This window comes from Hetaerina americana, unplaced genomic scaffold (assembly GCF_022747635.1).
Source record: "Hetaerina americana unplaced genomic scaffold, ioHetAmer1.1.p SCAF_4, whole genome shotgun sequence".
In the NCBI taxonomy this organism is placed as follows: Eukaryota; Metazoa; Arthropoda; class Insecta; order Odonata; family Calopterygidae; genus Hetaerina; species Hetaerina americana.
The window spans coordinates 37,213,799-37,285,887 of NW_027286985.1; the positions used below are offsets into that span (position 1 = coordinate 37,213,799).

A 72,089-nucleotide genomic window follows, 5' to 3' on the forward strand; every position below is an offset into this window, starting at 1 on the left:
TCTCAGATACTTGTAAGACTTTCAAGAAGTTCTCTCGGGTTTCCCACCGGGTCAGGTTGCAGTACACCGACGTTTCGAAGGCTGACTCTGCCATTGTCTTCAGGGTGAAGTATTGAGCATGAAAAAGGCCTGGTATTTATACACTCCGCCGGGGCTCAGGTGTGCCCCGATTGGCCGGAAGCGTTAGTGTGCTCCGCTACGGCCAATCGGGTGCGTTCCCTTGCATTCTTAATTTTCTTTAGCACTGGCTTCCATGTTTTACTGATTTGGAAGCCGTTGTCTCTGTTGAAAAGTCAGGGCACACCTGAGCCCCGGCGGAGTGTATAAATACCAGGCCTTTTTCATGCTCAATACTTCACCCTGAAGACGATGGCAGAGTCAGCCTTCGAAACGTCGGTGTACTGCAATCTGACCCGGTGGGAAACCCGAGAGAACTTCTTGAATACCATACGCCGGGAAAACCTGAGATCCTTGTAAGACTTCATAATCCTGAAGAGCAAAAGTCAAATATTTTGGTTGGTTGCCATATTAATAGATTTTATTCCATAAATATTCCTTCCTTGCAACAGTTAAGAACTCAGCTGAAAATACACAGCTTGCCATAATTCAATATTGGAAAAATTCAATGTCAATAATTTAATGGAAGTTGCAGGAATTTATTGAATCACTTTCCAAATCAACCAAATAAGTACCTACCTAAAAATGCTGCATAAATGGATAAAAAAGGAATAATTATTACTAGAATAATAATATTAGCTTTTATGCAAGAGGTGCAAAATTATTAATTTTTATAAACTCACTATCTATCATCATTTTACATACTCATCAATTTCTTAACTGTGCATGGGAACCTGAATCAACATTGAATTATAATGTTGTTGTTTACTAAACGGAGGTAATAATAATGCTATAAACAATAAAAAATTCAACACATACAAAGCATCACACTTGCTTTTGAAAGTGGATTTACTGAAAATAATGGATAAAATAAACTTTACATTCATTTACTTAGCAGTATTAAAAAGCGCACTGTAACAATAAATGCAACTTCATCCACATAGAAATATCATATCCCTTGGATAACCACATATATCCTCTCCCTGAGAAACATCACGTTTTTTTAACCAGAACCATAAAATTCACAGTGCAAGTAGCACAAAATATCACTAATAGTTTAACAAATTAAATTGTTGGTAACTAGAAATACAATTTGAGGATATTTAAGAATTAAAATATTCTTGTGAATTTTTTATATCATCAAGGATGAAATTATGGTAACATTAATACATACAAATTAAAAACTCAGCAGCCAAAGTAAATAACTGAATGCATGAGGTTCTCTAACTACAAATAAATAACATCCAATCAAAATGCCAAACAAAAAACATACACATATTACATCACAGCATTTGCTGGTGGCGACTCAATATTGGTTTAAAATATAGACCAGATAAAATGTCATAGCAAAATAAACTTTTACACTCAGCATATATTTACTTTCTCTATGTCAAACTAATTTATCAAATTTCCCAGGTACATTAGGCAAACTTTTAACATGACTATTTCACAGACCTGCATTTGTGCTTAATCGATGCATCCTACTTTCAAAGGTTAGCACACAAAAAGTTACCCCTATTACTCTAACTTCACAATGCTGGACAAGACGCTAGAAAATAGAGATTCCTTTCGAAATCCTCTGGTAATATGATTGAACCCGAGACATTTTTGCTCATGTGAACCATATGTTACTCATTAGATATGAGGAAAAGTATGTTACTTTCATTTTCCAGCTTTTAGCTTCTGAAAAATGTACATACAAGAGTAATGAACAAAATTATTCACTCTCACATTTGGTAAATAAAGTCTTTTACCCCAAAGTGATTGTGGATTCGGAGAAATCTAAATTACATCCCCAAGTTCTTCCTTAAAAAATCTCTCAGCTAATCTATTCCACTGTATATAGTATATGACTATAACATATCTCATTAGAGCAGAAAGCAGTGCAATAAAATTACTCCTGTAACTGCATAAACTGACTTTTCCCTATAGCCTGAACTTTAACTATGCTATCACCTATATCTACTTCACATCAATTATTTCACCCAAGTAAGACTTGAAATGACCACAGAATTAGCAATCCTGGAAATACTTGACAATTTAAATGATTTTCCATCATAATACTGGTCACATCTAATGGAGGACCATATTAAAGGCCAACTAGAAAATAATATAGTACAGCTGCCAAATTTTATTTTTCAGAAAATATATGCCCCTTCTTGAGTATAATTTGAGATTTCAGCATGAATCCTCATTTTTTCAGGAATTTGGTGATGTTGCACAGAAAGAATATTGGCAAAAGCTTTTCCAAGGTTAACCAATTAACTAAAATGATTTTCTGAATGAATAAGTTATAGTCATGAATGCACTAAGAGTTTAACAATGAAATGAGTAGTAAAATGGGTAACCTTATTCATTAAAACTATTGTTTTAGATTCAATCAAATTAAAATAAAAAAACTTCAACTATTCATCAAAATTGCCCTTGCAGAAAAATTTAAGCCAGAATATCCATAAAAAGAGATCCTCCAACAGCCTGAACGAATTGTCGGTGGTTTCTCAATATTCCAGCACTCAAAATATATCATACAGCATCACTATCAACCTTGACATGTGGTGCAAAGGATCACCTCTTCATTGCTTTCCATGTAAGCTTTCCATCTAAGTTTTGTTTTAAGAATGCATATTCCCCATTACTTAATAATCAGCTGACCTATTAGGATTTCATAATTTTGCAATGGTGAGAATATTTGGCATAATTTGTTTTTGTGGTTGGATACAGTAGTCCAGGGGGTTGAGTGTTCGACTACTAATCAGAGGCCTGGGTTCAATTCCTGGGCACCCTCAACTTCACCCAAGTTGTATGTTTTCTTGGGTAGCAGATTATTCTGTGAAAACATATGTGACTCAGGGAAAGGAACTGGCCCTCCCACCCTAATCTGTGAATATCACATACTGTTCAGCTTTGTCCAAGGTAAGCTCTACCCTCGCCCATCAAATCGAACTTCGTGTTAATTACTGAGGTTGCTTTTTTCCTTTGTTTTTGGTGTCCTATGTTTTGTGTGCACTAAAAATGTAGTAAAATTAGTGATCATCAAAATTCACTAATTTCACAAATTCAATCATATGAATTAACCACAATCTACATGATAAAGTCAAAATACAATAATGGCAAAGCAGATGGCATTCTTTCTTATCTGCCAAGAATCATGAACTAATTAACTAACCAACCACAGTACCTAACCTGAAGTTTGGTTTGATGGATGAGAGTAAAGTTCACCGCATATTAATCCTTGCAGTATGCGAAATTCATGAACCAGAGTAGGGTGGCCATTTCATTTCCCTGTGCCAGAGGTTTTTCCAATAAGACTTCATTATTGACAGATTACCCAGCTTGAATGATGCTGATTTTGTAGAAGAGTAACTTTTTCGTTGCTCATTAACAGAACAAATTACTTAAGGTAATGAATAATACTTCATTACAAATGATAGACTAATGAGAAGGAAAACGTGTTTCATTTTGAGTTGATCAAACATCTATTAAGAATTGACTCTCACATTGACTTTTGACACTGATCAATGTTGAAAAAAACAGAAGTAAAAAGTCAAAAAATAATCCAAGTAAGATGTAGCAGATATAACACAAACTGGTTTTAACCTGTATGAGCCTCAAGTATTTGTGACCTTTTCATAATTAGTTCTGCTGTACGAAAATACACTGATAATACAAAATTGCAGAAAGGCACATCACCAATAACTTCATGATATTAAATAGCTGTACAAATTCATTGGTGCTTCAAGCACAACAGTGAATGGAAAATAACAATTAGTGAACTTTCAAATGGAACTTGAAAAATTTTCTTCTGAAAACAGATAACTTTAATGAGAATGACTGAAATATGTGGGAAATTTAGGATGTCAAAAAGAAGGATACTTTACTTTTAAAACCATTTGCTTTAGTTTCTGTAGACTACCAATTCTCTCAGTTCACTTTTTCTTCCTGTGACCACCAGAATATGAGTTTGTAAAGTCTTCATTTGACTGATATCATTTATGTGAAATGTGAAATTCCTGAAAAGATTATGTCTTCTGCATTTTCTCAAGAGGCATCTTTGGCATGGTCAAAGAAGGATGAGAGAGATTGTCTTTTGCCCTTTGGCCAAGGCTCAGGAGTCATGCCACTGATGAACCACAGCCACAATATGATGAAAGAGGCTCATTAAATAGCAAGCAATGTTCTGAATCTTTCAGTTGAAATGGTATGCATACACATTCAGGATTTCAACATTTAATACTTCAGTACCTAAAATTTTGAAATTAGATCATAGACTGAAATTCTAAAAAATATGGGTCTTTTTGTATTTGAACTTGGAGAAATGCAATAAAGGAGTAGGGAGTGAGCCAATTGCATTTTGTGATAAGATCCAAAAAATCAACTAAACATTTGACTAAATGTGCATATACACTACAGCAGCCAACATAGGGATTCCATTAGCATAAAAGCATCCAGACGAGTATTGTCCTAGGTTCTTCTTAGATAAAAATAACAAAATAACAAGCCTCCCTAGCATCTTCAATGGCCTTGTAATTGGAATACAAATCTTTCAGAAGGGTATCACGGGCACAATAAACCATGCACAAGTTAAAGGTTTTGGAAAAAATCTCAATTTTAAGTTCATTCAGATAAATTGAAACCGCTCATGGTATTGGGGCATGTAGTTTTGAAATAGTATCTTTAAAGCCACTTACACTTCGATATTAGTAAGACTGAATATTTGTTAACATTCCACTGCCAAGAGTGGAATACTTTTCCATTTAAATATTTATTAAATCAAATTTAAAAGAAAACTGCTAGCTCTGAAAGGCAAAAAAATATATTTTAATGACTGTGCGTAGAACTTTTAGTTTCAGAAATGCTTAATTTCTTCTGAAAGTCTTTCAGAATATCCCAAAAGAGAAGAGTCAAAATGAAATGAGGACCAAGTCGCGCATAACTTGCTGTGAAGCCTTTGTAGAAACCATACATGCCTTCAGCTTGCAGAGTTTTGGTAAAGCAATCATATACACCTGTATACATGAGACCTCTCCCACTCTTATCAACTCCTGTGAAAGAAGTAAAAACAAGAACATACATGAATAATTATTCTGGCCTAGGTTATATAAACCTGAAGTAACTAGAATATTGCCAAATTAGAATTATCCATTTAAATTAAAAGAGCATAAGTATTGAAGTTTGGCACACAGCAAATACTGTTTATAGCATGTTTGTAATTTTGGGACCATAGTTTATTCTTGAGTATAAATGATGCAGTGTCATTTAGAATTACATTTTCACATCTGGCTATTATGTTTTGAAAGAATTAGTGGGGTGCAATCATTTCATCTTCTTGAGAAGATGAAAAAAGGAAATGCCTGCTTGGAGGATGGTATACTTTCTGTCAAATACTGTTATTTGCTGTTTTCCTCACACCCAAAGTGTCAATCAGTCATGCTTTTCTTTTCTCCCTCATTTATTTTCCCTTTCATGTAAAGACTAATACCCCTACAAATATATAAGTAAAGAGTGATTTGTATTGAAATGTATTTTACATTTCATACTCAAATGTAGAATATATAATATAGCAGGTAGTGGGGCTGGACAATGGTGAGAAAAAATATAATGAATTTCCATTTCAATGAAAATATTAATATTTGCAGAAACTGATAAGGTGCTATTACGAACTGGGGGCTGAAGTTACTTCAACAAGTGGAGTTTTATTCCCCCAAATGGTGAAACCCCATCTGCTGCAATTATGAGTCAGGTGGTCTGCAGTAGCCAGAAGTTTCGTATACATGCAAATGTTTACATTCATATAGACCTAAAATGATATAAGCCGATGGTGAGCTGTTTAATAGCAGACGAAATGGAACTTGGAACTTTTCCAGGAATAGGTAACATAATTGCTGACTCCGTCACATAAGACGCACCCTTTTTATAAGAGAGGCACCCTTATTTCATACAAATTTTTAAAAAATGTCTTCATTTTTCATGCATTTCCAAAATGATTTATTGGATTAATTGCGTTGAAAAATGTAACTAGAGAACAATGTAATTAGTTGCCTTTTCATCACCAATCTCAAAACCCAGAAATCTCCTCAGGTAAATGAAGAATCACTTGAAACCTCTACTTCAAAAACAGTCTCTGGACAACAAAGTGTCCGCAAAAGTCATCAAATATGTATATTATTCCAGATCTCTCACTTGTTTTTTACAACTGTCTCATGTTTTACAGCATTCTATGAAGTTTTGACCCATTCGCAAATCTGCAAAATACTACCTACGCCTCTTCTTCCTTCCTGAAGTAGTCATTTCAAAATCTGTAAGCTGCATCCACCTCTTCCAATTCTCCCTCATTAATACTTTGAATATTTTAATAATGCAAACATCTAAAGACTGAAGCTGATTCATTTGGTCACCTGGAATTACAGCTATTGGAGTTTTTTTTTGTTGATTTTATTTTTCACAACTTCTGCTCAGTGACTTCAAAACTGATCCCATTCTAGGAAGGCAGGTTATGGAAATCCTAGACCACATTATCTATTCACAATGTCATCATATATCATCCACTTTCCACAGTATCATCCACTTTCCATCCATCCAGCTCTTAGGATGAACATCGGCAAACACACCAGTAGACGGTTTTTCCTGGGCAAGGCTTTCCTTTTGAGAATCAAAATAGGTGGCAATTTTGTTCCATCAGCACAGCAAGACAACTGTGTAATGTGTTTGCCCATGTCCACAAGTTTTAACAATTACACTTTTTGCACAGTTAGAATCTATGCTTTGTTTGGCGGAGATATTGAGCATCAGGTCGATCGTTTCCCATGTTTCCTATTCATGAAATTTCAAAATTTTCTCAGTCTCTTTTCAAACCAAAATTTTTAATTATTCTTCTAGCACTAGCCATTTGGCATTTGTATTTTACATGTTGTGTTAACTTTGAAAAGCTTTTTGTTGTTCCTCTTCCTGTTTTTGCCAAGTTCTTATCATCTTTACAGTAGGCGGTGATCCAAAAATCCTCTCTGTTGCTGTTTCCCTGTTCTTTGGTATACATATACATAATCACTCCTAGCTTGAATGTAATCTGAACTGTTTTTGAGTCTTACTCTGCCATAAAAACACAGCATATTAATTACTAGAATGCTTAATTAATGTTTGATTTTAAATTGCATTCAAATATTTGAATTGAAGAAACACTTTTGTGCTTTACATTTTTCATTTATGCACAAAAGTAATTGCAATAATTGAGATTATCCATGATTCCACACTCACAATAGGCTCATTCCCATCCGGCAATGGTTACGTTCCGACTACTTCCTCATGCCCCCAAATTTTGAATGATAAACTCACCTAGAAGAATACTATATGGCCGATACTGATTTGTTAAAACTCATACAGTAAATAAGAATCCCAATTTACTGCCAGCATTACACACTAAGAGAGCTTATCTTAAAGTTGGGAGTTGCACCACTCACATTTGAATGGAACGCATGATTTATCAGCTCCCACCTAATAAAACAGCACATTCATTCACACATTGGGGAAATCATAACACAAGATGTCAGGGCACCACAACTCATTTTAGCTGAATTTGACTCCACCTCTTTCAAGGTGAAACAAAAAATATATCACCCACCTCATTAACATTACAGGAAAGAAAAATTATGAAAAGATTTATTCAAAACCCCTCTTTAGCAAAAAAACAAAATGCAATATAATAGTTGAAATTACATAGTAATATACACCAGAAATTTTAGATTCAAATATCAATTCATAATTTTGATTACTGGTGTATAAGACACTCCATTTTTAGTCGTAATTTGAGGGGAAAAAAAGTGCATCCAAAACCTCGGCAAATATAGTGTATGTGAATGGGGAAAATAAGATGTGTGATTGTAGTATCTCAACTGCCACAGTCCACCAAAGATCATGGATGAATGAAGAAAACAATGAAAAGATGTATTCAAAAGATTCAGGCGAGATGTAGTGGAACTCCGTCATTATGAGAAACTAATTTGCACTTTTTCACAGATTTAAATCTGTAGAAAAGAGCAAATTTGTTTCTCATAATAACAAAAAGATGGCTCAAGACAGATTATTACACAATTCTGTAACTATATAATTAGTTTATATATCCATCGCAAAAATTCATATCAATATGAGGATGATAAGAAAAATCACACTGTTTTCACCCATGCTAAAAGCATATATTACAGTTTTAATTATTTCTTCTAAGGAAAGGCATTATTTTGTCCTCATCAACACATCTTTTAATAGATGCTGAACGGACAATTTGGGTGAGCATAGTAAAGGAAATTTCTACTGTAGCATTCCCATTTGAGAAATGGATTATGTCTTACACAATGGTGTTAGGCATGGGTCATTACTACAGTTCATTAATTTTTATAAGTTTATTTTATTTACAAAAAATGTACAAAATATATATCAATAAATGCTGGAGAAACAAAGATTTATAGAGGAAAATGAACACAAATAGGGACTTTAAAATATCCAGGAATAAGAGGCAGACTGCAGACCAAGGATACACAGAATAAGTGCACAGAGTCCACACAAAGGAAATCTCATGACCTTGTGAGAACTCATGATAGATCTTATTGTATAATGCAAAAAAATAGTGAAATATAAGAGGACACGGTCAATAAAATATAATACTGGTTACATTAAACAGAGGAAATAAGAAATGAAGAAAAATATGGACTAAGGACAAAGGTGCCAATATTTAGGAAAATGTGACTAAGAGAAACACTGAGAATGCTTACTTGTAAACCTGAAAGAAATTCATCGTGAGAAAAATAAAATATTTTGAGTAAGAAAACTGGAGAAGTAATAAATGGTGAAGAGAAATTTGCATTAAGATGGAAGGAATCGTACAAGAAAGAATAGTACACAAGAAAAATAGAAAATTATATCCTGGAAATAGAGTAAACAGTTAAAGATTAAGAAATAAGGCATATCATAATCATAATAGAATTTGATTAAGTCCTGAAGGAGTAAAAACAAAGTAAAGCAGCAAGACCAAACGTAAAACAGGAGAGTGTAGCTAAGGTCAAAGAAGCACTATGCCAAAACCAGACTGTCAACATGTGAACGAATCAGCAGAGACTTGAACATTTTATATAAACCTATTCAGGGATTGTGATATTTTACAAGTTAAAAAGCTGGGCCATTTTAGAAAAAGAAAGAGGAAAATCGAATGCTTGCAGGTGCCCTAAGCTAAAAACGTGATATCCCATTGTCTTGTATTCAGAAGTTAGTAAATGGTCATAATACAGTTTCTTAAATTTAAGTGTCAATCGGCTGATATGACAACTAGTTAACTGAAATATTTCACAAAGAGTCATAATACCAGCTCTGCTGAGCAAAACTTTCAGCTAGGATGCAAACTCCAGTCTAATAAAATTTTATAAACATTGTTACCTTAATCCAAAGAAAGCATTGCAACACTAGTGCATTCAGCGGTGTCTGCTACCACACACCTTCTGTCATGCATATTGAACAATATGTTCTGAGACTACTCACGGTTCAAGCCTAAATACACAGTTAAAAACTCAGTCGAGCTTGCCAAAAAGGTTTCAGAAATTAATGTTCCCGGTAAAGCTACACTGGTTTCTTTTGACATTAATAACCTGTTCACTTGTGCCCCCAAATCAGAAGCCTTACTTAGTGCTCAGAAGGTACTCAAGACTCCAATATTGCCCCAAATATTTCAAACGTATTAATAGCCCTCATAAAAATGACAATTTATCAAAATTATTTCAGTTTCAACCACAAATTTATATCCAAGCAGACGGTCTAGCTATGGGTTCCCCAATTTCCCCCTTCCTAGCCGAAATATTCCTTTATTTGTTATAAACATCTCTATTCAATTTGGCCAATAAACAGGTAGAGAAAGTGGTGTAGTGGTTCCGCTATGCAGATGATTTTCTCTGCCTGTAGACAAGGTCAAACTGCCAGTTAGACTCCTTCCACAATCACCTCAACACAATCCATCCTAACATTTCCTTTTCTATAGAAAAAGAAGTTAATGGCACAAATAACACATGGCACAAGATAGACATGAGTTCTCTATTTTCAGGAAACCCACATACACGGATCATATAGTTCCCAATGATTCCACCCACCATTTTTCTGACAAATATGCAGCCCTCCAGTTGATGATACACCGGCTCCTGCACACCACCCTTTCCCCAATGAATTTCAATTAGGAACTCAGAAAAATTACACATATAGCCATCAGCAATGGATACAACCTCAACCACAAACATAAAAATATAATTGAAATATAATTTTAAAAAAGTGGAAAAAGATGGCCATAAGTCGAATATCCTCTCTCAGCTGTACACTTCTAAAGACTTCAAGTGGTGTTCAATCCCATTTCTAGGATATATCCCCAATAAAATCTCAAATCGCCGTCCAACTACATTCAAAGCGGCCTTTTACACCCCCTTACTCTCTCCACACTCTTTGCTAATGGCAAAGACAAACAAAATACATTTTATAAATCAGGCACCTACAAACTTAAATGCGATAATTGCAACACATATTATGAGGTCAAACCAGGAGGAATTTGAAAACACAAGCCCAAGAACACACCAGGTGTCACAAAAAGCAAAACCCCAATTCACTCTTTGCAAAATACCTCATAAATTGTAAACATAATCGCATTTTTGACCCAAAAATACTACATATCCTCCGTAAAAGCTTGAAAATGGATGCTCTAGGGCTAATCGAGGTTTGAAGACACTTGGCAGATCCCGATTCAATACTTTGTAATGAGCAATTATACACCACCCATCCCTCCCCCTCCTTTCCGAAAAATTGACCTCAAGGGTAAACAAACCCAACGGTTCAATGTACTCAGTTGCATCTATTCCATGACCAGACCCCATGAAACGTCATAACCAAAACAACACCATTCTTCCATTCTGCTTTCTCTTTCCTCGACCACCAACTTGCACTTCCTAAAGATCCTACACAGCCATCCCTCTCCTCAAGGATAGATGAATCCAACTGTTCTATGTAACTGTCCACTCCTAGTCCCTGCCCATAAACTCGGACCAGACCCAATGCTTAGTCAAATCCAAGGAACCACCACCTCCAATTCCTTTAATCTAAAAAGCCACGACCACCAATTTTGAAGCCCCAGAAAATCCTCCCCCAACCTTCAACTTCCCCCTCTCCTCTGTTCAACAGGTATATATTCAACCACTGTGTGTGTAACTTATATTTGATCATGCCACAAGTCGGTGAAATGCATTGTACTGAGAAATAAAACCTGTAGAACATTACAAACTCATTTAATATGTACATCAAACAATTCCACAAAGTGAAGCCTGAAAGTATAAAATATAAAGCATTGCACATTTAGCAACAATACACAGTACATAGTGCCCATTATCAAATTTTTAGTAAAATTGAAAGTGTATACACCACCAACCACCAAGATTATATGTATATCACTAGGGTTTCTCGATCATTCTTGATACAATTTGATTTAAGTTATGCAATCTCATGTCTTCATCCACTGAGCCATTAAAGGAATAGGAAAAATAACAGCCACCATAATGGCTGTTAATACCACCTGCGACATGAACTTGTGTATTGTAGTGTACAATATTAAGTACCCAGAAACTCTGCGAGGTGGTCAGACACAAATTACTGAAGTTACTAAAATAAATCCTATTAACTTGAGGTTTTTTGTGTTTTGAAATATGACACGCAATGAGGGCTGTCATAGCTAGATATAGAGATAGATCCTATCTCTTAACTGTAGCAGAGTGTAGTTGGCATTATTCCAAACTATCATATGTATTAATGTTAATAACTATAATATTTAATATTATAATAACTAAATAATTAATTTAATTAACTATACCTTGGTTATAGAGTCTGGTCGAAATCACATCGAAAGGTGTCATTAGGATACCTGCCACAATACTGCATAACATGCTCCCTAAAATTGTGTTCATGAGGCTGTTTGGCTGAAAAATCTGCAAAAAAATCAAAAGGTAATGAGTATAAACCATACGAAAGTATATCATATTATTACTAAAAAATAAAAGAATTCTGGACTTATTGAATGAGAGGGCAGAGCAATTGATGATTAAATAATGCACATTCTTCCAGCAAACAAAAGTTTCACTCACTCTTTAAGTCAGATCATGTTTCTCTTAAAGCACCACAAGGTGCATCATAGTTCAGCGGCCTCTTTTAAAGGGTTGGACCAAACATGAAGAGCAGCAGCAGTTAATCCATACAGATGCTTGGCATGATATAAGTAATCATCTAACTCACGAACTAGCCAAGACTGCTTTGGCAATGAATTTCATTTAAAGGATGATTTAGCTGTTAGTTAACTAGTTTAGAATAAGTAAATTTCAGGTGGCAGAAAAAGCAGGATCAACCACACACTTAATTCTAGAAACATTAACTGAGAATTGGCCACACTGTTTTTAATTCGCATGACCATAAGGATAAATTTAAGCATATTTTGGATGCCACCAGAAAATATTTCAGACATAAGAGACCCTAATTGTTTACACATTGTAAAGTTTACCATGATGTTTTCTCTGGCAGGCATGATTATTCATCATTAGTAATATGACATTTTTCTTGAAAAGATATTAATGAAGTGTAATTGTTGTTTTATTTATGCATTATTTAACACCCGGGAAATCATTTTACAGGTGGTATGAAGGAATGGAACAATAAATGATTGCATAGGCAGAAATAAATCTCCAGGAGTTTTGCGACTGCATGATTTGGATGAACGATGAAGTATTCTCCTGCATTACTATAATTTTAGTAGAAGTTACTGTGTCAAATAACTTTTAACTTATATTTGTTAATTCTGATGCAAAGCCAAAGTAGTTTCTCTCATGATTTAAATAAGTAAATCGTGGTTTACCAGGATTTTTACATTATAAACATTTAGAACATAAAAGCCTTTGATTTGGACATGATTAGTTACAGGTGTATTTTTAAGACATTAATTCATATTGAATTGAGGCATACATCATATCTGATGATGTTTTATGATGAAATACAAGTCACCACTTAATAAATGTGTGAAATTGGTACAACTTATTTCCAACTAACTTAGACCATTTAAAAGAAAAAAAAACTATTCTACTTTCCTCGACTCTTTTTGGTCAAATCATTTGGGCAAAAGCTTACTCCTGGCACAGAAAAAATACGGAACACTTTTATTTACCACAGTATAGAGGATGATAATTAAATCTGGACAGAATATTTGAACCTCAAGCAAATATATCTAAATAGACATATTATAAAATTAATTATCATAAAATAACTACACTTAAACACCCAAATCACTGCCATACAAAGGCTACATCATCTTCCTTTTCATTTTAAAAACATTTGATAAAATATTTCACAGCTCTAAAATTACATTTTTAAAGCCAGCTATCTAAACACCAACCCAACACAGGGTATGGTATAAATGAATACCCCAAAGTTCCACATGTATTAGTCACTTCATGCAAATTTTAGGAACAGAGAAATTCTAGTTGTGTATTAAAGTAGATAAACACTAATTTGAGAAATAAAATTTACTGCATGTTTCTCTATTTTTTGTACTTATGTTCTTACAATGTAACATGAACTAAACCCTACGTGAAAGATGTTGTTGGTGGAACTGCTGGTGGGTGGAAGCTAGCCAGAATGGCTAATATTTCAGCTAAGATGGGACATGCACAAATTCTGGAATATCTTTTTACATGAAATCATTCAAGGAAACAACTGCAATGATGGAGCTGGATCCAGGAACAAGCTTCAATACAATGGGCCTTGCCTTGTTGAGGCTGAGCACAAATACACATTTATCATAGCATGTGGTCAAATTATCAGGCTACAAGGCACCAAATAATATTCAAGTAGCATTTCTATCAAATCCCTCTTTCATTGTTTTTTGGATATTGAGTAATGAATAACTAAGGTCAGTTGATATTGCACCAGTTATTTAAGAATACATTTTTGAATTTACATTCATCTTTAATGGGACTTAGTACTTCAAATGTCAGTCACCAGTTCTAAATCTAGTTTTGACTAAGATTAAAAACTATAATGTATTAGCAAAAACAACTACAGGTAACCCATCTTTTATCTTCCCCTAAGCAAAACAAGATTCTCAATGAAAGCAATACTACTTTGACTTTACTTACATGTTTTTCTTCTAACCATTCCTTTGTAATAGTGAAAGTGGACAGTTGTGCTGCAGACCCCACAAGAACACGATTCATTGATCCCATTACACCACGCCACAATCCTTGTATTCCATACTGCTTATATATTCCCATCAAGGCTTGCCCCATTCCACTGTGCTGGTGCTGATGTCCCACAGCTATAGAACCAGTTGCCTGACTCTGTAAATGAGTCTTTACCTTCAGAATGAACATTAGAGAATTAATGCATGGAATTATTTAAACCAAGTATCCATTATGTTAATTGGTAAGGTCTATGGGATATTAAACTTAATTTTAAGTATCACTATGCCTGGTCAGATCATAAACATATGGGAGAAGCTAACAAGGAATGATGTTGTGGAACTGTCCTATAATGATGTAAAATAGTTATAGTTATTAGTGTTTCATTACAAAAAAGCTTCACCACATCAGAGCAATAGCCGTAAAAATAATGTTAAACAACATGAAAATAGATGCAATAGGGAATTATTAGAGGAAAAGAGGGTCTATCTTTCCTTTTGAGCCATAGGCACACCCAGTATATATCAAATTCTCCCTCTGAAACTAGACAAAGGAGGGAGTTTTAAATGACAAAGGCATGGTGCTAAGGCATTATTTCATTTATGTGGCAAAATGATACAAAGAAACAAAAATGAAAAGCTTCTTGCGGTAAATTTAGTGATTATTTGCTACGTACTGTGCAGTTTAATTTAAATTTTAGCTTTGCTCAGAAACAATTTTAATAATAAAACTTATAATTTGTGGGATATTATGAAAAATTGCCTGAAACAAAATTCTATTTGCATACAATTATTCCTTAGTTTTACAAATAAATTTTATATTGCTCTTATCCACCTAAGACAGAAGGTCCATTTATCCTGGATTATAATATGTCATACCCTGGAATCACATCTACGGCAGGTCAAATTGTATCTTACTAGAGAAGCTTTTTATAGTCATTATTTGGAGGAGTGAAATGAAATAAAAGGTTCAATAACACCAACATAGAATAAATTTTAATTTTTTAAGGAATGCTAAAAAATTCTTTGCACCCTATACACCTGTCATGTATTCTCAATACTGTACATTTGTGTCTGCAGGACAAATTAATATATATATAATTGTTATAGTTTTCCACAATATTGGATCTTGAACCTATAAAAATTTTAATGGGAAAGGTTGGCTTATGAGGGAAACAAAACTTTAATATTTGCACAACTCCAGAATGCACCTACATACATACTCTTCACAGAGCACTTTTAGAGTGGGCACTGGCATGAAAAACCTACTTATGATACTTAACTCTTTTACTGACTACGTCCATACTGCTTCTTTGCATACTTTTCCCTCTTATACAGTCGCATATTATTCTGCTCCCAAGACTTCATAAGTCTTGAGAATTTTTTCAGCCATATTTTCCCATGACTTTTTCAGTCCATCCCTTCCTTATTAACCATTACTCTTCTCGCTTGGTGATTTAATTCCCATCCCCCCCTCCACACAAAAAATCTACACGTAAATTTATCCACACTTGTTAATTACGTGCTGGTGTATCAAGGCCACATGCTTTTATGACTCACTTATTCCTAACCCTCTTGTCCGCTGATTCCAGTACTAACACTCCAAAGCACCAAATACGTATAGTCAAGCAGGAGAGCCCTCACTATATCTGGAATCTTAATTCTGATACATATTATTTCAGGAATTTCAATTGCCAATGCTCTCATTCCATGATGACAAACCATGTATGCCGACTTACATGAATAACCTTACATGTACAGCAATTCGTCCGGTAAGTATCAGTAACTAAATTCTGTAGGTATGGGTAAGTTATTTTCTAAAACCTGCATTTAGCATAACGCATGAGGCACTGTAAGTTTTACCACCGTTGTGTTGAAGTATGATTATAAGGTTCATTATTCACATTAATGTTAAAGATTCACTATTGATCAATAAAAACAGTGCATGGGATAAAATGAAGGCATCTCAAAATAGAAGAGATTGATTTAACGATGAGGCAAACTAAAGTATTACGTCGAACGAATTAAGCTGATCATCTCTACATTAAAATGTTATGTTGTTTAAATAAATTATGCAAGTTTTCCTAGCTTATATTTTTTAGAGAACGAACAAAAATATGACAGTACTGTACCAAATAAAGCGGACTTCCAGTGAAAGAACCAGCACAACCCGCCAGTGCGCCAATTATAATACTTTTGGGGGCAGATGTTTGTCCATTTTTATTTAAAGTCCATCCCTGATTTTCTGCAAACTGGTACGCTCCAAGGCGGACTCCATTCAAAGCCAATTGATACCACAAGGCTGGAACTAACCCTATACGCATAGAGGAATGCATGTCATTATAGAAATGCCCAGGAAAAACTCAAGAACAAATGCAAAGCTGAACAATTATTCCCACCTTTTTGAAGAGCAGTAACACCGTCCACCTTCGCTACAGTGTACATAGCATGAAAGAAATTGCGATAATGTACTGTATAGAGACCTCTAGATCGCAATTCTCCTTGCAGTTGCATTCTTGTTTTAATAACTTCCATCGGGTTCGTGAAAAATCCAGCACCCATTGCCGCTAGGCCGCCGACAGCAAATTCCATGGTGTATTAAAGCTTAAAATCCTCACAATTGAACTTTCCACCACAGTCTAATTCTATTGGGAATAGAAACATTTACCCAATTCTCTTAGACTGTGTTTCCACCATCACCGAACTTCCGAAAGCATGTTCGACCTACTGCGTTCACACTCAATTTTAAAATGCCACCATCACACCACACTCCACCAATCTCAGGCCTTCATGACGTTCGTAACTCTCATTTTCAAGAGCATATTTTTAACTTCTTCCTGCATGCGTAGTTGCCATGTTGCAAATGAAATTCGCACCTTTGTAACAATGACAGTACAAACACATGCAACTTTTCATGTATGTAAAAGCAAGAGATATTAATCAATACCTCTAATTGTCATAAGCTCTTACATAGCCAACTAATGAACAACGGTTGCAATAGATTTCCAATTTGAATCACGCGAACAACAGCCATTATTTACCATTCAAGGACAGACGGAAGCGAAGTTTAAGCGCGGAAGTGGCGGCAACCTTCACATGTTGACTTGATCGTAGAGCAACCACTTTGGGAACAAGGGGATAGAGTTCACATTTCTGGAGATATGCTTTTCTTACGGTAAAATGCTGCTATCTTATCAAGAAACAGAGAGACATGGCACGAAGACCTGACATGCCTATCCCAGATTGTATCACAAGTTCATCGCGCTCTCTATTTTCATTTGTCCTGGAAACCCCATTTGCGCGTCGTTTCCAAAACAACTAATAGTATATTTTATTATGTTTAGGTAAACACGATTACATGGGGAAAATAAGCATAAATTTGAAATAGCTGCAAAATCTCCCGCGCATTTAGAAATTTGAAATAAATCACCGATTTTCGATAGTAGGGCATATTCATTCGACAACATGACAAACTTTCAGAAAAGTTTTTCGGCTAATAGCACTGAAATACTGGGTAGATATGGCTACAGACTCGGCCAGCTTATTGGACAAGGATCCTACAGCAAAGTTCGTTTTGCAACAAAGTTGACGGATGGAAAATGCCCTAAAAAGCTGGCATGCAAATCAATTGACAAAACTCGGGCATCGTTCGATTACGTTCAGAAATTTTTGCCCAGAGAAATTGGTATTTTGAAAAAGATTAGCCATCCTAACATTGTCACTATCCATGAAATATTTCTCATAGGAAAGAAAGTCTTCATATTTATGGATGTATACGAAAAGGGTGACTTACTGGAGCATATTCGTTCAAAAGGCCCGTTTCCAGAGAGCAGAGCGAAAAACTACTTCAGGTAAAAATAAATAAGTAAAATACTGAGCTAATTGGGTTTATGTCATGCCGCAGACGTCAGTATTTCAATGATTAAGATGAGATGTGGATTTTTCAACTTGCATTGCTTTTAGACAGCTGGTATCAGCGCTGCAATACTTACATGGCATGGACGTAAGTCATCGTGATCTTAAGTGCGAAAACGTTCTTCTTGCATCAAAGGACTCTATCAAAATAACTGACTTTGGCTTTGCAAGAATGTGCAGAGATGGACATGGTAATCGAATTCTCAGCGATACGTTTTGTGGAAGTACTGCATATGCAGCTCCGGAAATTATCCAGGTAAGCCTCACCTTTTTTATCTGCACTACTTGTCCAATTGCTATACACTTTTATTTGGCAAGAGGTTTGATTTGGGTGGCAAGGAGAAATGGAGAGCATATAATTAATCCTAATGCCGTCCTTCACACAATCTCAATGATGAGTGAGAGGGCCCGAGGCATGGTATATACTGAAAGAGGGATGTAGTGTAGGAACTTGTTTTATCCTAACGAAACCAAAGCAGTTTAGACACTACAGCAAGCCACTGTGCAATGAGAATGGAGCCCCAGCCGCGGGCCAGTCGGCCATCTCACCAACTCGATCCTTTACGTGCATTCCAGGATGTAAAGTCAATAAAAAATCTTACGATATAATTTAGAAATCGTTGCCTTAATTCCAATTAGACTCGTTATTTATAGTTCCAAAGCTCTATTGAAAAATTCATATTAAAATCCTTCATTCTTACAGGGCATGTCTTACAACCCTAAGATGTATGATGTGTGGTCTCTTGGATGCATACTTTACATAATGTTAGCCGCAAGTATGCCCTTTGATGATACTAACGTCAAAAAAATGTTAATAGCGCAAATGAGCCACGATATCTCGTATCCTACAAGATGTGGATCGACTATTAGTCAAGCGGCTAAGGATCTTGTTGGGTAAGATAAAATGTTTACCGATGGGTGAGTAATATAGAGAGTGAGGTGAGTAACATTCTAATAATAACAATAATAATATTACACTTTTTATAATAGACCATTTTTATGGCATGATACACACATCAGCCTTTGGATCTAAGAAAATGTATCATACGGGTATCTAAGCAATTTGGACTGAAGAATTTGGCAGACGTAGCCATTAGCCACCCTTGAAAGTAATGAGAGTTTATTATTCATCTCTACCATAATAGATAATTTAAGCATATATGAAGTCTTGGGTAGTCCCAAACAACTATTATCTATTACAATAGTGCGGCAATCTTGCTTACCTTACGCCATTTGCTTTATCATATTTTCTAATAGACTTAAAGCCATTTAAAATGCCTATACCTCCCTCTGTTTGTCAAACGTTCTCCCTCCTATCACAGCCTTCATCCCATAATCCCTCAAAATCTCTTCCACTAACTTTGTCTGCCTTCCTTGAACTTCACCTTTTATGGTTTTTCAAAAGTGGTAAGCTGCCCTGCTATAGGTTAATCGATTTTGAGTTTATGAAGGAGAGAATCACACCGGCTGCCTCGACCACGTCGGCAAGCACTCATATTACAATCTCGGGTTATAGCTATGTGCACGGAGAGGAAGAGGCTTTCCTTACCCATAAGTTAAGACTATGCAGAAAGGTTTGGGACGAGCTGATTATCCTGCACTTAGTTGTATGTTGATGTTAACTGATGAGGGAAAAGCCGAGGAAATTCTTCTTTCTCCATCATGAAATGAAACAAAGGGGAGGGTATTTTCTAATGGTAGTAATACGAGGGCAATCGCTGCCATGATAGATAATATAAGCAGATAAGAAGTACTGGGTAGTCCCAAACAACTATTACAACTGCTACAACGTCCCGGCCCGAATAATTGGACTTGTTGAGAGGGCTGTCATTTTAAATAAATACAATTTTCAGCTACTTTATTTATTTGTCTAAGGGCTAAATAGCACAAAAGAAAAATTGCAAATTATTACAGAACATTTAAAATGTGAATAAACAACATTAGCGTCCAGAAAGGTATTCATTAGTGCTCTAGAACATTCTTTTCAGCAAGAAGCATTGCAGCTTACCCGTGAAGGATATGGAGGTTTTACATTCAGCTTCTATTATTATTTGTTTTACAAAATGAGATCCATGTTACGTCCATATGTGTCCTAGTTAAGGGCAGTTAGTACGTGCATAAGAAATATGCGAGTTATTTACCGAGTGAGAGGTATAATCATGTGCATCAACAGTATTAGAAAACATTATTATATTCTTATATTCAGTTGCAGTTAAAATAAAAATGCATTGAAGAGGAAGCATATTCAGCTTCCTAAAAAGGGGAAGGCTTTATACGTACCTGACGTTGGTTATCAAGCGTAAAATTTTCTTTTGCAATTTAAATTGCAATTTGCATTCCAAAATAAACTATCAAAGCACAACATGTGGCATTTATTTCGAAAAAAAATAATTTTCTCCATGTTGCCATTAGCCTACATCAATGTAGGCTAATGGCGTTTGAATACCTTCCTCCAATCTTTTGAGCAGATTCTAGCTCCGCCGATTACTGCATGTAATTTGTAGCTCGTATTGCGTCTAGATAATTCCAGTAAAAAAAATATTCTGACGAAACCGACGATAGAAAGGTTTTCCAATATTGTTGGTTGAGGAGAGCCGCCAATCGCCCTATTTGGAATGCCAGTCAGAGGATGATATCAAGAATGCTTAATTGATTGACAATATAGTTGCAACACTCATGATGCAGGTCCACAGCTTGAGCTAGTAGGAATTACTTCCTTCATAAATTCATATGGATACACCGACGAGTACCGATGATTATCCAGAAATTCGCGAAAAACTTTCCTATTCATTTGATTGAGATTTAGCTATTGGAGGGGCAGTGAAAAAGTTAGGAACAATTATTGGTTGAGGGGCACTGCATGCATAAAATTCCCTCACGATACATACCTATCATCCCATGTCTTGAAATCCCAGTAGTCAACCATTTCTACAAATAATGCCTATTCTATGCTGTAAAGAGTGTGAACGAAATGTAATAAATCCATGGTAATTCTCTTATTATACTATATACATTAAAAAAAGAAGTACAAGGGAAGACACACAGTTTGACGAATCCTGAGTTCTGGTTCATGAGTAATACAGAGGCAATTGAAGGACTTGGCGTTTACTCTCGATGTAGAGAATTTATTGTCATTTTATTTCCCAATACTTGGGAAAATAAAGTCATCAACCACGATTTACTCATATGGTGTATCATTGTGACCTACAGACATCTTCTCGAGCCGGACGTCACCAAACGTGCAACTATAAGGCAAGTGGCACGGGACCCATGGCTGGTTTCGGGGGGCCTACTTGTCCCGACGAGGAGACCAATTTATGACCGAAAATGGCTTGGAGCAGGTGATTCGGACGACTAAGAATGTTCTCCGGACATGCCCACACAGATTAAGAGAAACGCCAAGTGTCCTCTGGGTATAAAGTAGCCCAGATTGCATTCGCTCAACGTATAAGTAATGTATCCATCGGCTGATTTGTAACCTGGATATCCATAGGTGTGAACGAAAACCAAGAGGTGTTGTCGCTAAAGAAACAGTCGTGATTGTTTTTCTTATCGCCCTGTCCCCGCAACGTTTCTGTACTGCTGTTTAGGCATGTTTTTTAAAGCTCCCTTGAGCACTAAGATTGGCGAGCAAAATAAAAGAGTAGGATTTCATTTCTATCGAATGCTATTCGTTTTATAAAAATATTTAACGCAACAATTTCCTGCGTTGAAAAGGTGAGTGAAGCACATATAAAATAGAGTCCCTTATCCGCGGTGCGGCAATAAAGAAGTGCTTAATTCCTTGTGTTTACGTCAAAAAATTACTAAACTAGTATACACTAGCGTTACGAACAAATCGCGTAGTTTCAGGCGTGATGTGGTGGAATTCGAACGCAATGATGAACAAATAGTAGTTCTTTTTAATCAGATATTTATTTTAATCCACGACCGGTTTTGATGCACTACATCGTCTTCAGGTGAAAAACTCCGTCACACGCTAACTTTTATGCCTATTTTAACCAGGGAAGAAGGGGAGGGAAATATGTGGTTGAAAGATCCCAACATTCTCTTTTATGTAAAATGTCTTTACCGCTTTATTTCGTTGTATTTTATATTGTATTTTACTATTCTCTACTAACCCTTCCTTTCTTTCCTTCTTCCGTTCAAGCCAAATTCCTCTCTCTCTTCCTACCAAATATTTCCCTCCCCGTTCTCGCTGGTTAAAATAGATATGCAAGTCGGCACATGACTGCAGTTTCCACCTTAAGATGATGCAGTGCATCGAAACCGGTCGTGGATTACGTGTAACGCTGATCCTGATATCTAGTGGATAAGTGCATCTATTTGTTCATTATTAGAATGTACGACTAATGTGAAGTGATTCAGGTAAGGGAAACTCGAGACTAGAATACGTGGTTTGAAAAATATGTAATCAAAACCCTGCATTAACCAGCACCAACTTTACGTCTGAAAGCATGAGAAACGTGACACATTTCACGTAAGTACAAACACCTTGTGTACGTTGTCACGGAAGTGCTGTCGTGGGGTGGTGTCCTCGATGAAAGAGATTTACGCCCTAAGAGAACTTACAAAACTTGCATTCGCTAATAAGTATCCATAAAATTGCCAATAATAACAGTAACCAGTTACTGAATGCTGCCCATTTTCTGAATAATAAAGCTTTAAGTCTTACTAAATTAAAAATTATTATATTTACGCCACTAATAAAGCATTAAAGCACTCGCATTAATATCATTGAACATTTACCATCCCAAGTTTTGACAAGGCATTCACCTAGAAGTTAATAATTTTCGTATGACGACTAAATGTGAATTTCTAGTTTGATTTAGTCCTCGAACGCGGGCTATATTCTTCTTTCGTTGAAGATTCTGATACGTGTATAAAAGTCGGAATTGAAAGTTGAAATAAAAAGTTTTAGGGGGACGGAGTGTTCTCATAAATTGCCCTACAAGGGACAAGAGAACTGTAATTATATTACGAAAAATATCAATTTCTTTTGTAATCTCGCGAGTCCAACGTAATGTATCGTTATTTCCTTGAATGGCACAGTGTCTTTTCAATGTCCATAAAGTAACCCAGGGTACCATCGATTTGGAGCGGAGACGTTGCATGTCACCGAGCTCATTTCCTGTGCACTGATGATCAACTGTCTCAAAACACGCCACTGGGAAGTTCAATTGTCACCAAAACACAATTATTGCTCGTTTGGATACTTTTAGTGAAGTTATATTCCGTCTTTTAAGTAGGTTCTTGCGGTAGTCGCATGTCACCTTAGTTTAGTGATACAGCGGTGAAAGTAATCTCCATATTTATTACGGGGACAAATTATTCTTTCCCGATCTAATTATTGCAAGCGAAAAGCGTTTAAGTTGTCTCTTACAATACTTTACTGATGAGCCCGTGACGAGGGAGCTTAGCGCTCCCGAATCCGTTAGGTAAACAATGGAATCAACAAATCCATATTTATTCCCATTCTCACATTAGGTTTTCGTTAAACATCGATCGCATGCCCGATATCCCACTTTCCAGCATTCCGTACCCGTAGGCGACGTCTCCGTTCTTAGCCGGAGGCGCGCCCTACTCCTACTTTATGTGAACCAGGGTTTGCGGGAGCTTCCGGCCACAACGCAATAAACCTGCATTTTCTCTCTGTTAAGCTCTTGGATACTTGCATCGTCTCCGGGTGCGTCCAATGGGCGGCATTCGTTTTCCTCGTATAAATCTCGATTATCTGCAGTTCGACGTGTGTTTTGGCAACCGGTTATTTCATCGAAATCCTATGGAGGTGGTGTCGCGGACGACTTCAAACACCCGTTACCCAGTCCTCCCAGTAATACGAACGACCAAGCCCAGACCCTTCCTGCCGCCTAAGATTCAAAACGAAAAATCTCATGGAGGGAGCTCATGTCCTCAAGGCAATCGCTCTCTCCCCGCCGATCCCCCGCCCTTACGAAACAAACTCATTAGACAAGGAACCTACAGCGTTCTGGAGCCCAAGGTTGTGAAAGGACCGATGAACGGGAGTGAACAAGGACACCGGGAAAAAATTCCCAAGGAACTGCATACAGACGCCGGTCGGAAGAATGTGCCATCGCCGATCGCAAATGGGAGATTGCCTAAAATTAAACGGAGAGTTCCAGGAGTCGCTGATGCAAAACATACCTTCTCTGACAAAAGTCAACATTCACAGAAAAACCAATCGTTCTGGATAGATTTGTGAAGAAAAATTTGGTGAGGTGCACTAATTGATTTCTTATGCATGACAATTATTCACTATAGGTACTTCTGCAATTGATTGATATGTAATTAGGTATCATGAAATTTTCGATTAGTCAAGTGCATATTCATAGGTACTTAAATGAGATAATTTTATGTGTATACATTTATAAAACATGAAGTGAATGTATTATCATTTGCGAAGGAAAATCAAATCGTGCTGTGATTGTTAACTGTCTTGAAAAAAAACATTGTTTTACTCTGTCAGCGCTAAATTCCATTAGCTGAGTATGCAATTGCAAATTATCGACAAATGCCCTTGATATAAATTATTATGAGAAGAATGCCTTGGCTATTATGAAAACATATATGAGTTAATTAAGTAACTTGCTCTCAAGAAATTTAATTGAAATCACTCTCCGTAAGTCTTCAGCTATAGTGTCCCAAATGCGGAAGGTAATTGTTCCAGGAACAACTTTTATTGTTTGGCTAAAATGCGATCCTCAGAGAAGTGTGAAAAATTAGATAAAATTAGAATACTTATGCCACAACTGGACAATGTTTTTTGTAAAAATGTAAACGAAGCAAGCAGTAAAAGATACATTTATATGATTTAAAGCAAATGTCAATTACAAATAAATGCATCCTGACTTAGTATAAAATATCTTTTTGCATAAATTGGAAAAACGAGAGTAAAATGATAATAAAGGTAAGAAAGTAGAATGTATTTATTAGAAATTACTAATTCGGATAAATCGAAATACTAAAATATGAATGTAGATATTTAAAAGGAGTTGAATAAATAGCCGATTCTAAGAAGCAAAAGAGCATGGATACCTTTGTATATCCGCACTTCAAATTATTATATCATTCTCCAAGAAATACTTGTTGATTTATTATACGTTTTGAAAACTTTGTTACTCTTACACAAAAGAGAATCCATCATTTCTTAATCTTAAGAGAGTATGGAACAAATATACAAGAAAACTCAATTATTTGTCGGCAATATATAATTCATAAATTTACGGACTAGGTGCTGCTTATTTATTTTGATAAAGAATTTTTAAATGTAATTTTTCATTGGACCTTCAAGAATTTCACTGAAGGTGGATATCTATGTGGAGAAATTTATTTATCGTATTTTACCACTTTATATGTGCACATAGCAAGTAGTAAAACATAACTAACTATAGGTTCAATTTATAAGTATGCAATGAAACTTCAATATTTTAAATTCAAAGGACCGAAAATTTGACCTTCAAAATATCTGGGCTTGAAATTATCTTACTAAAAAACTTTAAAATATCTTTTGCAATAAACCAGTAAAATCGCAAATCCGTTTTATCTCACCTACAAAATACCGCGCAAAATGACCTGATATCTTCGTAATTCAATTTTTTACATAAAACGCTGTTTTCAGAGCAGATATTATACCAGCGCCTTTTTCAATTGCCTTTTCCCTGATGTGGAAAATCTGGTTTCACATTTTCCATTTCCTCTGCTTCTCTCATTTACGTTGAAGTGGGTCGAATAGACTGATCCTTCTGTTTAGTGAGATGCGTTGCGTTTTTATTTCATTATCGCACAAAGGAAACCCCGCTGTGAGGGAAACGCGTGTAGCATCTTCATTTTTATCATTCTCCGATATTATAAATTAATCTTATAATGCCCAAATCAATATTATCTCATTCTCTTTTGATAATAACATAGGTTTTTTCCTTTCGTCAATATTTTTCATGAATTGTACCTATAGGAAATTATAATACAATTTCAATGACTTTGCAAATGAATTATATTCTCACGAAAAACGCCTTACTAAAAAATGTTAACACCAAAATAGTACAAATTATTAGCAGTTAACTTCAAAATGAACGAGGTCATAAATAGCTCACTTTTTCGCCGTTACCATTGTAAGCTAATCGGTTATATTATATTGCTGCAAGGTCGACGTTTCACACACTTAGAGGTAAATGTCCTGTTAGCTGGAATCTCACATAGGATTTAGTGGAGTGGCAAGAGTTTTTACGGATTTTTGTCGAATCAGTTTATGTCGCGATGCGACTTGAGTCTTCAGAGTTGCTTGAGCACGGGCTGTTCAAATTACATGCAGTGATTATTTTAATATCTGGAATACGAAAAGTAAGTTTCCCCGCAGCTCTAGCGATGGGGGAGGCGTTTCAACATTCATTTGCGGGCACGGATAATGGCACGAGGACAGGCTTCAATGGACGAATTGACACCTATCATCGTAAATTGTCGCCATGGCTTACTCTTCTGCAGAAAATTACTACCATAATGACCTCCGACTCCCACACCTAAATGGCACTTAACATCTGCCTCGATACCTGAGAGAGCCTGTTCACAACGCGTGAGTGACCTTGACTTCCCTTTCGGCCAGCTAGACAACTGAGTGTGCAAAAGTCAAGAAAAATATCAAAAGCGGATTGTAAGCTTAGGAAGAGCAAGGGTCTGGTTGGTTTCCCTTCTCCTTGAGGATAGGAGCCCTGGGTTCAGTTGGACGACCGACGGAATAAGCACCAAAGAAGTAAACAAAAGTTCTGATCGGGCAATCAAGTCTGTAAGATACTGGTTTACGTTATTATCAGGACCGATATTGTTTCACATAGACTCAACCTGGCGAAAAGAAGCAATGTGCTTTGGGGCCAATGAAGTTTATTTTGCAAGGAAATGTGGTCACTTCAGTGTACGCTCGAAATGTGGGCAAACGCAAATGCTTATGGACGTGCATCATTTTGCGAGTCGAGGGCTATTTCATGGCTTCGCATTGCACCGAAGACAGATAACTATTTGTTCTGATAAGCGTGCACCAGCGATTTTATTCAGATCGCTATTTGGTTCTTACTACAAGATAATACGAATTATGCGAATTCGAAACGAGGTTGATCTGTTTATCAGACATCGCAATGAGTGGTAGGATCGCATGATTATATCCATAGAATAGTAAATTCATAAGGCCAAACAATTATCCCTTTTTAATTACTATTATCCAGCAATGATTTATCAATCACACTGAGCACTTTTCTTTGATTGCATGCACCACTCTTACTCCACGCCTTATTTCATTTAGGAGAGAAGAGGTATATCCAATTATGGGACCTATGGATTAAGGGAAAACCGATAAAAATACCGCAATGTTAGATAAAGTGAAAAGATAAAAGAAATAAAAAATTAGGAACCGAGGAGGAAAACAATGTGGCAAGATCAAGAAATTAAATCAGCCAAGAGGCCAGAGAAGAATAAATTATGTTAATATGGAGAAGGGAAATAAATTTATAAAGGGATATGTAAATTTGAAAAAGGAACAGCTAAAGTCATTTACAGAGCTTAGTTTCCTACTTTTTAATAGACACAAATCAATTGACATTGTTATTCAAGATGAGAGTTGTGACATTTTCAATGAAGAAAAAAATAAGTCAGATAGCTGGAATGCATATTCCAAGTAATTTCAATAGAAAGAGAAAATTCATGTTAGAACTCTGTGAAGAAGAAGATTCTGTGAATGATAATGAGAAAGGAGACTCCCTGCATGGTGATGTTGATGCTGCAGTGCAGGATGTGTGGCTGTATAAGTTACCAGGGTTCAATGAAATACCATAAGAATTAATAAGAATATAACCCAAATTAAACTTGACACAGCACTATAATATTTTTTGTGACCTTTATTCAAGAGACAATTCCAATGGACTATCAGAAGCGCATAATCAGACTGGAATAGGCAGCAGCAGACATGCCATTTTGGAACAATCAACTCGGTGATTCATGCATTCATAAAAACGAACAATCAAAGAATGGAAATGAAAGCAACATTGGATGAAGGTTAACCTGAATGTTCAAAAAGTAGAGGATTAATAGAAGCTATTTTTGCTTTCAATATGCATTATGATTGGATATTTATACCAAATATCTTACACAGAATTTCATAAACTGAAGAAAGTTTTTGGCATAGTTGGAACACAATTTGTGTTTCTTAAAGGAAATTGGAATGAGTAACAGGAACACAAAACTGAGACATTGAGAGGTGAGAAAAAAAACGAGTTAAAATTGGGGGTAGAGATTGAAGGCTTGTAGATAAAGAGGGATAGACAAAGGAGTACGGAGAGTCCCGAACCGGCACGGAAGGATGCCAACTTCCCACTCGCTACAACTGCAAAGTGAATCAACTCAGGGCACCTAGATGATTCCCAATGAAAGGAACTGATTCACCAGCAGACCCGAGATGACACCGTCCTCCTTCCCTACACACCATGGGAAGATGGGACAATGGACCCCTTAAAAAACCCAGATAAGAGGAGAAGACTGTCCTTTGTCCATCCTGTTTCTTCCTCTACAAGCCTTCAATTTCCACCCTCGACTTTTACCAATTTCTTCTCCCACCCTCAGCAGCTTTGGTTTTTCTCGCTTGCCACTCCCCCACACCTCCCAGCATGTGGAGACATCCTGTTTTCCCCCTTCCTATGTTAAATATATATATATATATATATGTATTTATTTATGTAAATAAATATATATATATATGTATTTATTTATATAAATAAATAAATATACATATATAACCATAAACGCAGTAATCAACCCGAAGGTCAGTTTGGTAGATAATGGCAGAGTTCACCCAGTACTTAGCCAAACAGCATGTGAAATTAGGGTATGGGGGCCAGTTCGTTTCTCTGTGCCAGTTATGGTTTCCCAGGAAAATCTGGTACACGAAAAATCACATTGCTTGGGTGGAGCTGCAGGTGCCCAGAGAGCCTTGCCCGGGAATCGAACCTGGTCCCCTCCGGTCAGCAGTCCAATGCTCTACCCCCTGGACTACTGCGACCCACATTTATATATATACATATGTACATATATATACACACATATATATATATACACATTCAAACACGAAATCCCGCCAAACGGCGAATAAATACTCATATATACAGAAACATATATAAGGAAAAGGGATAGGAACACGTATAAAGGACGAACACAATAGAGGTGGGGAAGGCGGAATCGAACGGATCACAAGAGTAAAAATATTTCCTCAACCGGGACTCGAACACCGGATCTTTCCACTTTCCGGGCGGATGCTCTTAACCACTTGAGCTATCGAGGATATGTAATTTACCCTGAGATCCGTGGGTCTTATATGTCGCCAAGCGCCCCGATTCTTTAGCCAAGAGATGGCGTCAGGGGGCTGTTTCACCCACCAAAGGAGAAATAGACAATACACGAGAGGAAAGGTCAGTGGTTAGAATTCATACAGCATCATACAGGAAAAGAACAGTGCGTTTCGTGGCACGCATAGCCAGAAGAAAGAGATGAGCCACATTGGCCAAATACACATTCAAACACGAAATCCCGCCAAACGGCGAATAAATACTCATATATACAGAAACATATATAAGGAAAAGGGATAGGAACACGTATAAAGGACGAACACAATAGAGGTGGGGAAGGCGGAATCGAACGGATCACAAGAGTAAAAATATTTCCTCAACCGGGACTCGAACACCGGATCTTTCCACTTGCCGGGCGGATGCTCTTAACCACTTGAGCTATCGAGGATATGTAATTTACCCTGAGATCCGTGGGTCTTATATGTCGCCAAGCGCCCCGATTCTTTAGCCAAGAGATGGCGTCAGGGGGCTGTTTCACCCACCAAAGGAGAAATAGACAATACACAAGATGAGTACATATATATATATATATATATATATATCATATATACATAAATGAGTGAGAGCTTCACTTGAAAATGATGTCGTACATTAAAACTACTCAAAAATAAATCTTTATCAAGAGGAAAAATGCAAGAGTTTTCATCCCTGTTATCATAGTATATAATCCATGGAGAAAGAATAATTATGTGGTGATTTTCAGATGACATAGCTATGCTTGCAAAGATGACATAGTGAATCTAATAGCCTATATTTTTAAAGGACTAAATGCATAAATCATGGAAGAAAACATAGCCAGGGAAACAGTTTTGCTATTTTTGCAGCAGGATCAAAATCATTAGAATGAGAAAGGTAAGATGATTCAATTCAAGATAGTCCACCAATATACAGATAGTGTTTGAATGGTCCCTAATGACAATTTACTTCTTATTACCTATTGCAAGAACTTCCTCTTTCTTTGTTCAATATTATTTCTTTCTTCATAACTTCTCCCTGCTTTCATGCCTTCTAAAAAGCTCACTCACTTCCTTCTTCTATCCTACAAACCTAACATTCTCTCTTCCAACTCAACCTCTAACATGCCATTACCTTTCAATGTTTCCTCAACCAACTTTCTCTGCCATTTTTATTTTCCCCAGTAATTTCCTCTCTTCATCCATCCTATTTAATTGGCATTTGTCTTCCTTTCTGTATAAATTATATTCTTCATTCTCTACCATAGCCACAGAGCTTTCTCTCCTCATGCCTCAAACTCACAGTCATAATAAAGCACTACACTTCATAATGACAAGAAAACTGGGTAAAGGTACCAAGCTTAGTAAAAAATGTTTATGTCAGTAATTTTACACACATTAGTGATAGTGTGGAGCTGAATAGAGCTCCAGACATAGAGGTCGCCTTCACCTTAAGACATCCCATTATCCTAGGGAGAATGGGATATCTTTGAGCTGAAGGTGACCTCTATGGATGAATTATTGATTGATATTACTTTTATCAGAATGTTACGTCCTTAATCTTGGTCTAATTTGTACCTGATGATGCCATACCACGGCGAAAAGTGTTGTGCTAAACCAAATAAATTCTTTTTCAGTGGTTTCCCTATCCTACTTGAGGTGCTTTGTCATGGGCACTTTCAGTGAGTATGCCGCCCGTCGGATGGGATGTTAAGCTGTAAACCCCTTGGCACTCTTTGTTAAGAGTTGGCTTATGCCAACGCTGGGTTTCTCTCCACTGTTGGTTGCCTGCCCTAAAACTACTCCTACTACCAAATAAATGTTGTGGAAAAGCACATTCTCTCTTTTATTTGATGTATATACAAAACTTACACGAAGTGAAGCCTGAACCTATTAAGTTTATAGGTACATACCATTTGAAATATCATATTGGTAAAGGCACCAAGGGCAAGAAAGCTAGATACCAGTAAATTCCTTTCTTTGTACTCCCAATTTAAAACATTGACATTTTCTTCTATCTCAGTCCAACTTATTTTCTCCCTTATCCATCATAACTATATCCCAAAGACTTCCACTCTCAACCTCTTGCCTCAAAGAATAAGTCTCTCATCCACAAAACATTAAAACCCATGTTAAAGTCTTCCCTTATCTTTTTTTCCACATCTTTAGTCAGAGTAACCATCATTAATTCTTCTTACAAATGTCTCTTTTGCTAACACAAGTCGTTTCCCAATGCACTATCTCCGACTGCCCCTTTTTGACTGTCTCGGCTCATTATGCTCCAGTTTCTTTCCTCTTTAAATGCTCCCCTTAGTTTTCCGACACCTCAAAGATCTCAATACTATTATTTCCTTTTGATTAATCTTCACTCCACAACTTTCACAATGCCCATGCAAAGCACTGAATAATAGCCCTTACCAATTATTTCTAATGCATGCATAAGTTTTGAATATGTCAACTACCCCTCCAACCTACTCCTATATTTCATGATATCTCCATCAACTTTTCCCACACTACATGGTCGAAATGCTTCACATCTATTAAGAACACAAAGACATCCTGATTATATTCAATATTTTTTCTAATAATGTTTTCATCACTGCAATGGAAGCATGCAATCCTCTCCTCTTTTTAAAGCCAAACTAATCTTTGACTGGGTAGCCGTTTCCACTATTTTGCAATAATAATAACATGTTATTGTCCACTGACCATACATATCATGTTGGTGTAGAAGTCAACATTTTCTTGATGATTCACCTTTGCTACACATGAAACTTAACTTTTCATCCTATATGTATTCGTCAAATAAAACTTCTTCAAACCTTTTGGGATCTAGATCCAAATTGAACCAAGGAAATCTTCTGGTTACATACCTTTCCTCTGCATACTGCATAAAAGTTCAAATTATTCCTTCTTTCCATTTTTCTCTAAACTCTTTAGTAAAGCTGTAGGAATATTACTTATTCCTACTGCTTTGTTCACCTTCATCTACCTCCGTGATTTTTCTATATTCTCATCTACCTGTATGTTGTTTTCTCTTGCTATTTTTAAAACGACCAACTAATGTCTTCACTATAAAGCTCTCCGGCATATTCTTTCTTCCGTCCCTCAATTTATTCTGACTCTCAATCAATAGCTTCCCTGTCTTATTTCCAATGGTTGCAACATCCTGAAAATTTTCTTACCTTCTTATATAGTACTTCTACTTTTCCTCACATCTGAAATTTCTCAATATTGTTGCACTGATCTTTCCATCACATTTCCTTGGCCCTATGATATTCTCGCCTAAGTTTATTATTTAGCACTGAATACTTTTTCCATTCCCATATTTGTGTTCTTCCATTTTCTTCTTTCATTTATCCTGTTTAACATCTCTCTCAAAACCCATTTCTGATAATTGTCTTGTTATCTATCATTCCCATTATTTCCTTGGATGCTCTATCCTGATCTTAAAGTCTACCCACCTTTCTCAATTGTTTTTATTCCACTTCCGGGAAAATTAGTTCACTTTTCTGAGATGGTAAGATATACATATAGGATAGCAGCAGGAGATGAGTCTACCAGAAAATGAAATGCAATGTTCCAGAAGAATCAATAAAATAAAATGGATAGCCATGCATCTAAACTAACTTTGAAGAGAACCTACAAAGAGACTGGCAAGAGGAGGAAAAACAATTGGGCATGTTGTAGGGGCAATAATAGAGACCCATAGAGAAAGAGCTGTACAATGGTAATGGTTAGGTGTTTTAATAACCGAGGTCTTTTGCCCCTAACTGGGTCCATATTTAAAAAAAGAAAGGAAATGAGGGGTAGAATATGTAAATTCCTTCAATGCGATTGAAATGATGTGCTGCATGAGTGTGAGTGAGGTGGGGAAAGAATTCAAGGGAAGGGTGAAGAGATAGAGAGTATCATAGAGAAATTTTGTGAAAAAGAGTCAGTTCTCTGTCAGCACATTATTGCACTTTGTATCAAGCATTTTTGGCACTGAGTCTATCCTGAAAGGGAGTGGTGTGTATACCTATGAGCAGTTAATTGTTAACTTCAGAGTATTTAAATGAATTTGGCAAGGGAAATTTTATTTCAAAACAAAGTATAAACTAGGATTTCATTGTGAATATGTGAATAACTTTAACACATATTTAAGACAAAGTCTTTAAGCAAAAATGTAATTTTCATTTAACATTTATAGTTAAGATATTAAAAGAGATTCAATTTCAGAAACATTACATTATTATTGAGAAAATGAAAAACTAGAATTATTGAAACAAGTAGTAGTAAAAAAAATCAATGTGTAGGAATTTATGTAGTCTCTACTCATCATTGGTAATTTAGGGAGAGAGGAAGTAAGTAGATATCTAATCTGGATAGGAATTCATTGATAATGGGCAAGTAGAAGTGATATGCTGAAATTATTTGGTTATACAGTGCCAAGATCATTAGCTCTTTGGTCTTATAGCTAACAATTTCTCTATTTCTAACTTGGTCTCTTTTCAAGCTGATCAGTCAGTTTTGAGACTATGGGGATTGATAACATATGTAGATTTTTTCACCATAATCCTAGTAACTATAATAATAATTCAGCAAAAAAATGATACCCTGAAATAATAACATTTGCCATTAAAATGTGAAATTGAACTTAATTATTGCCAACAAGGATTACCTAGGTTTTAGGAAAAACTATCAATGACATACTTGAGGCTCAATTTAGCAGCATAACAAGGTGTTAGCTGTCATCATAAGAGGTAAACAACTGCTTTAATTTGTTGCTTGTATTACATACTATATATTTTCCTTCCTGACACAACAATGATTTTTGTACTTTCTGAAATAGTTACTTCTTCACCAAAGCAAGTGGATCAGGTATTGGAACACCAATGGAACATTAAGGATCGGTCTTCAAATTTATTTCTCTCTTGAAGAAATGTCCGAAGCATTAAGGAGGAATAGGGGTATCATGCTTGCAAATTAGCATTGAATAAGTTTCCCTCCAAGTCAAAAACAATTCAATACTATAACAGATAACTGCCTGATTAGGTATTCAAAATTCATTATAGTGAAATGATTCTTGTACTTTGCATGGGCTGACATTAGGTATTCATTAATAAGTATGTATCCAAAAAAATTAGGGCTTGGATGAATAGACACATATAAATATATCAGTTGGCATCATGAAAATTCAGAGAATCTTGCACGAAAAAATACTACATTCATAAATTGAAGAAATTTCACAGGCAAACAACATTTTCTTCTAAAATTAACTGTTTACATAGAAAATGACAACAAACATCTAAAAATTACTTCTAAACTGGGTAAAACATTATTAGAGATTTTCTTGTGTATGATTCATGCTTGGGTGAGAATAAAGCTTCTAATATTTTGGGTAAGGATTGGGTCAGCAAGAAATGTGCAGCACCACAATAGTATTAAGAAAATTGGTCACTAAGTTATACATCATGCAACTCAGTGGTTCACTATTTTCAGCATAAGGATTGAGCACATTAAAGATGTGCTACATAAAACCAGGAACGTGGGTGACGGCTTAATGCAAAGAAAAATAATGTTCTTTATATTAAAAAAAATTACAATAAAAGCACCATTAAAATATTTGAGGGCTCATTTGATTATCCTAGTGATAAAATTATTATAAGAACTTAAAACATAAAAAAATTACAAATAAAACAAAGGTAAAAATAAATTAATTTTGTTTAAAATATTCAAATTAGGATTTCTAGGCACTTGAGCCATTTTATTGTCTAAGTCATGAGGGACATAATAATTGGACCATTAAGGCTATCATAATATGAATGTGTTGTGTTTTACATATGATATTGATTATTTTTTTCTTTTCTGAATGCTCCAGGTAACCGATATGCTGATAGAAACCTGATTATTATAAGGACATCACTTTCAGCCTGTCATTCAGTTTTCCAAGGGTCAAGAACCAGAGTTTACACAGTGCTCAAGTTTAAGGCTAGTCACAGTAACCTATGGTTTGGCAGGTTGACAACTTAATTACCAAGCTAACCGAGATGGACAACAACAATCATTTTTCCGATCTTATTATGAAATGAAATAAATGAACGTGACACATCATGAAGTAATTACTTGAGAAAATGCAGATGTTATGAAATATTACATTTACAATAATAAGATGAAGTATGACAATATGGAGGATAATTGATTATACTCTTTTCTTTTAAATACAATTGCATTTGCTAACAGAGCTGTCCATTTTATTGCATTAAAATAAACATTTAATCAAAAGGAATGGGAGATTTGATCTGAAATATACACCACTTCACCTTCCCTGTAATACAATTATCTGTATCCAATTCCAAATAAAGGCAGAAATCAGACTCTAGTAAACTAAAAATGATCGTTAAAAAAGTGTATGTGTGATGATATATCATTAGGTTTTGTGTTTATATGATTCATACCAGGATGCGTCACAAAAGAACCAAGGGAATGGAATAATAGAAAGTAAATAACAAGTAGTGGTATGGAAAAAAATCAGTAGGAAGGATATTTTCGGAAGACATTGGCTGTTAAAGGTCACCTAAAAGAGTAATAGTAACATAATAAGCTATGCATTCATATGTATATTATCATAATATTATTGAGAGTCCCCTTCATCCTTTTCATTTAAAAATTTTTTTTTAGCATTAATAAATAATTAAAAATTATTTTTTTAACATTTTGTAAAAAAATGTAAAATTATACTTTTCGAAGAAGAATTATAAACATTACTTGAAAATGACACAAGCACCATAGTTTTCCACCAAAGTTCTTCTAAATATGATATTCTGAAAAAAGGACAATGCTTGAAAGATGATTTTTCAAATTTTATGTCCAAACTTTGTCCATGCACATACATTTACATATAAAGTATATCAATAAATTCTTATTTCACAACAATGTGAAAATGCTAAGGCTCAAAATTCAACTCAACTTCCAAGGATCCCACTCATGATGTACAATGTTGTAGATTTAATTACATAATGTGCTGAGAATCTGCAATTCTTTAAATGCCGTAAAGCACATCCCAAAGCATTAGTTCTTGATTAAATGTGCATGAGCATTATCCTTAAGCACATTCAATTTATAAATACAAATACATCACCATGAACATGGAAAAAAATCACCTACTATATACAAAGGGTCAGTAGTTGGAAGATTTCAGGGAGTATTTTTTAAACATTTTTTCGCATTAAAGAGCAAATTACACTTAACGTGACTACTTTTGGAGCAATCTGATTAATGCTAGAGTTTATTACAGTCACTATAAAAAGTACGAAGGTATCAAAAATTGGGTGAGGATGAAAAGAACGACACAGCCATTGCACATTGATGATCAAAAGGTTTCAGGATCATTGAATTCCACAACACCTTAACAGAGAAAGAACTGAAAAAAGAGTTCATGACCTGAATTTACCTTTCACTGATTAACCACATGAAATAGTCTTTTCCATGTTAAATCGAATTTAAAAAAAAAACACTTGTGTAGTTTATACCGTCACTGTGATGGCCCATTGTTGTTCACAACTGGATTTGTCAGCTGAACTTTTCCAATTTCATTTTTAAATTTAGCTATAGTCTCTTTGGCCAATTTCAACCTTTCCTTTAAGTCTCCAATTTCAAACCTTATTTTGTTCTTTGCATTTAATATAGTTTGCAGTGTTTTCTCCTTTTTTTCTTCAACTGAAAGTAGTAAACAATTGGATCAAGTAAAGACAGAAATATGTAATATCATTGCTTGAAATGAGCATTATTTGCTATTTCTCTTAGATAATTTCAAACATCCATAGGGAAATTAAAATATTTCACTACAGAAGATTCAATTGCAAGAACAACTTACAATCTGTTTCATGTTTCCAAGGCCCAAAGGTTAACTGGCATGTGGTAGACAGATAATGCTGCATTTGCACAGTTGGATCTTGAAACACTATTTCTTCATAAAACTCTGAAACAAGTGTCTTTTTCCCAAGCATGACATCAGGACCAGTTTGAAAGAGTTTGAGGACGTGATACAGTGTTACCTGTAAAAAAAAAACTTGGATTACTAAATTAAACACCCAAAGTGAAATCCTTTTCAGTAAAAAAGACAAGGACGTAACTTTGGGAGTTAATTTGTGAAATTTTTTTTACTCCAAAGCAGGAGTGAACTTTTGGGTCAAGCAAACGCATTTCTGGAAGTATTATTTACCATATTAAAAATCATGTTTGTATGTGTATCTGGGATCATGAAAATGTTACCAAATACGGGTAGATAATTTCTGGCATTCCCTGAAATTTATATGGAATATTTATATTTTATCCGTGAATATTTATATAGATGCAATGTTTACAGATCTTGAATTAATAGTGGTATGGTGCATTTATGAGGCTTGTCTGGAAAGGATCCAGCCATGCAATATTTTGAGAAAAATAGCCGTAGAACAATGAAGCCTTAGATCCCTTGAAAGTACTGGCCATGGGACCTCACACACTTATCCCAGCGTCTCTTCCACTTTCCAAAACAATTGGCAAAGTCCTTTGGCGGAATGGTCATCAGCTGCCTTGTCACATTCTCTTTTACCTGGCCAATGTCACGAATTTCAAGCTGTATTTGCAAGGGGCTTGCTTCAAGGCAAAATAGATAACCCAGGTTTTCTAAAAAGGTTCAAAACTAGAGAAGAGTCATGGGTCTATGGCTATGATCCTGAAACAAAAGCCCAGGCTCCCCAACAGTTGGTTGATGAGATGACAGAGAAAGCAATGAGGTAATTGATGACCATTCTGAGAAAGGACTTTGCTGATCATTTCCAGAAACAGAAGAGGTGCAGGGGGAGGTCCCAAGGGGATGGAAGGGGACTAAGGTCTCATTGTTCAAGGTAGGCTATTTTTCTCACATTATCACATGGCCGGATACTTTCTAGACAGACCTCGTACTGTGCAGGGGCAGCAGTTGTTGAAGTGCAGATATTCTTGGTGGTTGGTAGGTAAAACAGTTGTTGGAAGAGTTTATAAGATATCTAAATATGAGATGTTGGAGCTGGAAATCACTCCTACAACAATTAAAAAATTAATGCATTAGGAGTTCTTCCATCAGTGCATGCATTTTCTTTTCTTTACAACTACAATGCATACAAATTAAAGGTCATTTGTCACAAATTTGATGCTTATTAATGAATAATTAGATACAAGAAGAATTCATTGAAATGACAGAAATTCTATAAACTTGAACAAGTTCTTTGAAAATCAATTATTCAATAAAATTATTCATTTATTACTGAAATAAATTCTGAATTAATCCTAAAAGTAAAATATTTGTAGGGTGTTACAACTGCATCTGCACTGGCCTCATAAGGTAAGATGGTACAAGAATGTTATGATAAATAGTACAAAGTGATCCCATTGTGATTTTTAGGACGAAGTTCGACTAAAAACTACATAAATTGCTTTTTGCACATCATTGCATATAATGTCATGGTGGTGCATCCATAGGTATTATTATTCAATAATAAAGCATTAAAGTATGCGTTTATTCCCAAAACTATGGCTTAACAGGCACCAATTACTTACAGTGCTATAACATGAGCTGTGGGCCCGAAAATCATTATTATCAGAATCAGACATTACCAGACATAAATTTTCCTAGAATTATGATGGTTTGGTCTCTACACAGGCTAACACATCTGAACAACAGTATTAGATCTGGGGATGAATTCTGGTCAAGGGAAATATTTTCATGGCAAATTTTCATCCTTTTAAGTATCAACTCACAATGATATATATATTTATGCATACAATGGTCATTGTGGTATTTACAGACTTTCAGAGCAAATCACTAACCATTGGATAAAACACTAAACAACAAACCTAAATCATGAGTAATAAATTTATCACATTGCTTTTTTTCTGCAAGTTGAAAAGTTAATTTTTGTGCAATTTTAAACTTTATAAAATGTTGATGAAAATTTCTTTTAACTTCTTTAATAAATTAATTTGCAACAAAGGCAAATAAAATACAGGGAAAAATGATTATTGAAATTCAAACATTGCTTGTAATTCTGCCTTCTAGCAAGCAGGAATTAGGGTTTACAGAGATTCTGCTGTCTCATCCCTACTTTTTATAGCACAATAGTTACAAATCACATAGTTACGACTGAAAACCAATCGAATCATTAATTGTTTTGACTGAGACAGGATATTATTTTCTAAAGGTTTGTTTGATGGGTGAAGGTAGAGTTCAACTCATGCTAAGCCCATTGGTATGGTAATGTTAAGACAACCATTGTATTCCTTTAAGACAATCTACTGGATTTATCACACATCAAGAGTTAACGTTTAATTTTGTCAGCAATGCTCAGCAATTTGAACATATGCAATAACTGAGCAATCAAAAGTAATAAGGGTATGAATTAGATACAAGTCTGAGTTTAATATCAATAATTTGTAAATTAATATTGTTAGCAGTAATAACATAGATAAAAAGTTTCGAATGGACAATTCCCTTGTCTCTCCGAACAAAACACAACCCAAAATCCAACACTACAATAAGTCCCTCTTAAATTCTGCTTACTTCCTTCATTCTGTCCAACATCCCTATCCTATTCCTAATCCTTCCTTGCCAACCTAAAATTCTTCACTCTGTCAGTTTCCAACATCCTATTCACAATCAAAATGCTCTGCATCCATCATGCCTGCCTCCTTTGGATTATTCCAAACAATATCCTCTCCTCCCCACCATGACTAGCACTTCTTCATTTGTATTCCTTTCTGTCTGTTTTAACACTTCTGTCCTTCGTTACGCCCACATTTAATAAGCCTCATATCTCTGCCTATCATCCTGCTTCAATGACCATGTGTCCGCACCAAAAACAAAGCCACTTGTAATGAGCCTTTTCTTAACACCCCTAATCAACGTCCCTTATTTCCCTGTCATCAATCACTACTCCTTGTGAAGTCTTCTTCATCTAATGCAATTATTCTCCATACGTCCATACTATTTAAACATGGTCAAAAACACTTCTGAGATGCGTACATAAACTTCCTCGTGCTCTAGTTTTAGCTCCCCCCCCCAATTTTAACATTTAACTTATCCTTTCTCTCCTGCATAACCTTTGTTTTATCCACATTTATTCTCAGCCCATATCTATTGCACTTAACAATGCTTGCAACCCATTGGCTGACTGATAAACCAAAGCTTGATTATCAACAAACCCAAGTTCTTCCCTCATAGATACTATGAATTAGCCCATAAAAACTCATCTCTTCCTCTTACCTTTCCCTAAAATTTTAAGCAGTTCAACGGGAATGTGGTCTACCCCCACAACCTTATTTGACTTCAATTCCCTAAATACCTTTTCTATATTACCATTGAGCAAGCCTAGACCTAAGCTACCTACATCTATGCCATATTCTCTTTCTATGTCTAACTTTGCTGACTTAATATCATTACCGTACAGTTATTCTAACACCTTCCATTCATCTTGAATCTTCTCTGGTCGAATGCTTTGTTATCTCAGGCTTAACTTTATAGAATCTACACAATATATTGAAAAGAAGGAAGTTACTTTGTTATTCCACATGAGCTCTAATTAAAACAACCTGTTTTGATGTTGGATGACAGCATTTGAGGACATATCACGGAAATGTTGGACTCGGTGTTTGACTACTTTGGCAAAGAAGTGAGAGATACAATTGAATTATAGATTAGTTGGGACTGAAGTGGACCAAATTGGGGTGCAATATGATACCATAGCAAGGATAATTGTTGAGAAGTACGAATGGAGTGCTATTAGACCTTTAATTTCAGTGAAGTTGTAAAGAAAGCCTAATATGGACATTGCTTTATTTTATACAGTTTGAATGTGGTCGGAGTAATTTCGTTTATGGTCGATTAAAAGGTCTTTCATAGTTGTTACTCTGTTTAAAGGAGTTGAGTTAATGGTGTAGTGGAAAGTTAGGGGTTTTTTTTTTCAGAGCAAGAGTCATGATGCAGCATTTTCCAGGATTTAAGTTAAGCTTCCAGGAATCACAACACAGGGAAATTTGATTTAGCGCAAGTTGAAGGAGAATACAGTCATAAGTATTATTAACTTGTTTGTAAATCTTGCAATCATTTGCATAGAGAAGGGTATGAACTTGGGAGGAAAGATCATTCATGAATATATTGAAAAGATATGGCCCAAGAACACTGCCCTGGGGAACTCCAGACATCACAGGGGACCAAGAGGAAGAAGCATCCGAGAGTATCTCGCGCTGAGTTCTGCAGGTGAGCAAGCTAGAAAGAAGGCTGAGGAATATACCATGTATGCCAAACTGTTGGCTGAGTGTATGAAGGAGGAGCTGATGATGGAGGGCATCAAAAGCCTTGGAGAAGTCAAGGTAGATGGCATAAAGTTGATTGCCAAGATGGCAAGTTGTTGTAGATGGCAAGACTTGATTTGCCAATTGCCATGGGGCTGAAAGACAGCAAGATTTGTTGGGCATGATCTTCCTGGGAAGAAACCTTTCTGGGAAGGAGATTTCTGGGAAGATAAAAAGGGATAGGTGAAATAATAAATCCTGTTGAGAATAATATGCTCACGAACGGAAGACAGGATTGGAAGCATTGAGATAGGGCGATAGTTTGAAACGTCATTCCTGGGACCTGTTTTATGAATCAGAATGATATTAGCGCATTTCCATTGAGGAAGGAAGGTTCCTAGGGAAAAATAGCGATTGAACAAGAGGGCTTAAGGTTGTGAGAGAGATGAAGTGCAATTGCAAATAAAATTAGGGCTGAGACCATTCCAGGCAAGGTGAGTGGTGGAGGAGTATTTTGCAGCGGTTTTGAAAAATGTCACGGTACACAGTATGTGTGATAGGGAATGATTTGCATCAGGAAGGAGGGGTTGGACAGAGGTAACACTGTGGTTAGAAGCAGGCTGCAGGCAATTGAAAAAGACTTTTAGAAAGAGTTTGGGCTTCTCTGATCCTGCGGCATTTTTGGTACCACAAGAGAGTGCTTAGGAAATTTGAGGACAACTACGGCACTGATTGATAAAGAACCAGAATTTTTAGGGGAAATATGAGAGGAGACAGCCATTTTTTCCCCATTGAAAATTTTCAATATTCTTAGGTGGAACTAACATTTTTCCTAACTTACCATTGATAATTATCATGGATTTTCCCTTCTGACTTCTTGACAGTGCTTTCACCTTCCTATATAGGCACCAATTCACCCTTCCTTTGTAAACTTTCCATACTCTTGGAATGGGTGTTCTACCATGCTTCTTGTGCTTTATTTGTTACCCACATCAATTATTTAACACTTTTAATTTCCTAGTACCTAACTCTGTGCGTACATTCTTCCTCTTCCTTCTCTCAGCTATCTATCTAATCCCCTCATCCATTATGTGTGGTTTTTTCCTATTTATTGTTCCTGTGTTTATGCTCTTTCATGTAGGGAGGATTTTTATATGCTCTTTACAATATGTTCAATTTGTAAATAAATTAGGTAATATGAAATAAAAAGTAAGTTAACATCAAATTTAAATAAATTTTGTAAATTACTGTCAAAATAACTTAAAAATTAATTTTACTCATATTAAAAATTCCCAGTTAAAATGCTGATCACTGCTAAGTAATCAAGTCACTCAATGTTTTGGCCAGATGGCTACTTAAGCTATTAGCCATTGGTTCGTTCTCCTTCTGGAGCCAGCTATTGCCTCATAGTAAGATAGTCAGAATGACGCCATTAGTAGTACCCAAAACACTAATTAAATTAAAAATCGGCAATTTTCCACAAAATAACTATTGTGGAAAATTGCCAATTTTCAAGTAATTATGATATTCCATCATATCACTCCTGAAACATCTCTTTTTACCCCAAACACTGCCTCACTTGTTATTTCTTTACTGGTATTTGTGGCAGCACATGAAAAATATCAACATTTTCCCATGAAAAAATGATTGGTTTCACCCATACCCTATGATGATTATTTAGTTAAAGCAGTATTCAATAGGATAAATCGTGAAATCCTAGGAAGATTTCCAATTTAAAAATAAGCAACCTCACTTTTTCCCTATACTAAGTTTAGATTTGAATTATGACTTGATTCCTGCATCAAATTACATTGGGAAAATTACTCTGTGGCACTTAATATATGTTAATTTTTCATTAACCTACATTTTGCTCAACTCAATGCAAAAATGCCTAGGAAGACATTAAATCCAAAACTATAAGAATATAACATTACTTTTCCACAAGGCTTATCACAGGGATTAATAATTACATGTCACGTATGCGATAAACACAATATTTAGCATTAACAAATCGCGAAACAACAAACATCTGGCAAAATTGATATACAGCCAAAGTTAAGGTCTCACAATATGCCTTGGTCATCACTCACAAAAGTCTATGGAGTAACCATAGCGTACACTCGCACCAGTAACACTACATTTATCATAGAACAAGATGTTCAATAACCTGGAATAAAATCAGCACCGTATGGCTAATTCAAAACTCCATGAAACGGCTCAAAAGTATCATCCAATTATTCTAGTTTTTGGCAGTGATCCATTAAGTTATGAGTAATATATATCTTAAAAATTTAAAAGAATAGGAAATAGATGATTTGAACATTGTGTGCAATGTATTCGATAAATCAGACAAATAGCAGTAATAATACTAAACTCATAGGATTTTAAATCATTTAAAATATATCATATTCATGTTTAGTACTTACCGGGCGCTCATTTGGGTCCAAGAAATATATCTTAATTACAATTTCAAATTCTCCCCAACCTGTCTCCGTGACTTCATAAGGCGGTTTGGATACTACTCGATTAGGATTAGCGTAGCTGTCATGTAACTTGAAATGAACTTTTTTAACATAAGATGACATATCCTCGTTGCGGTAGGGTTTTACGTAAACTGTCCACTGATGCGTATGCCCATCTTCTTCGCGCTTTCTCCCAAAATACCTCGCGATGTTTCCATACACTATTGGCTTCACCAGAGTGACTCCCTGAAAAGAACCTCTTGATCAAATGTACAATCTCGTGCAGGGAAATCAGAAAACATCTAATTAACTACTTACTTTAACTCTACCTCCAGTATCAGCTGCATATTCTACAGGTCCAGACATAGTTATGAATTAAAACTTAAAAATGCCCCGAAACACTCTTTGTTACGTTATACTTAATTCTGGAATACATAAAGGAGAAGATTTCCAAGTGTTATTATCTACTTCCTCCTATTGATCATATATCTCACTCATTCATTAACACCATACTTGCATCGGTTTTTACTGAATTCAGAACCACTAAGAAATTCAAAACAAACCCCAACAAACTTGTCCGCAGTTCGATGCTCACTTATCTTACAAAATCAATTTCTACGCAAGATGGTGTTAGTGCGTTCAAAGTATGTTCAAAGCTGCACGTGCGAAATGCGAGGGAAAATTTTTATTTATCAGAAAATCCACTTTGCAGCTGTAATTTATAATTTGTAAATATTCAGAGAGTACTTGTATTGTTTTTATTCTCAAAATGCTAACTTTAATGGATATTTTAACTCTGATTATGTCCATTTTTGCCGGGTCATCCATTGTCGTATTAGCCGGCTTAAATTTATACTTTAAAGTGAGGTATGTGTCTTATGTTTCGAAGTTCGTAACTATAAGCACGTTTGGCGTTGGATATAATGCTTGAATACATTTAATTTGTTTTTAATAAGCCGAATGGTATTTCAGGAGAAAGTATCCTATTACTGTAAACTGCTGGTTTTGCAACAAAAATACCAAGGTACCCTATGAAAGTAGCAATAGCTGGGAGTGTCCTGCTTGTGATCAATATAATGGGTTTTTATCGGTAAGTATAAGTCTTATTTTATTCTTGATTGAACTGACAGAAAGTTGAGAGGGTTGATGATTCAGGTGTTATTTTATAGGATGGTGACTACAATAAAAGCATACCTGCACAGCACGATCAAGACTTAAACAGACCGATATTACCGAAACGGGAAAAAAACCAGGCCAAGAAGAGTACTGTTGGTCTCTGTTGGAAGTGTAATTGTAACCAGGAATTAAAAATTTACCAACTCGCATCTTTTACCCCTATAAACCCCCTCAATTACGACCAGGAAATCGAAGGTTTTAGGTAAGTTTCATTATGAAGTGCCACTCGATCATATAATTTATTATTATATCATGGTCTTAAGTTCCCAATCAAAACAGCAAGTGGAAAGCAATAGCAGAACACTAATCAGCTTCTATAGCGAAATTATAGTCATAGTTTTTGAGATTTGTGGTAGCATGTATGAAATGTATTACGATTCTGATACACTGTCGATTTCACCGTACTTAAGCCATCATTTGTAATGTTTTACATTGATTGATTGTCTAATCTTTCTCATATCCAAAATAATTTACTAAACTAAATCAGTGAATTGTTAATGGATTATTTTATCATATCCATACGGATAATAGTCTTGTCTTCTCTATTAACACAACATTTGAAGAGGAGTCCTTGTTTTTGACCAAAAATTCAAATTGTTATGTATTTCTGTGTAGGAGAAAGCTGGAGAAAGAATACAAGTTGTGCAAATTGTGTGAGAGTGTCGTTTCCCGAACTCTTAAGAAACAGCAGGATTGGCTTCTTGGATTCAATTTTGAGCAACTGCAGAGGATGAAATTATTACAGAAGAGTGTAAGTTTTACTTTTTGTTTTTTTCAGGTTTAGAGGAAATTCGGGCGTGTTTTCATTTCACGAATAAATACGTTAAAATTGTTAATAATTTCATTGATTACTGCTTGAAAATAAGATAATGGTTGAAACTGTGGTAAAAAAAATTAATGTGTGAAGCCATATAGGAGATATAACGTGTAAATTTCTAATTTTTTCCCGACTCCGAAAATTTGTATCTGTTTATGTTTCAGCTTAAGCCCAAAGTTAAATATAGCTGCCAATGGACAAGAAAATTCGGACCTGGGATAATTCGCCATTTCTTAGTGCTTTGTGCTGGATGGCTGTCATTTGTTCATGCAATTCAAGTAAACGAGGGAAATTCACCATACATATCCTACATCCTCACACTATTGCCATATTCCGTCCTTCCTCTAATTCCTTTAACCCTAAAACATGAAATTCCTCTCATGGGTGCTACCTTGTTAGCCCACGTCATTGCTGCTCTCCTGATTCGACATGGTAGCCCGGTTAAACAAGGATCTGCTGTTTCACTGGCATTAGATGCAGTCTGTTTCCTGTTGTGGCCCAGTCTTCAGATTTTATCTTGGTTAAGCCAATTGGACACCCGAGAGTGGCTCTTAAAACAACATGGGGTGGAATTGATGGACACACATGATTTTAACATCTACATGGTAAGTTTCTTTTTTAAAAGAGTGGTTTATCCTAGAAAAATTGTCACTTAAAATTTACCAAGGTGCAAACAGTGAGAGTGCATTAATTCTGTATTTATTTGATTTTAACAGTTACCTTAATGATTGTAATGGGAGTATTCTTTCAGAAATCATCATAATTATTGGATGAAAACAATTTAATCCTGTTCAATTAATCCTATTTAAATCATTTTAATGGTGATTACACACTAAAGAATATTTAATTTGAGAGAGTAAAAGTTTTTAGTGAATAATTTTATAATTATTTTTCCGCTAAAACCCATTTCCACGCAATGGAATGTACAGTCATGGATGGTGATGATTTTACTGAAAAGAAACTATTCACAAGCCACGTTAAACTTTTTTTTCGTCCTCTGAAAGCAAGTTCCTTAAAGTATTGTTATTAATAGCATTTTTCATAGTCTACTGTTTAAGGTAGCTTTTGGATGGGTCCATAATTGACAAACTTAATATCCAACTTATCCTTCCTCTATCTTGGAAATCTCATAACCTTAGTATTTTTTGCATTGATGTTTATTTTATACTTATCACACTGTCTAATGTTCTCAGCAGTGATTGTAACCCTTTGGCTGACTGACTTGATCAGCGACAAATCTGACTTCATGTATTCACCGACTAGTTTCACTCCTGCCTCATTTATCATTAACTCCACGTGTATATTGAAAAGAGCAAATTATAGTGGCCCTCAGTCTTACTCTGCTTTCTAAAACTACCCATCCTGATTCTCCATCTGACACATTCATTGAGCAATATGAGAGATTTATTTACAGGTTGCGAGTAAGTCACCTCTCCTTTCAATTTTCTCTAATCTTCTGTAATACATTCATTTAATTTTAATTAATTTGTTCTCTCGAACAACTTTTTGAAATGTACGAATTAAACTAATACATCCTGATTTTATTCTATGTTCCTCACTGTTAGTGACCTCATTACTAGTCTGGCTTCACATGTGTGCCTTTGCCCTCCCTAATTCCAAGGTGGACATCAGGAAAGTAATATTTGGCTCTGCCCTCCACTCTCTTATTGATGATCAGGAGAATCACGTTAGGTTCATGCAATATCAAATTTATTGTTTTCTAGTCCTTGTATTTGGCTGCCTTTCCCTTAATTTGTATTATGAATTAACACTTATGTGACTAAGTATTCCAGGTGAACTCCTCTGTCATTAATGCTATGAATTAGATCATAGAAAATCTTCCATCCACATTCTCTTGATCTTTAAAATAGTTTCATGGTAATATTATTTACCGCCACCGCCTTATTTGCTTTCAATTCCCTTATTTCCCTCTACCTAACCATCAATTATGCCTGGGCCTTGGTTATCTTTATCTGTGTAACTAACTAATACAGGTAAATCAGTAAAATAATTTAACTAATATAACATATTTTATTATTATTGGCATTATAATGGTTAGGGTAGGCTTTTGGATGGCCACAGCCTAAACAATTGTTCAAAAGTGCATTTACTTGCCTCATAACAAAAAGCAGAATATGAAATCAAGCCCTACAGTAAGCCCTTCTCTTAAGTTTGTGTACTTATTTCGCACTGGGGATCGAGATGGTGTGGTGGTTATTGTATTGGCTTCCCACCCAGAGGGCCTGGGTTCGAATCCCAGCGGTGTCAAATGTTTTTCAGTGGTATCATGATCATGGCTTGAGGTGCTTTGTTGGAGGGCAGTTATAGTGAGTACACAGTCCGTCGGATGGGATGCTAAGCTGCGGACTCCCTGGCACCTTTTGTTAAGTTCCAGCCAATGTCAGGTTTCTCTCCACCCTTCATCTTTTCCTGTCCATCACTAATGGGGCAAATGACCTTAGCTGTTGGTCGCCTTCCCTAAACACTAATATTTCTTTCCTGCCTTCATTCCATCCAATATGCCAATCCTGTGGGTTGCAGTAGTCCAGGCGTAGAGCGTTGGTCTACTGACCAGTGAGGCCCGGGTTCGATTCCTGGGGAAGTCTCTGGGCACCTGCAGCTCCACCCACCCACCCAAGCTATGTGATTTTTCGGGTGCAAGGGCACCAACATGGGGCCCTTAGTTCTGTCAAAGAAGCTTGCACATGTACCCCAAAGGACCTTGCAGAATCCATCTACCATACCATAGAGCCTCTGGGATATTTTGTGAATAAGCTGCTGACAAAAGTGTGTCGTTGCTCAGGGGATGTACTTTGAAGAATTTTAAGGCACTATAGCAACATCTGAAATAAATTAATTTTACGAAAACCTTTCTCAATATGTTTTATCCAAGCCATATATTTGTGTATTTTTCGTTGATCCTCTTCGAACTATGAGCATGATGGCTGAGCATTGAAGGGTAATTTGAATCCCAGAAAAATGTGGCTTGATTTTCACAAAATTTACCTATTATTGAACAAATTTTCTTCTGAAAGATCGGGGTTGAGATCTTAAATGTGATAAAAACTGAAAAACAATTAAAAAAAATGAAATTCTCAGTTGATAGGTCATGGACATCTTAATTAAAATATAGCCAAGGCTGTAGTGTTGTGTATATGCCTCAAAATGGAAGAATAAGTATGAAATAAGGTGATGGTAGCACTGTATCACTTTTTTAAATTAAATGGTTTCATAGCTGTTATTAATTTCCAAGTCCCGGTTACTATAAAAATGCTACTATTTTTTATTACTAGGAACTGAAGAGAATTGCACCAGGGGAGGAGAGCGTTTAAAAAAAGAAAAAAATATTATGCCACTAGACTAAGAAAAAATTTAATATGGAGTGTACTGCTTAAATGAATGTAAAATATGGTCTCAGAGGTAAGAGGATGAGCATAGATTGGAGGCTTTTGAGGTGCAAATTTGGTGAAGAATGGGGAAAATAAGTTTTATAGAGAGGAAGAAACTTGCTGAATTTTTAAGTAGGCAGGCAAAGAAGTTGCTGAAAAAATAAAAAAGGCAGGGGAAGTGGGTGGAGGAAATACCTGGCAGAAGTAAATGGTCATTAGGGAGTTTCCAAAACCTACCTTTTCATAAGTAAGATACCTTAAATTGGTGAATGAATTAATTTAAAATGTGGTTTGATACCTGCAGTGCACTTCATATGTGTTAGATATAGCAATATACTAATAATTTTTCTTCAAAGGATATGCATTGTTTAAAGACAACATTAGATAATGTGCCAGCTAGTTATGTTACATTGCAAGTGCTACATTGCCATATAATTGCTACTGCTCCTTGCATTTTCCATATTTTATTTATGTATACCAAAGTACTATTTTGTTAATGCATATGATTTCTTTTTTCACATTTCAGGAAGTGATATCCTACCTCCTATTGGCTTCACAATTGGCAGTTGCTCTCATCCCATGGCCTCTTATTTCAGTCAATAAGAAATCTAAAGAGAAATACTCATTTACACGTTTAAATGTCAAGAAAAGGCCTATTCAGTAAGTCCTCTTTTTTTGTTCTGTGATATTAATAATGAAAAATAGAATTCATTTTTTGAGTTATAAATTGGATTCAATTGTAGTATTGAAGGAAAGAAATCATACATTGGATATGCATATTTTTCTGTCACATTTTTAAGATAGGCAAGTTTTCATCATACTCCATATTGCCATATGTGCTATGTCATTTCTATTAATGAGAGCTCGAATTGGTTGGTTTGACTTGTCATGTGTGTCACTTAGTCGTAGAACTGTTATCCTCTATCCATTATTCTTAAATAATGTGAATTATGTCGCAAATATTCATGATTACATGTAAAAGGGTAATCCTAGAAGTACTCAACCTAACAAAGAAAACAAATATTTGGGAAAAAAATGTATTTATATGTCAACATAGTCTGCTTTCAGATCTTTGCACTTTTCCCAGCGATATTCAATAAGTTCGATGCCCTTTTCGTAATAAGAACTGTCTTGCTCCTCAAAATAGTCATTAACTGCCGACATCACTTCTTCACGGTTGGAAAATCTTTGACCATCAAGCCATTATCTCGTTTGAGAACAGAAAATAATCTGAGGGGGCTAAATTTGGCAAATAGAGTACATGAGGTAGCATTCAAACTTTAATTCATGAATTTTGGCCTTTGCAATAATGGATTTGTGAGTTGGTTTATTGTCTTGATGAAACAATACATTCTTCTTAGCCAAATGCGACCGCTTTTGCTTGATTTATTCGCTCAAGCATTGCAATAAATTCGCCGTTACATTGCAGTAATACTCGCTGTTGTTAGTTTTTCCTTTTTCAAGATAGTCAAAGAAAATTATCCCACATGCATCCCAAAAAAAGGACGCCATGACCATGAAACGGTCTTCAACTTTTTCGGAGCCGGTTGTCCCTTTTGAATTGAAGCATCTTAACGGCACTGGTATTGCTTGTGCGTGAGCAAACGCAGCACCCATCTTGCACACAGCTTTCTGATGTCTAAATTTTCCATTAATATTCAATGTTCTGCCTTTTTTGAAATTCCTACTATTTCTGCCAGCTTGTGCACTTTTTCAGTCAACGATCATCCAGTTTCTCTTTGTAGATTTTCTTCACTGTTTATAGAGTCATCACCTCTTATTGGTCAACCAATGCGATGCTCGTCTTGACAGCTCGTATGACCTCGGTTAAACTCTACTCTCGGCTACCCAATATTTTACTATTGCAAACAAAGGAGTAGGCACACCCTGAGTAGAATCCAGTTTAGCTTTTATATTGGTTGGGTTGAGGCCTTTCAAATTAAAGTATTGTATCACATAACAAAGAGCAATTTTCTCCATTTTCACAAGTTCACTGAAAATGTTCTCTATTGATGGCTGCCAATCAAATATTAGACCACTAGTGTCCTCAAACTTGAAACATATGCGTAATAGATTGCATACTTTCTTATACAGTGTTTTTTTTTTAATCTACTGCCATCTCTAGGTCAGGCCTGGTACTTCTGAGCCTTCCCATACATTTGTTCTTCCATTTGTAATTATGGTAGAAATTTATAATTTGAGCTTAAATTTTAGCTTTGCTAACAATCACATTAATTAGATGTGATTGGCTTAAGAATTAGCAGTGTATATTTGCCGTAATGGTAAAAGAAATGAAGCCAAATTGGTAGAAAAAGATGCATATTACTTCATTACATAATGAATCTATGTCACCTTATTGTATTTGAGAGAGGTTTCACTTTTAGCCATTTGTGATCATCTTTGTGTCTTTTATTCTCAACTGTATTTTATTAGGCACACATCGGCGTGTAACACTATTGAATTAACCATTCATTCTACTCCCTCCTCCCTCATTAGTCTTAAAATGTAATTTTGCTGATGATGTTGATGAAAACGCGATGTTTCCCTTGAAATATCTAAACTGTGTAATGAGGGAAGTTATTTTGATAGTATACTTAGAGCAAATTTTGAATGCTTTTGTGTAGTATTAGTAATTAAAAGTTTCTTTTCATTTTGTTGATATAATGTAGCTATGAAGTAATTTCCACTGCATACTGCAGAGTGCTAGTGAATAAGTGTATCACATATAGTCGTCTCAATTAGTTTTTTGTTTATGAGGATAGTTATGTTGAGTTTTATAATTTTAATAATTATGAAACTCTTACTTTCTAGTTCCTGTGGTGATGAATTTTCTGATGGAGAGGATATAACAGAGGGGAAAGAGAAGATGAAGGATTCGCAGTCATTACCAGTGAGGAAAGGGCCCCAATATATGAAGAAGGAACAAGTAGACCTGTATAGCTCTGATTCTTTTGCAGAAGCTATGAACAATGCTAAGCAGCTTAAGCCTAATATAAATGAAGAAGATGTCCTAGGCATCAATAATTTGAGCTTAGGTCCAGTCAACCTGACCACTTCTCTCAGATCTGGACTTAAGTCAACGCCTAAAAGTATGCCACGTACAAAGCCAGTGATCCAACCAGCACGTCTAAACCTTAAGAACATAGTGCAGTCATCGTGGGTGGCTGGTGGGTACTGGCAAGTTCCCAATTCACATCACTATACATTTTCAGTGCCTCATCAAGGTTATCAGATGAACCCCCAACATTCTTTCAGTTCGTATTTTCCCTATCACACATCACCCCTCTCGAGATCATCCAGCCAGAGTTCAGGGTTTGTGTCCAACTCTGGGACTGCCTCAAGTGTTCCCTTAAATAATTCTAGTAGTTTACCTGGATCAGCATCAAGTTCAACCTGTGGTGATCAAGAGAGTAGCTCTGTGTTCTCTGAGCCAGTCTACCATAGATTTCCTCCAGCATCATATTATGGAGATATATTTTCTGGCAATCATGTGCCATCATACTCTGGTGCAAATGGGCATGCATTGTATGGAATGTTGGCAACCCCTCTCCCAATGATTCCATCTTACCCTAACTTTTATGGGAGAGAAAAGTTGCTCAATCTCAATCATTGTTGCTGCTGTCAAAATACAATACCAAAATCTCTCCATCAAACCAATATGAAGACAGCATTAGAAGATTCTGATTGCCAGAGTTCATCTTCATCAGGATTCTCCGATTTGCCTTTTGGTGGGAAATCATCTAAAATTAGCCAACTTCCTATTAGTAAGGAAAATAGTGTTGAAAGCAAAGAAAGTAAAAAAACAGTAGTTCACCAATCTGGTGCTGCTATTTGGGCTGTCATGCAGGAAAATGTTTTCATTTCATTAATTCTTGGTGGAAGTTTGATGTTTAATGCGGTGATGCTGTTTTTAATGGTCACAGGTAGAGGTACAGGTTTATATTCATCTTGAAGGAATGAAGGTGACCAGGAAGATGAATCTAAATTATCTTGTGGGGACAATCTAATGGAGAACCTGTTGTTTTAATCAGTGGTGTAAACATGTTGAAGTGTGTGTGAATTTTTTGTGTTGTGATATTTGATCATGTTTCTTTCTGTGTGAATTGTCGTGTTTTTTTTGTTTTCAGATGAGCACATGGAATGAACTTTATTTAAAATTTGATAACAGATAGAAATCTCTTGCTGCCATATTTTAATCATGAAGTTTGCTTTTACCATGAAATATTACCACTGCCATAATGACTGCCTTAGCATTTATTTGTTGATATATTATTGAGTGTATTGGCGATGAAAAGAATGTTGAATAATTTGTACAGATCGCAGTGTATATGATGATTATTGTTGGAGAGTAATATGTTAATATATTAAAATAAATTATGTCCAGATCATGAACGGTAGAACTTTTTAATGCCAGTCATTAATTTTTACAGATTTAGATTGACCTTTGGATTATGAATGATCCTGTTCGCAAGTTCATAACTGGCCACATCTTAAGTATGCACCTCTTCTTCCAACCTGTGTTAGTGGTACATATGTTTGGACATAGTGGTTTGTTACAGTTTTATTACCCTGATATGTTCCTTTGTTCACTGTAGTGATGCCATGTGCATTAGAATGCTTCCTGTTAAGAAACAGAAAATTAAAGAGATATCATTTTAAATTTAAGTATCACAGAAATAGTCATCATAGTTAACCATTTCAGATTTTGACTCCACATATGTTGAAAGGAACAAAAAACCAGAGTAATTAGCTTCTTGAGAAGCATGATAATTTTCTTGCTATCAGCAAGGTTGTATAAAGGATGGTATTTACTGCCCTATTCTGGTGCACATATTGTGCGTTGATTACTGGTGCATTCATTCAAGTGTTTGGTTAATATATTGGAAGGAGTATATTATAATAGGCTGTGACATATCAGCTTAACCTACATTGGTTTTCACTGCCATTTTGGAATATTCTATTAAAGATATCATGTCATCCTAATTAGAATTTTGGTATTGAAAAATTGAATTAGTTTTCATTTCAAAATGCAAGTGATTTTTTAAGGTAATCTGTTTATCTATGAAGCAAAACTATTTGATAGTTATGCTTCCTTTTGTGCTGCCAGTATTCGTCATAAAAATGGCGATTGTATATTTGTAAATAATTTATTATGGTTAGTGTGAAGAATAATATTTTAGAGATGAAGAAACTTTTGTGATCTCCACAATGACCATATTCAGAATTTTGTAGTGAAAATGTGCTAATAAAATGTTTGTGTTGACTATCTTTCAGTATTTGTTTCATTGAAACTGCTAATTTTACCATGCTGAAGTTTTATTTTAGAAACGGCATTTTCTCACCTAATGTTATAGTGGTGCTCTTGTTTAGTTGTGATAGGGCATCCAAATGATGTTTGATATGTGGTTTTGATATATCTTTTATCATTTTTTTCCTGTTTCCATAAGAATTTCTTGTACTCTCGAAGACCAAATTGTGTTGTATTGCCCTAGGATAGTGAGGTCGTTTTTATCTAAATGCAAGACAAGTGTTACATTTTAAATTAACCTTTTATAATTTTAAAATGTCTCACATAGGATAGAGCATAATCAATATTAGATCTGTGAAGCAGGCAGGAATTTGGTCTGTTGTTAATACCTCCAGTAGGTTTTTCTCTTATGCAGTATCGATAATGCAAGTCATAACTGCTTGCCATGTTTTCATTATATTCTTCCTGTCCTCCCAGTAGGTTAAGTTCTTCCTAATGGATGAAATTAATTTATAAATGCTCATAAGTATTTTTCCCCCTTCATGCATATATGGGACTGTGTTTGCCCCTTAATATCCTGGAAAGCCTCTCCCGGCTTATCGTCAGTAGTCATGAAACCTTGACGAATGTAGTTTTAAAAACTATAGGGCCAAATTAGTACTCTGTGCAACAACTTTACCTTAGTAAGCAAGATGATTTACTGCATATAAAGATACTCCAAAGTATACTTTTTTCCTCAGGAGGAAATAAAGTTGAAAATTGCTCAAAATGTTAATTATGGCCATAATTAAAAAATATTTCACTATGCAGGACAAACGTTAATGATTATGTCAAGCATATTGGATAGTGATTTTGGGCATTTGAGTTTAATTTACTTTGAATTTTAATAAAAACAATATTCCATTAAGACAGGGCAATGCACCCACCCAGTGGGGTCAACTCTTGATATGAATAGCATTTGACAGTGAAGTGGGCATATGAATAGCTTTTTCTGGCTGTGTATAGAGCCAATACAGAAATAAGAGTGAATTAATTTAGCATTGGCACTGCTGAAGAATGTAGATAATTTCTTGAATATTCTATAAAAGACCACTTCTAACAAGTATTCAGACAAGAATAATGTTATATTTCTTAAATATTCTTTTGATTAAGGTTCATTTGCTTTTAGTCAATTTAATGATCAGGCCTCTCTAATGTTAAAATGTAGTCTTATGAATTGTCAATTGGGAGTATGAATTACCTACTTCTGTTGCAAGCATTTTCTTCGTTTTTAGTCTGCTACTCACAAGCAGAACTATGCATGAGTGATTCAAAATTGCTTGCGTCCATGTTATGTATTAATTATAACTATGGTTCATTCTGGTTTAAGTTTTTAAAATTAAATTTGAAATACACACCCTTCGTAACTGCAGGTGACTTGGTCATTATGACATTAACAAAAATAAATAATATGCGTGGATATTTCTTGTTAATTATAGGAATTCAATGTTTAAAACTGCAGTTTTAGATATTTTTTGTAATTTATTTTGATACCAAATGAAACTGGTTTTCCCTAATCGTAGTTGCACATAGACTATACTAGGCACCTGTGGATTAAACTTTGAATTCCATTGCTCCTGATTTTTTTCGTGAGGAAAGTGTCTTATTGCTTTGAATTTTTCCTTATATTCTGTTATCGATGGAAGAGGATTACTGCCATCATAAACAGGCCAAAAGTCATTTTGATGGATTTGATATTTGCTCCAGTTGTCACAAAAGTTTCCTGTAAGAATATTGGATTCGTTAGAGAGAAAATTGCATAGCAGTTCTTTCTCGATTGCTGAACAACCTACGAGCGTTACCCGGCGTCAAATTAATTTTATTTTGTTGAAGAGGTGAATCCATTATATATTTATTAATGCACATGTAATCAGTTCCATCATACGGAACCCCTACCCAATGTAATTTATTAGACGAATACCTGGTTATATCCTTGTAACCAATGGTGACAGAGCATCATTTATGATAATGAGCATTACAATGCTGGTGATAGTGTGTGCACCATAGTATACTAGAGCGGCAGTAACTCGTGGGCTAATCATTAAGTAACAATATCAACTTTTGGTAATAGTTACGAAAGTTAATCTTAACTTTACCGAGAAAGAAACCTATTTATTTTTATGAGTAAACGTGAATATATTACACCTAATTTAATGGGGACATCGATAAGTTATGTAGCAAGAAAAGTATGTCGAGCAGTTTACTTTCGCAGCGGAACGGGCCAATATACTGCCGAGAAAGCAATAGCAAGAATTTTTGATTAATTTCACATGAGGTTGCGTACGCGAAAATCGTTTAATACGTGAGTTCTCGGCTCATAATAATAATGCGATAACATAAATTTTTAAGTCCACCGTTAAGGTAATAGGAAGAAAATTGTTAGTTAGGTGCTGCCATCTTCATAGCGAAGTAAAAGCATTTTGAAATTACTGGTCTAAGCCGTAAGAACTAATGCGATTGGTCAAAAGACTTACCTGGAGGGGATGCGATTCAATCCAAGACGTCCATATTGGGTTCTGGGAGATTCAAAGTGGCTTTTATGGCAGTGCAACGTAGTGTTTAACCCTTATAGTACATTTTTAATCTATGAAACACGCTAATCATTCCTTATAAAGTTAATTATGGCTAGCAGAAGTCACAAGAAGGCTAATACAGCAGTCGTGACGAAATCAACGAGCTCATACTCTGAGGAAGGATGTCGGACTATAACAGGATCAAAAAATAGAAACATGGAGGCTTGATTAGTTTCCCAGACCGGTATGACGAATCTTTAAATTACTATTTGTTGATTATTGTATATAAATTACAGTTAACATCACCGGTTTTTTTATTTGATAAACGCAATTATTAAGTAATGTTACATTTTTTCCGTTAGTTTGAGAAATTTTTGCTTAAAATTTAAATTGAATTTTCGATGATTTAACTATTCTGTGCATTATTGGAGTTAAATTATTAATTTTCATTAAAATGGGAGCTTTTGTACCCCAGGCAGGTATAGGTTAAGGGTTAGCGGATGTCTTTGTATCACAATCATACAAACCTTGCTGTCAATTGGCAAAATAGTAGTAGTTATTATGGGAGGGAACGTTTCCAACTTTTGTCCTAAACAGTTATAGTCAGCAACCTCAGATATGTGTAATTTCCATTTTAAGGATAGCCCGTAGCAGACAATTTCCGTAATTTATAATTGCTTTCTCTGTTTAATTCTTCATAGCTACCAGTGGCCATCTTAGTATCAAAGTGGTCGCCATCTCAATTAGTGTTGAGCTTATATATTTAGTGAATAGGAGCTCCCTTTCAATCACAGATATTGCATAATTATTATCTTTGATTACGAGTGCATTTTTATTAATTCCTTTTCTGAATGTAAAGTAAATTAATTGTTTTTTAATGCCAAAAAAGTTATGCAAAAAACTTACTATCATCATAAAAAAATTTTAAAGAAAGCTTTTTAAACGATTTCAATCAATCAATTCGAACAATATAAGTGTTTGACCATAGTAAACATTCATCCGATACATTTTGGTTTTTTATTGATATACAATATTTGAAACTGATAAATTAATAATTAACTTTTATTCTCCTATGAGAATAAAAGTTAATTATTTTATCTCCTCTCTCCTATTCATCTCTTTGTTGATAATCTTAAGTACAATATTAGCTGCATGTGAAATCAAACTTATTGTTCCCCATATTATTTCTAACGTATTCACTGATAGGAGCTACTACTGATTTGATGTAGTCCTCTGGCTGAATATATTGTTCATAAATGGTACAAATTAGACCAAACAAACTCTTCCTTTTTTTCTTTTCCTAAACTCTGTAGTACTTCGGTGGGAATGTTATGCTTCCCCATTGTCTTATTTGATTTCATTTCCATAAATGCTTAATTCTATCTAGCAATCAAGGCTTCTGAGCCTCAACTTTTGTCATCAGCATAATGTTTTCTTTCAATGTATGCATATTTTGGCCTAAAATGTATATTCCTATATGTATTCTCTCCATATCTCTTCGATCTTTTCAGAGTGGGTTAATGCTTTTACACCATATTTTTGATAGTGAATATTGACTTTTATTTCTTACTTTCTGGCATTTATTTCACTTTTTAATGCATGCAATACACAATATTCATTCATCCTTTGTAGACTCCATATATCCTCAAACTGCGTTTTCTGAAATGTTCATTTCATGCTTTTAATAATCTTGCCTCATTTTATTATTTAACTCTTTGAACTACGATCAACATAATTTTGTCTTTAAAGTTGTACTATCCATTAATCTCTTAAATTGAAAATCGATAAACTTATACCACTATACTTAAAATGCATGTACATTTGTTTTAAGACTTTAGGTAAGTCATCATCCAATGAGGGAATGTATCATAATTGTTTTGTTTATTATTATTAATTTTGTCTTTACTTGACTTAAACTGGAAATTCCTAGGCACTGCCAACAAATAATCCCAAAACTGTGTGTACTTGGAAAGCTAGAATAACTTAACTGCATTATTATGTAAATGTTTTTGTGGCCACTTATGCATTCATAAATTCATCACTTTCTGAAAAAACAAGATGCTGGATATACTATATTGGATAAATTTAATATTTTTAATGTGTGATTACCTTTTTGTGTCCACTATGCGGTGCCAAGATGGATTCTTAAGAAAATTAATGTGTGATCAAAGAGTTAAAAATTGATATTTTTCAGAGTATTTGATCCTTTGAGGAATTTATATCCCCATATGTAGACATTAAATACGTATTGAGATGGAATAGATGTGTTTTATATGTGAGAGTGAATCCAGTGTACACTTATATAGGGACTGAAGTAGTTATGAGTCTGTCACTCAAAGATTGTCTGCAAAATTCCCAGTAGAGTTGATTTCATTTCCATAAATGCTTAATTCTATCTAGTAATCACAAACTTGCTGAGATGTGGATCAGTCAGATTGAGATATTTACTCCTGTTACTGATGTGAAATTCGTGGGTCAACTTTTTATCAGTAGCAACCCCTGTAACAATTTCACTTCAGAAATAGGATTGGGATATGCTGGAGCTTATTTACCAATATCATGACGTTATTTTGGGTTTGTTCATAGGGTGTGGCAATTATGTTAAGGACTTCAATACCATTCAGCATTGTGAATTGCTGCTTGTTCTTAGAGATAGTGATCATCAAACATTAGGGTTAATATTGGAATTTGACTAGATAGAAGATATATACACAAGATAGCCAACTTATAATGAAATAAGACACCAACTGTTGAAATAAAGGATCAGTTGTTGGAAGCAATGCCCATACTGAGGTTTTTACTGTTGGGTTGTATTCTCTCTCACTGTTATTTCATTTATATTCTGAAAAAAATAATGCTAAGTGGCCCTTGAAGAGGGCAGAAGTTATAATAATTAATTAAGTAATCATCAGTTTGTTGAATTACTATGATAGTATCGCCCTGAAAGTCACAAGCATTGGCGAGTAAAATTCCTCTTCCCATCAATAGCAAATTAAAGTTAACAAATAGGTTTGAAATTATTGTCAAAAACATCAAATGACTAGTAGTTAGTAAGCAGCACACTGGCATCCATAATGCCATACATGCTGAAAATGAATAGAAAGAGAGTCCCATCCTTGGCTTTTGGATCAATAAAATCGTGATTTAATCCAGGAAATTAGATGAAGACTAAATCAGTCAAGAAATCCCTTTCATAAACTTGTGTTAATGTCATCATTCTGGTGGATAGTAGATATTCCCTTTACCATTGGTGGGAGAGGGAAAATCTACTGATGGTATAATTTTGCAATGACAATTATAAAAAAAGGTGAAAACAGGTTGTTCCTTCTATAATTGAAGGGAGTGAGGTTTGAGTCAACGTTAAGACACAGAGGAAACAAAACTTGAAAACTGATGAAGATTGTTATGGACATTAGTGCAAAGAGAGTTTGACATGGCATGGTGAAACAGAAGTAATGATTTTTAATAATATAGCACCCAAGAAACAGAATAAGCAGACAGCAAAGAGAGGTGTAGTATATATTGTAGTAAAAAAGATTGCGATATGAATAATACCAGATCATGACAAACTACTTTTATACTGTTGAAAAATAGTTTCTTTGTTAGTTGTTATCTATTTTCATGTAGGTACCAGCCAGCTTCTGAATCAAATTCTTTATTTTATTTTTTTATATCGTAATAGACGATAAAGGAATTAATTTATTGCAATTCCAGGTTTTTATGTTTGGACTTATAATAAAATATCAACAACTGTGGCTGTTCTTTTTAAATGTAGATGTTCAGCGGCTGTCGTTACAAAGTAGAATATTATGCAGCTATTTAGACGTAATTTTTATATGAAAAGAAAATTCTGAAATAATATGGTACTTTATAATAAGAGTGAACGTTCTATTCACAACTTGAAATCCGGAAGATTCATATCCCTGGCTTTTCTTCAGCGTCCACGTAGTTACTGTTAATATTCACAGATGTCTCTTTGCGCTCTTCTCGACTCATTTTGAAAACATGATAGTTCTGCCATCTTCATTTTTAAAGGCGAGAGTCACCAACCTCGACCATTCTATTGTGATGTCCAGCATACCTCTATTTCTTGATTTCACGCGCGCTTGGTTGTGAAAGTTGGGGCGATGCATTGCGGGCGGGATCGATCAGCATTTTCGCCCCTTCCGTTTAGTTCTCTTCCCTCTCTCCTATTACCTACCTACCACATTTCCCATTCTCATGACGTCAGAATATCTCGCTATTAGTTCGTATTTATTACGGCACGCCACGTGTACATAAGCTGATAGTATTGCCCAATGCACAAAATATTCTCCCGGGAAGAAACTCTTATTAAATTTCAAGGTCGCCAGATTGAATTTCACCGTTAAAAGCTGCAACTTCGTTTGCTGCTTCGAAACTGAGAAACAAGCTCATTTTTTACTTATTTATAAATACAACACTGTTCACTTTCTGCTAATATTTTGTTGCATATTATTAATGATGCCATTGTAGTTGAATATCTCGGTTAAACTCTACGATAAGGATCTAAATTTAGCCAGCAGCGTATACTATATTTTGGGTGTTCAGATTGAATCATTCCTAAAATTGTCCTCATATATTGAAAACTTAAAATCTAAAATTAATAAAACTCTTTTTCAGCTGAGATATTTGTTTTTTAGTGCTAGTTTAATTAAATGTTAGAATTTTCAATCTAGATTATCATATGACATTATATTCTAGCGTGGCTCAAGCCATAGCCAAAAGATTTTTTAAGTGCATAAACAGGCCATAAAAGCTATCTTACGCATATCTTTCAGACACTCCTGCAGGCCTCATTTTCAATTAAAATTATGCCACTGGCTGCTCTTTATGCATACAATCTAATCTTAATTGTTTAGAATAACATGCATATATATGAAGAAAACCCAAATATCCATCATCACGATATACGTACTAAACTTGACATACTAGGTCTGTTCAAAAAGTATCAGGACTTCTCCATTTTTTCAATCTATTTTCTGATAATTATTCAAACATTTGAAACTCATATTTTTAATTTCGCCATACACTCACAAATCGCCACTCACATTAACCTACGACGTCAGTTCAAAAAGTATCACGGCTTCTGTGTCTTTTCAAAAATTATTTACTTATTCATGAATAGCTATTTTGTCCCTTTCAAAGTATTTCCCAGTAGATATTTATACACTTGTGCCAACGTTTTTTATAATCCTTGAAGCACCTCAAACAATCATTTTTTGTGATCTTGTTCAGCTCCTCCATCGATGCAGTCTTTATCTCGCCAATCGTGGCGTAGCGTCGTCCATTCATTGGCATCTTCAGTTTCGGGAACAAGAAAAAGTCACTGGGGGCCAGATCTGTGGAATATGGTGGCTGCGGTATCATTAGTGTGTTGCTTTTGGCCAAAAATACGCGCACAAGTAACGATGCGTGAGCAGGGGCGTTGTCATGATGCAAAAGCCAATTTTTGTTCTTCTGCCAATCCGGACGTCTGTGGCAGATTGTTTCGCGCAAATTGCGCATAACTGGCCGATAATATTCCTTATTTACCGTTCTACTCTGTGGCAAGAACTTATGATGCACCATGCTCCTACAATCGAAGAAAACTAAGCAAAACTTTCACATTCGACCGTACTTGTCGCGCTTTTTTCGGTATTTGCTCGTGCTGCAGCTTCCATTAGGATGATTGAGCTTTAGGTTCCACGTGATAACCAGAAACCCATGATTTGTCACCAGTTATGACCCTCTGGAGCAAATTTGGGTCGTCGCGGACAGAGTCCAACACCTCATTAGCAATGTTAATGCAATGCTGTTTTTGGTCGAAAATGAGCAATTTTGGTACGAATTACGGCGACACGTGTCATGCCCAAATCATTGGTAAAAATATAATGGCACGAGCCAATCGATATGTTTAAGTCCTCAACGACTTCTCGTTGTTGACGTGCTCTGGCGTCTGGCACGCTCTTCGTTGTTCACATCTTCTCGGCCCTCTGAGAACATTTTGTACCGCCGATAAACCATGCCTCGATCCAAGGTAGTTTCTCCATATGCTACAGTCAACATTCGGAATGCATCCGCGCACTTAATTTCGTTTTTCATACAAAATTTGATACAGTTCTTTGATCCATTTTGGAACTGGCAAAAATCGAAGACGAGCCAAAATACGTCCCAGCAGAACAGCTGTCAAAAATTAACGGAACATTCAAAATGGCCGAATTTTTGCGGCATAAGTGAGAAACATAAGTACCAACATAACATAACCCGCGGAAATTCAAAATTAGCGATACTTTTTGAACAGACTCGTACCCATTGAGGCAAGATCGTCTAATTTGAGTGGTGAGGGACCAAAACACCAAAGAGCAAAATTTTTTAACATGCTTCCTCCAGATTTGAAAGTATCTTCTTCAAATAATTTCTTGAAGCATATTTGATGTGTACTCTGTTGATGAATTTGGAGCATTATGTAAAGAAAAGTCTAAAATTTTGTTTGTATAATATCCCTATGTAATGTAAATGACCTTTTTTTCCATTGATGTATACAAAAAATGTTGATGCACATATTTTTGTTTTATGACGAAACTATGCTGAACCAGCTTATGGTGAATGAAGCAATAAATATTATAAGCTGTAAAAATTCTTGAGGCGTATCTAAGTACCATTCTGCGCGGCTTGGAGGCCGGTTCAGTGTTGACTAGCAAAATTCGAAATCTCAGTAGTCAATTTACCTAGCTACCTGTCTGTTCTTTTGTAAAAGTGAATATCATTATTTCTCTAATTTCATACTCGTACCTAATTACCTGATCCCAAACCTAACGGTACTTAGGTAAGTTATTTTAAATAATCAGTGGTAGTGGAAGGTTTCTAAAGAAATACATAATTATTAGAAATATAGTGTATTTGCTGCTTATCATGAGAGAGGGAGAAGAGCTGAGTACCCTAGAGGGAAAATGGAAATGTATGAAAAAAGGATATCGAAAGCCGCAAAAGAAACTATAGGAAAAACAGGGAAGGATATGGGAAGTTTTTCCTTATGAGGTTCATACGTTAACCATGTCCTCGAATCATCTAATAAAATTTAATTTTCCGACTAAGGAAAGAAAATCATTGTATTAAATAGTAAACAAGCATAATGTTATTACGCCCATTTTTCTCCTGTTATTGGAATGAAGCCCATCCATCTCCAAAGTTTTAGTCCTCGTATCCTTTCCAATCTATTTCAATTGGAATCAACAAAATTAGTAAGTTTAAGGATGTAAAACTAGTGTTAGATCAAGAGAACGTTTTCCGTTTGACTATGGTACTCCCTAGCCTATTCCGACCTGACTATAGTGTAATAATTATTCCAAGAAAATGTTGACAATTGAATTTATCGATGAATGCTTCTTTGGAGAATCATAGATACTATCGGGCGCAGTTACAACAAAATTAAGTTTGCTTTATCATTTTAAATGACATTTGGGCATTGAAAGTAATTCACAGGTGGTACAATAGGAAAATGGTCTCACTGTCTCTGATTTAAGGCAAGAAATGACGTCATTACACGTCGCTGCCTGAGCTGAGCGCAATGAGGGAGATGGAGGATGGAGAAAACAGGGCTTGGGAGGAACAGATGGGGAGGCAACAATGTAAAGAAAGGAGAAATGGAGAGTTATGCGCCGTGTGAGTCTGCGTATAGGGCGGAGGAAGGTAGGTTGTCGGCAATGGTGTTGCATCACGTTCCTCACCAGAGGTAAAAGCCGCCAAACAGGTGCCCAGCAGGTGCTCATGCCCTCGGCGGCTCAAAGGGATCTCGAAACGGAAGGAGAGATAGAAAGGGGGAGGGGCGGAGTAGGCGATGGGGAGTGTGCAGGTAAAACCCTCTCACTCATTCAGACTGGGAACGAAGAATGGGAATGCAAAGCAAGAAGGGTACATCGGGCGGGCGTGGCATGTGGAGTGAGGACGCTTAAATTACCGGGGGATGGACGCTAATTGGTCCCAAGCCGATATAAATCCACGAAGCAAATGCAGACGCACCCACAAACGGGATCGGCCGTAGATTTTTCAGTTTCACTATCGAAAGATACCTCTTTTTCCAATCAGCCCTCATTCAGAGGGGATGGTAGGGATTTCCGCGACCTGGGTGGTTTTCTATGGCCTCTATCTACATGTATATCCACACGACTACTCGATCAAATCTGACTTCTCCATCAATTTATGTGAGATAAGTATTCTAGGTGATAACCGTTACTCCGACCCAGCTGTAGGGTTACTGCAGATGGTCAGGCGTACCTACACGGCTCTTACGGTAGTGCTGGCCTGTGACTCTGTTCTCAATGAAAGGTATTGATTCTTATTTTTAATCTTGGCTAAAAGTAACCGTTGGTAATCGCCGTGGTTGTTAGAAAAACAAGTATAAATTGGTGTAAAGATCGAATTTGAATTATTGTAGAAAAGGATGAGAGGTGGAAAGTAGTTCAATGTCGGCGTTGCCACCCAATAACGTCAATGGTTAACGTATTAGCATATTATAACAAGGGCGGTACACGCGCTGAAATTATGCTCCTGGCGATGCTCGAGAAGAAGCCCAGAAAAAGAATAAAATATTTGGGAATTGAACTTGTATCTTCGACGTGGCTACGATAAACATCTCTTCTTTCCCCCGCTTAAATATTTTCATAGGCAGCATATTTGTATTCTCCACTTTCTAGGTAGGTGCAAATTGCTCTTAACGTGTGCTCATGAAAATCGAGTTATACATGTGCAAGTTTCGTATTAGACAACCACAGTATGAGCACGAAGCTACCATGCCGTTATATGCGTTTCTTCTCCGAAATGATTTTTTGCCAAGATAAGCTATCTGAGCTTTGTGTCCCGCAATGCTATGGGTCCAGTGGTGAAAAGGGACCCTATGCCAATGAAAACAAGCAACATGCCTTTTTTAAGTTCGAAAATTATTTGCAAAATGAGCAGGAAGTTTACTTTTTCCGGCAGCAAAACAAGGTCACAATTTTCTCAGAATCTTCATACATAGATGATCCACTATTTATACACATTTCTTCTGTGGTAAGAGGAGACAGCAACAAAGTTTATTTCCAGTTTAATGTCCACAGTAAAATTATAGACGAGTGTGAGAATTCTTTCTTTCATGTGTAACTTCTGGGAGTTAAAAAATGGCATCATCCTTGGGCCGTCATTTTTGCAACCTTTGAGGCCTGGAAGGTTACTGCGTCTGTGTAAGGCATTGAAGCATGGGCAGCGGACAGCCACTTTCTCTGCGTGTCTCGCATTCGATTTAGTTGATTAAAAAACCAAACTGCATTAAATATTTTACATTGATATTTCTTTGTTTTTGCGTAGAAATAATAAATAATCTAATTTTGCCGTTTGATTCAATTAAAACTTAGTGTATCTCTGTTACTTAACGTACCAGCTGATGTAATCTTATGATTCAAATCCATTATGTAGTTTCAGTACTGACTGTAATTATCCTTATGCGGTCCGTGAGCTGGGAACATATATGTTGCGTCTATCTGTTAATAGACAATGGTGACACATCTCTGGTGCGAGGGGAATGTAAAGGAGGAACCGCCAGGTTTTTGAATGACAAGAGTTCAAGCGTGGGAACGGAATCGCTTCTCCCTGAGGCGTGTGCTGAGAATAAAGGGAAGAGCATTCTCAGTCAAGGCGTCCAGCGGCATGGAATGCCTAGTGGCAATACGGGTATAACAGATTTTCATCCCTCGCTTTGAGCAGATGGTGTCATTTATGAACGATCCTATTGAATAGAACTTACATATTATATCAATAGAGAGCTTAAAGAATATGGTGCTAAATGTTTCCTTTACCTGACATGGCGTCTTCTATGCGATCATCGCCGGAAGCATGCCCACATGCGAGTATTGTCGGAAAATGTTCCGTCTTCATTTGTGTGAAGGTTTTCAAGGTTTTCAGCCAGCTACGTTAGTTCGATTCTACAAAGTTTTGCATTCCCAATTATATATATATATATATATATATATATATATATATATATATATATACATATATATATATATATATATATATATATATATATATATATATATATATATATATATATATAATAAGGTAATCTACCGGTCAAAGTAGGTTTTTGGATGGACACAGCTACTAAATGAATATTTTGTGATTCCTAACAAAATATAAAATCCAGTATCCTACTCTACATCAGACCCCTCTTCATCTCTGAGTACCTTTTTCCTCCCTTCATCCCGTCCAACATCCCTATCCTATTCCTTCCCTTTCCTCGTTTGCCTGACATTCTCCCTTCTCTTCTCTTGTATGGGACCCTCATGAAGAAGGTCATATTAAAAAACTGGAAAAGGTGCAAAGAAAGGCTGCCCGATATGTACTGGGTAAGCATAGGAGGATGGAGAGTGTGTCTGACATGCTAGAAACGCTGGGCTGGGAACCGCTAGAATCTAGAAGAAAAGTAAGCAGACTTTGTGGAATGTTCCGAATTTTGGAGGGAGAGAAAGCTTGGGCAGACCTTAGGAAAGAGGCGGGGAATCCAAATTTTATAGGCAGAAATGATCACAAATTTAAGATAAAATGCCGGGCACAGAGGACAAATAAAAAAAAATTTCTTTTCTAAATAGAACAATTGTTGAGTGGAACACCTCACCTGCAAAAATATTCGAGCCCTTTCCTAACAGAGTGTATACTTTTAAGAATAGATGTAAGGCATATATGTAATAATTTGATTGATGTGTGGTGTATGGTATTATATGTAATGTAATAGCTTAATTTTTTTTATTTATCTTTTTTTTCTTGCTGATTAATGGTTGTAAATGGGATGGGGATTCACTTGTTTTGTTAAAGAGATTTGTGTTTTGAAGTCTAGTTTTATGTATTATCTTTTGCTATTATTTGGGACTTGTGTGCCACCTGACAATAATAATATCCTCGCACTGCGTCTTCATGGAGATTAATAATATCCCCTCAATTACAGTCTTCAACATCCCACTGCCGGTCAATGCCCCCTTCATCCACTTTTCCTGCCTCCACAGGATTTCTCCCAACAAACCCCCTTCTACGCCCACCATACCAAGTACTTCCTCATTTGTTTTCTTCTCTGCCCATTTCACCTTCTCCATTCTTCTCCAAACCAACATTTCAAAAGCCTCCAGTCTACGTCTATCCTCCTGCTTCAATGACCACGTTTCCGCACCGTACATAGCTACGCTCCATATCAAAGTTTTTACAAGTCTTTTCTTAACATCCTTACTCAACGTCCCCCTCATCAACTCCCCCCTCCTTGAGAAAGCCTCTTTGCCTAGCGCAATTCTTCTCCTTACGCCCCTACTATTTTGACCGTGATGGTCCAAAACACTTCCGAGATACGTGACTGTTCTACCTGCTCTAGTTGTTGCCCTCCTATTTTAATGTTTAGCTTAGCCTTTTTCTTTCTAGAAAATCGCATTACCTTTGTTTTATTAATATTGATTCTCATCCCATACCTGTCGCACTGAATTTCCAATTCACTCAGCAACGCTTGCAGCCCCTTGGCTGACTGACAAACTAAAGCTTGGTCATCAGCAAACCTAATTGATTTTACGGATTCCCCGCCCACTTTCATTCCTACCTCCAGGTCTTCCCATGCCTCTTTAATCATTTCCTGTGCATACAGGTTGAACAGCAACGGTGATAATGGGCAACCCTGCCTTACACCTCTTCCTAACACTGCCCAACCGGTCTCCCCGATTCCTAGTCGCACCTGAGCAGTCTGAGACATGTACAGGTTGCGGATCAGCCTCCTTTCCCTCCAATCTATTCCTATTTTCTGCAATATACTCATTAGCTTTTCCCAATTCAGCCTATAAAACGCTTTTTCGAAATCTACGAAACAGGCAAATACCTCCTGGTTGTACTCTATATTCATCTCGATTAATTATCTTATCACTGCAATGGCATCACGCGTACCTCTCCCCTTCCTAAACCCAAACTGATCATCCCCTAAGTAATCATTTGCCCTACCCTCTATCCTTTTGTTTATGATCCTGAGAACAACTTTAGCTGTGTGGGATATCAAACTAATTGTCCTGTAGACCTCACATGATGTAGCCTTTACCTTTTTCGGAATAGGAACTAAAACTGCTCTCACAAAGTCTTCCGGCCAGATTCCTTCCTCATAGATACTACGAATCAGCCCATAGAGCATCTTCCTCCCACATTTTCCTAAACATTTCATTAGTTCCTCAGGAATGTTATCCACCTCAACGGCCTTACTCAGTTTCATCTCCCTTACTGCCCTTTCGATCTCATCGCCGAGTATACTTGGACCTAAGCTATCGTCCTCTACGTCATGTTCCTTTTCTATGTCCAACTTCGTTGGTCTAAGTTCCTTACTATACAGTTCTTCTATATATTCCTTCCATCCCTTTCGGATCTTTCCTGTGTCAACTATTATCTTACCCACCTTATCTCTAACTGTTATCGTTGATCTCCCTTTCTTACTTCCCGATAAAGATTTAACTTTGCGGTACAGCGCACCAATTTCACCCTTACTCTGCAAACTTTCCATAGCCTCACACTGCGTCTTCCACCAGGCTTCTTTTGCTTTATTTGTTGCCCGCCTCAATGTATTGTTAACCTCATTGTACTCCATTTTGCGTAACTCTGTATTTACATTCTTTCATTTTCTCTTCTCATCCATCTTTGTAACATCGCGGGTACGGTTCCAATAATGTCTTTTGCGGCTTTCGATAGCCCTTTCTTGATACCTTTCCATTTTTCTTCAATAGTACTTAGCTCTTCACCATCCTACTTGATTTCTTCTACAGTCTGTTGGTACTCCTACCTTTTTAATCCATTTAATGCTTCTACATTCTATTTTGTAGCCCGGCGCCCCTGCCTTATCTTTTTGAAACGGACGCTGCATTTCATAACGACTAGATTGTGGTCAGAGTCCGCATCCGCTCCCGGGAGGCTGTGCGAATTTATCACACTGTTCCTAAACCTGTATTTAATCAGAATACAATCTTGCTGATACCTTTCTGGGTCACCTTGCATTTTCCATGTATACCTGCGTCTTTCGTGGTGTCTAAACCAAGCGTTGATAAAGACTAACCCCTATCTCCTTCAGAACTCAACTGCTTTCTCCCCGCGGTCATTCCTTGGGCCTAAACTGTAGTCTCCCACCTCATCACCATATCTTCCTGCGCCTACCGTCGCATTCCAATCCCCCATCACTATCAAATATTTCCCCGTAGGAACACTCGCGATTATGTCCTCTAATTGATCGTATATACTATCAACCGCCTCCTCTGTATGGTTGCTTGGCGGCATGTGTACCTGTTCGTCGGTTCTGCGTTTATCTCTACTAGTAATATTCTATCCGTTACCTGCTCTATATTGACTACGCTTCTTCCTACCTCTTCATTTAATACTATGGCAACCCCTCGTTGGCTCTCGTCCCCACTGCAGTATATTATTCTATGCTTATCCCTCCGGTAATCCCCACTATCCTTCCATCTCACCTCGCATAGGCCTAAAATATCTCTTCTTCCCCTTTCCATCTCTCGCTTAATACTATATTCTCCAGTTTCCCTATCTTCATCATTGTCCTAACATTCCACGTTCCTATTCTTACTAATTTGGTATTTTCTCCTGCGTCTTCTGTCCTGCAAGTGTGTGTGTGTGTGTGTGTGTGTATATATATATATATATATATATATATATATATATATATATATATATATATATATATATATATATATATTACTAAAGAAGTGTTGCTCATGTGGTATCTATACTTCTTTATCTGTAGCCATTAATCTGCAATACACCTATGGGAGACTCGCGAGAAGAACAGAAAACATTTGAGCGTATGTGGCCTTTTATCTTTCGAGAACTACTTGGCCCTGGTTTGTGAAAATAAAGGACACTTTCGGAGAGTTTTCGAATTTTACAATTTGTCAACCCAGGGGATTTTTAAAATTCTACGGTAGTGATACATTTGAAATGCTGTCACCCTATTATTTTCCGGCCACCTGAGTGTTCAGATCTCACTTAGCAGTACACTCGCATAGCAGTACACTCCATACGAATGTTTGACCAGCTATTTCCAAGGTGACAATCTGTCTTGTGAGAGGTAAAAAGATTGCGCTTATAGGTGAATACCGCCTTTGCCTGATTTATTCGACTTTTGACTTCTGTGATCTAATGACCTATGATGCTCCCTGATGGCAATTTACTCCAGAGGCATGCGTATTATTCCACATTCTCCAGTTGCTTTTCATGCAGAGTGAATGAATGTTTTCATTGCCTTGTCCACCGACCATCATGATTTTTCTTTCGCCTTTTGCCAAGTGTCCTCCATTTCTGTTAGAATGGCTTCCAGATCATGGCCATTCAGAACTAGCACAGCTTTCACCCGCAAAGCGAGTCATCAAATCTCTCCCCCTGGATGCAAACTCTTCTTCCATCCAATTTTTCCCTTGCCTTATTCAATCTACTCTGAATATAGCAATTATGTAATACTGGAGATACACAGCAGCCGTGTCGCATTCCTTGCCTG

The 72,089-nt window shown here is 36.0% G+C and overlaps 4 protein-coding genes and 1 non-coding gene across 5 annotated transcripts; 2 read left to right on the forward strand and 3 right to left on the reverse strand.

Annotated features, from left to right (window-relative positions):
- Positions 1 to 779: 779 nt before the first annotated feature.
- Positions 780 to 17,589, reverse strand: LOC139692060 (solute carrier family 25 member 35-like). Its single transcript, XM_071590088.1, has 5 exons — positions 16,741 to 17,589; positions 16,474 to 16,655; positions 14,301 to 14,519; positions 11,993 to 12,107; positions 780 to 5,159 (listed from the first exon to the last, which is right to left on the reverse strand). The coding sequence occupies exons 1-5, from the start codon at positions 16,931 to 16,933 to the stop codon at positions 4,936 to 4,938; spliced, it is 933 nt and encodes a 310-aa protein (XP_071446189.1). The 5' UTR covers positions 16,934 to 17,589; the 3' UTR covers positions 780 to 4,935.
- Positions 17,590 to 17,861: 272 nt separating this feature from the next.
- LOC139692165 (testis-specific serine/threonine-protein kinase 1-like) lies at positions 17,862 to 35,558 on the forward strand. The gene is made up of 5 exons (XM_071590228.1): positions 17,862 to 17,925; positions 18,087 to 18,192; positions 18,305 to 18,512; positions 18,960 to 19,150; positions 35,473 to 35,558. Exons 1-5 carry the CDS (start codon positions 17,862 to 17,864, stop codon positions 35,474 to 35,476), a joined length of 573 nt encoding a protein of 190 aa, XP_071446329.1. The 3' UTR covers positions 35,477 to 35,558.
- TRNAS-GGA (transfer RNA serine (anticodon GGA)) lies at positions 29,516 to 29,591 on the reverse strand. Its single transcript has one exon. It is a non-coding gene; the product is annotated as a tRNA-Ser (tRNA).
- Positions 35,559 to 36,448: 890 nt separating the features above from the next.
- On the reverse strand, positions 36,449 to 44,946 carry Gas41 (YEATS domain-containing protein 4 Gas41). The gene is made up of 5 exons (XM_071590051.1): positions 44,879 to 44,946; positions 44,684 to 44,790; positions 44,330 to 44,611; positions 37,468 to 37,648; positions 36,449 to 37,310 (listed from the first exon to the last, which is right to left on the reverse strand). Exons 2-5 carry the CDS (start codon positions 44,729 to 44,731, stop codon positions 37,126 to 37,128), a joined length of 696 nt encoding a protein of 231 aa, XP_071446152.1. The 5' UTR covers positions 44,732 to 44,790; positions 44,879 to 44,946; the 3' UTR covers positions 36,449 to 37,125.
- A 181-nt stretch (positions 44,947 to 45,127) lies between these two features.
- Positions 45,128 to 54,993, forward strand: LOC139692021 (transmembrane protein 201 homolog). The gene is made up of 7 exons (XM_071590028.1): positions 45,128 to 45,232; positions 45,338 to 45,455; positions 45,535 to 45,743; positions 46,157 to 46,292; positions 46,523 to 46,963; positions 50,274 to 50,407; positions 52,559 to 54,993. The coding sequence occupies exons 1-7, from the start codon at positions 45,135 to 45,137 to the stop codon at positions 53,697 to 53,699; spliced, it is 2,277 nt and encodes a 758-aa protein (XP_071446129.1). The 5' UTR covers positions 45,128 to 45,134; the 3' UTR covers positions 53,700 to 54,993.
- The last annotated feature ends 17,096 nt before the right edge of the window (positions 54,994 to 72,089 follow it).

What these genes read in the sequence shown, in the direction of transcription:
- LOC139692060 (XM_071590088.1), bottom strand. Translation starts at nt 16,933, where the DNA reads ATGGAATTTGCTGTCGGCGGCCTAGCGGCAATGGGTGCTGGATTTTTC. An exon ending in CTGGAAGTCCGCTTTATTTG is followed by an intron (nt 14,520 to 16,473) that starts GTACAGTACTGT and finishes TTCATTCTGAAG; the next exon opens with GTAAAGACTCATTTACAGAG. An exon ending in AATGGTTAGAAGAAAAACAT is followed by an intron (nt 12,108 to 14,300) that starts GTAAGTAAAGTC and finishes ATTTTTTTGCAG; the next exon opens with ATTTTTCAGCCAAACAGCCT.
- LOC139692165 (XM_071590228.1), top strand. Translation starts at nt 17,862, where the DNA reads ATGGCTACAGACTCGGCCAGCTTATTGGACAAGGATCCTACAGCAAAG. An exon ending in AGAGCGAAAAACTACTTCAG is followed by an intron (nt 18,193 to 18,304) that starts GTAAAAATAAAT and finishes CATTGCTTTTAG; the next exon opens with ACAGCTGGTATCAGCGCTGC. An exon ending in CAGCTCCGGAAATTATCCAG is followed by an intron (nt 18,513 to 18,959) that starts GTAAGCCTCACC and finishes TCATTCTTACAG; the next exon opens with GGCATGTCTTACAACCCTAA.
- Gas41 (XM_071590051.1), bottom strand. Translation starts at nt 44,731, where the DNA reads ATGTCTGGACCTGTAGAATATGCAGCTGATACTGGAGGTAGAGTTAAA. An exon ending in TGGACCCAAATGAGCGCCCG is followed by an intron (nt 37,649 to 44,329) that starts GTAAGTACTAAA and finishes TTTTTTTTACAG; the next exon opens with GTAACACTGTATCACGTCCT. An exon ending in TTGGAAACATGAAACAGATT is followed by an intron (nt 37,311 to 37,467) that starts GTAAGTTGTTCT and finishes TACTACTTTCAG; the next exon opens with TTGAAGAAAAAAAGGAGAAA.
- LOC139692021 (XM_071590028.1), top strand. Translation starts at nt 45,135, where the DNA reads ATGCTAACTTTAATGGATATTTTAACTCTGATTATGTCCATTTTTGCC. An exon ending in CAGGAAATCGAAGGTTTTAG is followed by an intron (nt 45,744 to 46,156) that starts GTAAGTTTCATT and finishes ATTTCTGTGTAG; the next exon opens with GAGAAAGCTGGAGAAAGAAT. An exon ending in TGAAATTATTACAGAAGAGT is followed by an intron (nt 46,293 to 46,522) that starts GTAAGTTTTACT and finishes TTTATGTTTCAG; the next exon opens with CTTAAGCCCAAAGTTAAATA.